The sequence below is a fragment of the Arabidopsis lyrata genome (genome assembly GCF_000004255.2).
Source record: "Arabidopsis lyrata subsp. lyrata unplaced genomic scaffold ARALYscaffold_1, whole genome shotgun sequence".
Taxonomy (NCBI): Eukaryota; Viridiplantae; Streptophyta; class Magnoliopsida; order Brassicales; family Brassicaceae; genus Arabidopsis; species Arabidopsis lyrata.
The window spans coordinates 16,721,668-16,793,551 of NW_003302555.1; the positions used below are offsets into that span (position 1 = coordinate 16,721,668).

Below are 71,884 nucleotides of genomic sequence, written 5' to 3' on the forward strand. Positions count from 1 at the left end.
TTGGGAAACTGGGTTTTCAGGATGCTCAAGTTCTTGTAATCAGGGCGAAAATCATGACCCCACTGACTACAACAATGAGCCTCCTGCAAAGGAACCAAACAAAGGAAATTGAAATGCAGAAAGGGAGAAGATAGGTGGCATGGTAAATTTTCTGAGTAAGAAACTAAAACCAGGAGAGACTTACATCAATTGATATAAGAGAGAGGCGACCAGCATTGTGACACTTTTCAAGCTTCGACATGAATCTTTTGCTCTTTGATACCTTCTCTGGTGTTACATAAAGTATCTTGAGGTCATGTTCACCCTTTTCAAGTGCCTTGTACACAAATTTCTCATTTTCCTTGCCAGAAGTAGAAGTCAGCATGTAGGCTGAGATTCCTAGAGCAGCCAAACCCATAACCTGAAAAATCGTAAACAATAATTGGTCATAACACACATATAATCAAAGAATATCTAAAAGATCAAGTGTTACTTAAGTTCACCATTCTGTAAATTTTAGCCGTTTCATGATCTCTTTGTGAGGTCGGCTCTACAAACTAAATTCATAAGTTTAATACTAACCTGATCCTGAATCAGTGAAAGTAAAGGACTGACAACAAGAGTTGTCCCACCACGAAGTATAGCGGGAAGTTGATAGCAAAGACTCTTCCCCCCACCTGCTGCCATGATCACCAGAACATCTCTTCCCGCCATTATAGCGTTAATAATCTGACATATCATCCAAAGAAACAACAAATTGATCATCAAACTAATTTCTTGCAAACGCGGACACAAGAATCGCATTTTGGATCAGAAAATGCAGAAGTCACTTACTTCCTTCTGGTTAGCCCTATACTTGGATATACCGAAAACGTTGAACCGAACATCATCAGCACGAGAATCCCACTCAAATGCCTCAGACCAATTCTCTATAGCATTAGAGCCACTAGATGCAACAGGACTTCCTGATGTAGCTAATGCTTTCAACAATGTCTTTAACTCAGACTTCCTCTCGTATAATCTATCTTGATGCTCAATCAAAGCACTTATCTGACCTGCAAAAGCAATTTCAATCAAAAAATTTAACACAAATTCAAAAACCAAAACTTTCACTTAACCCATTCTGTTTCCTAACACCATCAAGCATCAGAGGCAATAATCCAGGGCTATGAAGTCTAAAATTAAACTCAAACCTCAGAAGCAACCGAAACACAAATTCGAAGAACAGAGACAAAAATAGGAAATGGTGAAAACGAAGCAATGTTAACCTTGAACATCCTTTAACTCGACGTCTAAATTCTGAAGCTCCTCTTGAATCGCTTCACTTTCCATTGATTTCTCCGGCTGGATCAACGGCGGCGTGTTTACCCTTTCGTCGTCGGCGTCGCTACAAGAAGCAGAACATAATGGGCCTTAAACGGGCTACAATAATCTGAATGGGCTTTTTACTTGGAACGTAACTAATGATGCTTGACGTATGCTTAATTAGTTAATTTAATCATAAAATGTTATTGAGCATATGTGAATAAAAACGTTTATTATTATTATTATTTTAGGTAAGAAACATGTTTAATAACTAATATGATTCATGATTTTTAAACTTTATAGTAGTTTTTATTACTCTATTAGTTTCCGTACTCTATTTTAAGTTGTAAATTTAGAGTAATGGTATATACAAAGATACCTACTAATTTTGGTAAGATGATTGTGAGAATGTGAGGTTATAAGAATAATAAATTATGGTTAATTTGACTGAATAAAATGTGACTGTTTTGGTCGGTACTGTTACATAAATACATAATTCAAGTTTAAGCTTTACGATATTCATGTCTCAAATAGCTAGCTGCATCATAACAACGAGTACGCGTGAAGAAAAAAAGAAAGTAAACGAGTACGCATGAAAAAGTATTCATTGAAGAAGAGGGCTAAGCTTATCTAAAGATTATTCGAAACGATGTGGATTTGTGGGGATTAGTATAGGGAAAAATATCATTTAAATCATCACTTGGCCATTTTCGTTGGTTTAAAGCATGAACTATGGACCTGGTGATTTAAATCCTCAATGTTATGTTGATTTTCATTTTAATCATGAATTCTCATTGACAAAGCCAATTGAGGCACATCACTAACTGGTTAAACGGATCAATAAGACGATGTCATCGCATAACTGGCATTTCGAAGCCATCACATAATTTTTCTTTTACACCAACATGATTTCCATCTTCCTCTTCGTCTGATTGCTCTGTTTAGACAGTTAACGATGTGCCTCAATTGGCTTAGTCAACGAGAATTCGTGATTACATTGAAAGTCAACATAAACTTGAAGATTTAAATCATCAGGTTCAATCAAATTGATGATTTAAATCACCAGGTCCAGAGTTCATGCTTTAAACCAACCAAAATGGCCAAGTGATGATTTAAATGACATTTTTCCCGATTAGTATATCAAAAGTATGCTATATAAATAAATAAATAAAAAATAGAAATCATTTTCTGAATGAAAGTAGAGGAGCGAGTGAGGTCAAAGTGAACTGGATGGAGCCTGGAGGGATAATGGATTCGTTCGGTATGTGACATATGCCCAAATGACCTACGAAAACTTTTCGGAAAAGCGTGACTAGACATTTTAACATCCTAACTATTAACTGTATTCATGATATGAATATGTAAATATTTATGTAAAGTTAGGCTTTTTGATTTATTATTTATTAATCTAAGATTTTTTTAGATTTGTAGCTATATATACTGATAATAATTAATGTTACATATTTATGTAAATAATACACTATAATTATTATTTTACTTATATATAGTAGACTAGTAGTATATAAATAAACCGACAAACATGTCGGGACCGAACAAAATCTGCGACCCATACCGGATCACAGATCAATCCCCTACCTCTTGATTAAAAAGCACTAGACGACAAAACTACATTTTTGCCAATTACATCAGCGCTTGTGTCATCATCATTCCTTTGAAGCACTGGCTAGCTATGGCTAGACCAGTTGATGAAACAGCGAAGCACTTACTTAGCTCACAGATTCTCATTTTAGATTTTACCTGCAAACACGTGCTTGCACAATTTTTAATATAACAAATCCAGTCAAAGGCAAGTTTCCCAAGAAGACAATCTTGATATGAACTAAGATACAACTCTAAAGCTGTAGCTCCAAATAATTGTAGTGGAACAACCGGTGTAGATATATAGCGAATAAAATGGTTCAAACAATATGCGTAGACTTGGAAAAGAAAATTAACTTACTAACAAAAGGAGTAAGATAAATGGTGTTAAAAGGATATAATGAAGATAACCCCTGTTCTAAAAATCGGCCGCCTAGCCGCCTAGGCGGCCGCCTAGGCGCTGATCGGAGGAGCACCGCGGCGATTTTGTCCAAATCGGTGAGAAAAATCGGAGATCCGATTTTTTGTCCGCCTAGACCGCCTAAGCGGCCGCCTAGCCCGCCTAGACGGCGCCTAGCCCAATTTTTTTTTTTTTTTTTTTTTTAACTTTTTTTTTTCATCCAAAAATCAAAACGTCCTACTTATGTTCGTAATTTGTATAAAAATCATAAATTTGAAATTAAAATCTTGTTTTCATGTGTTTAATACAATTTTAAAAACAATATTATATAAATTTCTTAATTATAATGGATTAATATGTTTTTAAAATATTAAATAGCCCTAAAACTAATCCCCGATTAATCCCCGTGTAATCCCCGATTTTCTTGCTAGGCGCTAGGCGCACCCTCACCGCCCGACTAGCGCCTAGCGATTTTTTGAACACGGAAGATAACAAATTCAATAAAACTAAAAGTGAGAGCTGCCTTATATATTAATACTAGATAAGGATCTGTCCGATGGACGGATTTTTTTTTTTTAAATTAAAATTAAATTTAACAAAAAATTAATTACCAACGTTGTAAGTAGAAATTTTCTTTCAAAAGTACAAAATATTTTACTTTTTTACTGTTGCATTGTTTTTTTAATCAATAAAATTATTAATTCAAAATTATTTCGAATGAAAGATATATCACATAGCAAAATAACTCATGGTATACTTATATGAAGAACTAAAATTAAAAATATTCATCAGAATGTTGGCAAATGAAATCAAAGTGGTTTTTAGTTAGACACCTTAAAAATATAAAGATGATAAATCGACTAAATCCCTTAGCCTTCCAAGCTAACGTTGCGGGTTTGATTCCTATATACTCGATTGCAACGACTTTATGATCAATCAACAAAAATTGATAAATTCAAAAAATTATAAGTACGATGATATATGAATCTTATATAATTCAAATATGAACATTGAAATTTAAATAAACAATTTTGAAATAGTATAATTAAATTCAAAATATCAAAAACAAAGAAGAATCATATATAGTTCTTACATATTCAATAATTTCAAATAAACAATATAAAACTTTACTTAAAATCATCACATATTTCTACTTAGAAAATAAAATTGATATAAATAATATAAATTTGTAATTTAAATCATGACACATGTCGCTATCTAAAATCATTAGAATTAGGGAAATTGTTAAAAATACCCCTTTTGGTGTGCCTCTTTTCAAAAATGCCTCCTTTAGATGTCCATTTTCAAAAATGCCCCTTTTTAAATTTGAAATTTTTATAAAGTTTTATTAGGTTTATAAGGTACTTATGGATTGTAACTACTACTTAAAGACTCGATCTAAGTATTTATAAGGTTTTATAAGGTGTTTTTAAAGGTTTTAAAAGTTATTTTAAAGGATTTTTAAGGTTTTTCAAAGGTTTTAAAAGATATTTTAAAGGTTTTTAAAGGTATTTAAAATGCATTTATAAGGTATTTATAAAGTATTTATAAGATTTTAGATACATAGAAATGTAGTTTGTGTATGTTTTAATAATATTACATACATATTTGGGTAAGTCTTATATTTTTAAGAGCATTTTTTATAAAGTTTTAAAAAATGAGTATTTTTTAAAAGTGGCATTGAAAAAGTGGCATTTTTGCAAAAGCCCCTTAAAATTATGATATATTATAAATCTTATATAAAGATACAATAGTTAATCTTAAAAAAAAATTATAAACATGATGATATATGAATCTTTGATAATTTAAATATGAAAAGAGAAATTAAAATAAACAATTTAATAATACTACATTCATAATTGATGACAAACAAAAAACATATTAAATCATCACATATTTCTAATTAGAAAGAAAATTGAGATAAATAATATCAAATTTTAAATTAAATCATGGTACATGATAAAATTTTGGACTGATAACGGTTCATGATACTATTAATTACTAAGTTTGAGAAACAAAAATATATCATATTAGTTATATAATAACATATGTTTCCTTTTTAATAAATTTATCTGAATTTTTCTTGTTTAATTGAAATATATATTTTAAATTATAAAAACGTATAATTATATTTATTATTATCTTTTGACATTTTAAATTGTTTATATAATAATTATTTACAATATCTTTATAGTTAACTTTTAAATTTTTAAAATTATTTAAATTTTAAATTATTTATTTTTTAAAAAAGAAATTTTTTGTTTTATACGTGTCAAAATCTAAGATCGATAGATTTGCCACGTATAACAATCCTATAAGTTATTAACTTTAAAAACCATATTTTATATAATAAGATACTAACTTGTAAACTAAAAAAATTGACACTTAGATTATTCAAACAATTTGTTCAATTAAATGAGTAAATAGAGTATGTACATTATGGCTAGAGGTCTTAAATGAGACAGTAGCTCATGACTAGTTCAATTCGATTTTAATGAGGTTGAGTTATGTTTTATAGATTTATTTGATAAATAAGTTATGTGATCGAGTTATATTGAATTGGTGAATTATATGAGTAAACTTTAATAAGCTCACTTTTTTGAGAATTGTATATTTGATGTTCAAAAAAATATATTTATGTCAAAAATATATAGACTCTAATATACCAAACAAACCATAAGTTCATAATATATCTCGTTTAATTCAAACAAAAAATACAATGTTGTTTACCCTTACTTTTGAAAATTTGATTTTTTTTTTTACAACTTAGAGATGAAAAGGAAGAACATGTCATTTATATATCATCCCAAGATTCTAAATGTATAGTAAATTTAACTACCATTCAGATAAACATTGTATGAATTTTGATTAATTAATACGTACATTCCATTGTTCCACATTGAATTTTGTTTAGCATTTGAGGAAAACCTAATATTGGATTTGGCATCTATATTTTTATTTGACTGTGTCAATTAAAAAAAAATAAAAAAAATAACTCATACTATTTTCTATTTTACTCTTGACTGCTACTACACCAGTCACAGCCTGAGATTTTCTTCATTTTCACGATTCGATTTAGACGTCATATCACTGTACATGGCGTACATGCATGAAAGTACATATCTCCATCTCTCCTCCACACATTCCCTTTGAATACTAACTAACACGAGTACACGAATTACACGGCCCTATACGTAACAATTTATTTTATATAATGGAGTAATTAATATATAATATATATATATATATATATATATATATATGACTGATCGTTTACTCTGACCAAAACTCCTTGATTTGTATATATATATATATACATTACCAATACGGCAATACGTAACATTTTTCTTATTATATATGACGGTTGTTAAAAATTATTGATACCAAACAAAAAAAATTATGCACTATATATATATATATATATATATATATTTCCTTGACGAGCTGTGATGATTTATTGAGATTCTTTAACTTGTTTCCTGTTCATACGTGGTTTATTGGTTATATATCCAGAGGTATATTTTAGCTCATGCACCAAATATCGACTTATTAAGTTTAACAAATTAACGTTTCAAAATATGAAAATAGTAAGAACTCAAGACACTTAAAAAAAAAAAAAAGAATTCAAGACACTTTATCAAAAAAAAACAAAAAACAAAAATTATCTCATGTATTTTTTTTTGGACCAAAAATCATCTCAAGTATATATACTCAAATACTTTAATTTAGACACGGTTTTAGACCTTTCCTTTCTAGTCAACACGTACGTTGTACGTAGACCTTTTTTTTTTTTTGGTTTTATGTACGTAGACTTTGGAATCAATTAAAGCAGATTCATAAGTCATATGTAAATCCAACCATTTCATTCATGTATCCTTTCAATAACATCTCTGAAACAGCCTACTTACATCTAGATTTTTGAACATAAAGAGTATATAATATTGTGTTTAAGTTGACTAAAAATCTACATGTATAATGTATTGTTAGGGGGTCCATGTGAAAAGAGCTTAATTAAGGGTGTCATTACGCCCCAGTAAAATTATTAAATTATTTATGTTTTAGTTTATATTTAATAAAACTTAGTGGAATAATTTCAAATTTTCACTTTTTGTCACCATTAATAGAACTTATAAATATTTTTTAAGGTATGCCACTAAAAAATCTATTCGAGGTAATAAAAAATTACCATAAAAGGTTTTCCATGTTCGTATAATGTATTGGATATTTGGTACGCAGAGCCGTCCTTAGGAAATAGGTGGCCGCAAGCCAAAATTTTTTTTGGACAAACTAATTACTGATTTATCAAAAAAAATGAAAAAACTTTAAAGTGGGAATCGAACCAGAAATCTCTTCTCTTGTAATAACTCACATTAACCAGTAGAGCTGATGACTATTTAGTGCAATTTGCGGCCGTTTCTTTTAATAAACTCTTGGACGGCCGCAAGCTGGTGCTTGGCTCGCTTGTAGTCGTGGCCGGCTCTGTTGGTACGTATAAGAGCAACCTAATAATTAAAAACAATGCCTTCAAGTTATATATTTACTAATTCATAAACTAAGAGGGAAAACCTAAAATCAAGACGATTTACTCCAGTATCGTTTTCTTCTTTTACGTTTTATAAGTTCATCAAAATCACAACAATGTCAATTCCAAGTTTCCAACCAATATGCAAGTAACGTTCTTAAAAGTTAAGCCGGGGATCACATATGTAAAAAATTGAATAACTATACCAATTTGTTATCGTGTATAAATGATAAACTATTACAATCTCGTATTCTGATATGTATACAAGTACAACTATTGCTTTCCACTTTATCGTGTTTATACATATACTATAAAAATTTGATTTAATAGCATTTTCTCTTCAATTATCTTTCACGTGATTTCGAAATTAATAACATTTTATTTGTCTTACCAAAAAAAAAGAATCATTTTTATTTATTTAGACGGCAATAACAAGACTGATTATTATGTACATGTGTTGTATTTTAAGATTCCTTTCTGATTAAAAGTTTGTCTTCAAGAGAAAGAAAAGAAAAAAATATCTACCTAAAACTAAAATACAAAAAACTAAATTATTGTAATATTCTGAAAAGGAGAGAAATTAGTTAAGAGCAAGAGAGGACGACAGAGATGCATTTTAATTTAGAGCCACTAGATTGGATGATAATGAATTAGAAGAGACGACGACACTCTTTTGTCTTTGTCACTGACACCAAACTATACTAATCAATTTTTTTGTTTTCAACTATTATTCAATTACTATCTTATTTTATTAAATACGTGCTGTCCCATGGAAGGAGCAGCTTTCTACATTTAATGCTTACAAACTTCACCAGAAAACATGTTTCTAATAAATAAATTAAAAATAATTGAGAAGCATCCTAATACATGCATGTATTTGGGTTAGAATAACAAATATTAGATGATTTATTTATTTATTGCTAAACAATGTTAGATGATTTTCCTGTAATTTATAATTTATCAGAAAAAAGTAATCCAATTGGTCAACGGATTTGATTTGGGCAGCTTGACATTCAAATGTCAAAAGAGGACCACAAAATCTAATTACGCGTTCCCTAAAAAAATCAATGAAATATCATTCCAATGTCCGAGATTCTAGGTAATATTGAAGAATTCCTGGCCATATCTATTCTTTTGACGACTACATATGACATAACTTGAACGTGATAATGATATTAATAAAAAAAAACCACACAATATATTTGTTAGATTCCGAATAGAGTGCGGTTTAACTGTAGATAAAATGCGGTGCGATTCTAAGAATAACAAATATATATATATATTCGTTATTAATAAAACCGTACCGCACTATGCGTTTTTATCTCGATTCGAAAACTTAGTCAAAATGTTATGAAAACACTACTTATCGGTCTCAGTTTCCCTTGTCGAAAAGCAGGATCGCAAAATGAAAGGACAAACTATTTAGGGTAATAATTATTCAGTAGATATATATGATTTAACTGGCGTATATTTAGGGTTCAAACCACAAATAAAAAGAAAGTGCTAGACATTATCGAAATGACAATTAGTGTCGATTAGAAATTGGGAAGTGACAATCACCTCTTGAAACTAGCTATAAGTGTTAGATGATCTCAGAAAAAAAAAAAAAAGTGTTAGATGATCTAAAAATAGTTAGGGGTATGAAGGCAAGCTTATGAAAATCATAAACAAAATCCGAAACGTTTTCACAAAGCTTATTGAACCCAACTTGGTTCCTTTGCAATCACTGCCCTCTCTCATATATATAGATAATCATATGTGTTTATTACATGTGTATTTACGTGTGTTCTCCTATATCACACATAGGGTTTTAATGGTAACGTACCATTCAAGGTATTTTAAGTTTAGTCAATATCACTCGTATAGTTATGACGCCTCCCACCTATATATAATTGTATTACACAACCCCTTTTCACATAGTATATATGATCACGTTTTGAAAAGTCATATAATCACATTCTTTATTTTTTCTCCATTTATGATCATTTAATAAGTTAACTCATTAGAAGAAAAAAAAAAACTCATTTGATATCTACAACTCACACTAAAACATAAATGACAAAGATCCAATCGAAAAACATGTAGTAATTTACTATTAATGTTCAAAAATAAAATAACTATTTCAGTCTGAAAAAAAAAACTCATTTGGTGAACAGACATTATAGGCGATATGAATTCTTTGTTCTCAAGTTTGAGTTTAAGGTAAAAAAGTATTTTAACATTTTCTGCAAGTCTTGCCAAAAGCTAGCCTCTAAGTAATGCACCGAAAGTCTAAAACTTTTAAGTTTTTTTTTTATTTATAATAAGCACGAAATGTAATTCTTCACAAACAAAAAAAAGAAAGTAAAAGTTCTCTCGCCGGTCTATTCACGCAAACCACGTGTATGCTCACGTGCCCGGTGGCAGCCACCACAAAATCCCTTTTACTAACATCATACGCCAATTCAACTAAATTGAAATCAATCATTTGTTTCTCAAGCAGACTGCTAAACTAATTAGTTCTAAAGGGAAACTTTTTTTGTGCAACAAGAGACTTTTCTTTATGCACTTTTTAAAAGCATAGCACCTATTTATTTCCATCTCTAGGATGATTTTTCTTCGACATCTATTTAAACCTATGTAACCTCTTTCAAAATATTTTATGATTTAAGCGTCAAAAGATCTATGAAAAATACCATACCAGTGTGTCTTTAATGACCTCAACCATCTCATGTGATGGAATTATTTATTCTTGTTTTAAATTGTTCTTCGGCAATTCCAAAACATGCACAAGCGTATAAAAGTGAAAGCCAAATTTATACATGAACAAAAACTTGTTACATGGTATCCTTTTACAATTATTCAACTATTCTACTTGTTTTAAGTAAAATTTTTACGGCTACACACTAGAAATTGAATTGTGAGTTCTTTAAGCAATCGGGCTACTATATTAAAGTGTTTGAGCTGAAACCACAAGTACATAAATTTGTAGATTGAATAACTTCTTGCCTTAGTTTGGATAGTTTTTCTTTTAGTATCTTAAATTAATTTATGTTAATTACAAAACTTATATGAAATGAAGACTTGAACATACATTATAAACTCATGCATCGAATAAATATCAAACTAACTTATCGTTCAGGAGAAAGAAACGATTGATGTACACTAAAATCCAAAGCATATTCATTGTTGAGAAGATTGGGGAAAGAAGGCTGAATCTGGATCACACACCAAACGGACCAAACGACACCAAACTGATGTCTCTGTCGCTTTTTTTATCTTCCAGAAAAAGAAAAGGAAAATTGAAGTTTCCCTCTTAAAAGGGGGATTTTGGACCTTATCATAATTATCAATTAATTAACTTCAAAACTATCCAGTAATATCGTAAGCGTAATATTAATATGGATCTTTATACACACTATCGTAAGCGTAATATTAATATGGATCTTTATACACACTACTAGCACAAATATGAAATGGGAAATTTGTAAATTATTCATATAATCATAACTATATATATATTCAAAATATAGTAGACAAATTAATTCAATAATTCAGAAAATTATTATGTGGTAAATAGTTGAAAACCAAAATTAATAACTATTTTCAAAACATGTTTAATCCAAACTACTCGGAAATTTTAAATGTCTCATTCGAACGTGGAAACGAAAACAAAATAGAAAATTTTTAAAATGGAATAATCATGTTTAAGTGTAAGCCTATTTTAATATGTGGGAATGAGAGGAGAGGGGACGAAAATGGAATGAAATACAACGATATATATATATATATATATATTTTGACGACAATACAACGAAATAGTTGGGAAGTGTTATAAACCATATAGATGGACTCCATAACCGGCCCATGGCCCATTAGGGTTTTACCTTATTCTCTGTATCCTGCTATTATCCTTGTATATATATCCCTTGTATATATATCCCTTATTCTATTAATGAAAGACACAGTTCACAACACGTTATCAGCATGATAGCCTGTCACCCTAAAAATTAAAAATCCCGAAACCCTAAATCTCTCTCACAAAAAAACCAAAACCAAAACCCTAGCCGTCTCTGCAAACAAAATTCTAAACTCTATCGAGATAAGTTTTCTGTTCATATTTGTTTCTGCACGAATTTTGCATGGATTATCTGTTATCAATCATGTCTGTATTTCTGCACGAACTTTGCACAGATGATCTGTTATCTATTCTGTCTGTAGTTTTGCACGATTTTGCACGGATTATATGTTATCAATTTTGTATGTATTTCTGCACGAATTTTGCACAGATTATCTGTTGTCAATTCTGTCTGTAGTTTTGCACGAATTTTGCACGGATTTTGTAGGAGGTCCCAACCAGCTAAGAGACATAACTGTTTCCAATCTCCGTATCAGATCTCGGGTCTCTGTTTCAGTTCTCCAATTAAGATAAGTGCTATTTATTTATTATGCTTTATATACATGATCCAATTAAAGTTTGATAAGATAAAATTTGCATGAAAATTGGCACATGTGATTTGATTTATGATTGGAGAATTAATTGAGAAGCTAGTGAATGGAAAGATGTTTAATGGTATGATAGATTGAATGTTTTAATATAAACCCTAGGTTAAACCGAAAGTAAACTGAAACCCTAAATCCTAGGTTAAACCGGTTTAATAAACCCTAAGTCACGGTTTAAGATCAAGTTTCCCATAAATAGAAAGTTTCCATAAATAGAAAGTTTTCATAAATAGAAAGTTCCACATAAGAAAAGTTTCCAGAAATAGAAAGGTTTCCTAAAATAGCAAGTTTCTCAAAATGGAAAGTTTCCAAAAAAAAAAAAAAAGTTTCGTAAAATAGCAAGTTTTCCAAAATAAAAGGTTCCCTAAAATAGCAAGTTTCCCAAAATGGAAAGTTACCAAAATAGGAAACCCCTTCATAAGGAAATATTCCAAAACCCTAAAGTACATGTTTGTTTAGGATTTCTTTCTAGATGAGAAATAGAAAGTTTCCATATAAGGAAAGTTTCCATAAATAGAAATTTTCATACATAAAACCGAAACCCTAGCAAAAACCCTAGTACTATAAATCGTGGATGCTAAAACCCTAAAACTTAACCGCGAAATCCTAATATCCTAATCTAGTAAGATCCGATTGTTTGGTTGCTGCGCACTAGATCAATCTTCTAGGGTTGATTTCATCCATATATATATAACATGATTGTTTAGAAAACACTTGCTGAAGACAAGCATGGCTCGGTCTTAAATACCGCATGACTTGGTCTAACCGATTACATGAGTTCTCATTTAACTCTATATATTATAGATATCAGAAATCAACTATTATGAATACACGGTACTCAATGCCTCTGGTGACAATTATTTAAAATGGGCTTTCGACACTGAGATTGTCCTAAAGGAAAAAGGGCTTGGTGAATCTATTGTAGAAGAAAACAATGTCACTAGAAGAGAAAGATATAAGGCGATTACTAACATACGCCATCACCTCAATGAGTGTCTTAAAATCAGTACCTCACTATTAAGAATCCTCTGGACCTCAGGACAGAGTTGAAAAAAAAAAAAAAAATCAATATAACCACCAAAGAACGGTGCTATTACCCAAAAGCCCGATTCAATCGAAAGAATCTCAGATTCCAGGAATTCAAATCCATGAATGAGTATAACTCAGCACTATTTAAAATAGTGTCAATACTGAGATTCCGTGGTGAGGAAGTTATTGAGAATGACTTGCTAGAGAAAGCATTCTCGACCTTTCACACAAACAATATATTGCCTCAGCAACAATATCGTGAAAAAAGGTTTTTACCACATATGCAAGTCTAAACTCTTGTTTTGCTAGCAAAACAATGAGTTATGAATAGTGAAATGAGACCTCCTGGTCATACCCCATTACCAGAAGCCCATTGGGCTGAAGAGGCTAAAGAGACTAAAGAGTCTAACTACGTCCAAAGAGATAAGTATCCTGGCCATAGTCATGGTAAATGGAATGGACGTGGTAGAAGTGGCAATTATAATTTATATGATCAAGGAAACCATTCATATGGTTAAGGCCGTCGACCCGACTTTGGTCGTAATCGAGGTAGAGGCCGCGGTATACCCAAACCACAACACTCAAATAAACTTATTTGCCACTGATAAGGAATGGGGAAACCATTGGACTAAGACGTGCAGGACACCTAAGCATCTCTTTGATCTCTATCAAGAGAGTTTGAAAAGAATCTAGAAGCTCATTTAGTTCATCACGATGGTGAAGAAGATTTCGACCATGAGATAGATGACTATGAGAATTCAATAAACGAAATATCTAAAGACATGGTTCATTAGCCAAATTGCGGGTATAGCTAAATTTAGTGAAGGCTAAGGGCAGGCCCATGGCAGGCCCATATTCCCAAGGGCACGCATCCTCAGATGCTTCATATTCACCCAGTTCAAAGGGGCTTGTTGAGTTTCAAAGAAATGTGTTTGAATGGTTTCCACATTGAAACTAAGGGTGAAGGGAACAAAGGATTCCCATATATTACTAAGAGCACCCAAGACCATAAGAAGGTCTTAGAGACTATACCCGCGTCATATATCTTTACTATGCCAAAGTCAATGTGATAGAGGCTAATACAGTAAACAAAAGGGTTTACTGAGAACTTCACTAATGGCATGACCGGCTTGGCCAGCCTGGTTCTAACATGATGCGTAAAGCTGATATTAAAATCAAAAAGGCACACTCCTTAAGGACCTCACGTGTGTAGCATATACACAAGAGAAACCCATACTAAGGTCATCACCAGTCAAAGCAACTAGAAACTTGGTGTTTGCTAGATTGCTGGCCCAGACCATAAGTCTGTGAGCCCACATACTTAAGACTATATGTCTAGATAATGCTGGTAAATTATGTCCCAAGCGTTTTATGGCTACAGTATGTCCATGAGGAGGAGAGTAGTATACCCCGTGGCACATGTCCATACTTGAACTCACAGTAGCTGCTTGGGGACACGCAATATTACATGCAACAGGAGCTTATACGCATCAGGCCATTCTAGTGAGCATAGATATTCCCCATCCCAATTGCTAACGGGTCATGAGCCAGACGTTTCCCATCTTAAGACATTTGGGTCGTCAGTCTATGTACCCATTGCACCACCACAGAGAGCAAATGATGGGACCTCAAAAGGGGATGGAAATATACGTTAAAAATGATTTTCCCACCATCATTAAGTATCTCGAGCCAATGGCCAGATACAAGGATTGTCATCTCGATGAATCCGTTTTCCCAACACTGGGTGGAGAGACTAACAAGCTGGTCAAAGAACTTACATAGAATCAAACATCCTTCACATGGCAAGATCCTCGGACTCCATCAGAGATCCAAAAGACTATATATCTGCAAAAGCTAGCTAAAACAGTTGCCAATATTCCTATAATGACCCAAAAAGAGTAACAAAATCGTACATACCAGCTTGTAATGCACCAGTACATATTGATGTTCACAAGGAACACAATCAAGTTGCTACAATACGTAAGAAACGTGGTAGACCTAAAAGGTTCCAAAGACAAGAACCCTCGGAAATCAAAGAAAGGTGCAAGGGAAACTGAGAAGGTTCAAGAAACAATAGACATGGCCGGCTAATAGACATAACCCTAAGGTACCAATCAATGAGGTTTGGGACGCTAAACCTCAAGGTCCTGAAAGTGCAAAGAGATCTCTATAAACTATATCATGTCTAGAATGCAATGGAATCGAAAAGATGTCGACATCAATGATAATATATTTGCGCACAAGGTAGGAACTGAAATGAATGAGGATCAGGAGCCCACGTCTATACTAGAGTGCACTCAAAGACCTGATTGATTAAAATGGTACAAGACCATAAAATGTGGAGCTAAGAATCATTAAGAAGAAGAATGTGTTTGGTCCAATACAAAGGATACCATTCAATGTAAAGCTAGTGCGACAAATGAGTCTTTGTGATTGTGTGAAATAAACATAGTGAAAGCGTGATATATCAGATACGGCTTGTCGCACAAGGATTTACACAAAGACCAGAAATAGAGGAGATATACTCCCCTGTGGTGGATGCTAAGATATTTAAATCTTTGCTAAGTCTGGCTATATAAAAGAAAAAGATTTGCGGCTAATGGATGTATTGCCTGCATATTTATATACGTCCACTGGATAATATATGAGATTACCAGAGGGTATTGAGCTCAAAGATAAGAAAGATTCTCGAGAACAGCACTGCATAAGGCTGGACAAATCCTTATATGGACTGAAACAAAGCGGACGTATGTGGTATAACCGGTTAAGCGAATATCTCATCAGAGAAGGCTATAAAAACGATCCGATCAGTCCATGTATTTTTATCAAAAAGTTTGCAAACAAAGGATTTGTAATCATAGCAGTGTATATGAATGATTTAAACCTCTGGGTAATCGCCCAAACAGTTGAGTATATCTAAAGAAAGAATCTCAAATGAAAGACCTAGGCAATAATTAAGTTCTGTTTGTGATTACAACCTGAGTACGTGAATAATGGAATCCTTGTGCATCAAATGGCATACACTGAAAGAGTACTCAAGAAGATTTAATAAGGACCAGGCCCGCCCATTGACCAGGCCCAATGGTGGTGAGAAGCCTCAGATTGGATAGTGATCCATTCAGTCCGGAAATGCCATACCTCAGTGCCATAGGATTTCTAATGAATTTGGCTAGACACACTAGACCAAACATTTGTTTTGCCGTGAGTCTCCTGTCTAAATTTAGTTCATGATCAACCCAAAGGCACTGGAAAGGTTTAAAGGAAGGTTTGATTAAGCTTTAAAGTCTATTCTTCCTGCGTTGTTTACTTGGGTTTATTCTATACTGATCTAGCCAAAGAAGGTCCAGTTTGCTTTGGTTTAGTTTGATTTGCTGATGCAGGTTATTCATAAGATCAGATTATGGCATGGTCAATGAATAGGAACTATGTGTGGCTTGATCCCTTCCAAGGGTACGTAGGCAGCCTTCCTTAAGGCGCATCTACTACTACTACTACTACTACTACTACTACTACATCAAAGACCATCATATTTGAAGACAACACAGCCTGTATTGCTCAACTCAAGGATAGCTACATTAAGAGAGACCGGACGAAGCACATTTTGCCAAAGTTCTTCTTCACTCATGAATTACAGAAGGACGGTCAGGTCAAAGTTCAACAGATCCGGTCAAGTGAGAATTCAGCCGACCTATTCACCAAATCATTGCCGACTTCAACGTTCCGGAAGCTCATTCATCAGATCGGGATGCGCGGACTTAAGGATCTACAGTGATGCTCAAATCAGGGGGAGTAATGCGTGTTGTACTCTTTTTCTTTCACCATGGTTTTGTCCCACTGGGTTTTCCTGGTAAGGTTTTAATGAGGCAACATTCCCCAGCGCATTATAGAGATCCCGGTTTAGTATCGGGCACGGTTATGTCTTCCAAGGGGGAGTGTTATAAACCATATAGATGGACTCCATAACTGGCCCATGGCCCATTAGGGTTTTACCTTATTCTCTGTATCCTGCTATTATCCTTGTATATATATCCCTTATTCTATTAATGAAAGACACAGTTCACAACAGGAAGGATAATATAGAAATATAGAACATAACATACAATATAGATTTGGATTGTATGACAATGAAGAAATGGAATAAGGTATTAGGTAAATGACTAAGTGCCAACATAATTTTTATAATTAGAAGATTAGGTTATTCCCGTTACCCTCTACTTACTTGCAGGACCGGCCCTGTAACATATGGGGCCCGATACAAAACAAAAATTTTTGATGGATTTTGTAGAAAAATATGAAAATTTGGGATCAAATCTAAAAACTTTATAAAAAAATAGGGCCTATTTTGCAATAAAAAATAGATAAAACTTAAAAGTTGAGACTAAATCTGAAAAGTTTAGAAAAATGAGGCCTATATTTTGAAATAATAGATCTTTTTGGGGCCTTATTTTGATACTAAAAATTTCAAAAAATTTGGAGGCCCAATACTTTTGTTTCATTAAAATTGGTGGCGGGCCGGACCTGCTTACTTGTAGATGTCAGCTTCCCTCACTTTTTTTTTTCTCAAATTTAAACCCTGATTTATTAACCCTTGATTTACTAGAAAAAGTCAGGGTTTAGATTTTATGATTAAACGAGGTTAAATATCGGTTTGGGTTTATAAACGGATTCAGATTTTACAATTAAACGAGGTTAAATATCAGTTTGGGTTTAGAAAGTACGATTAGGTTTTAGATTTTATGATTAAACGAGGTTAAATATCGGTTTGGGTTTATACACGGGTTTAAATTTTATAATTAAACGAGGTTAAATATCGGTTTGGGTTTAGAAAATACGATTAGGGTTTAGTTTTTAAATGGCGGTTTGGGTTTACAAAGGAGAATTAGGGTTTAGATTTTGTATTTAAACGAGATTATATATCGGTTTGGATTTAAAAAAAAGTGGGTTTTTAATGATTTAATTTAAATATTTTATTTGGATAATATTATTTGTTTTAATCAGCTGACATGGCAAATTCTGATTGGTTATTAAAGAGGGGGTGAACCCAAGAATTGTTCTATTTAATCAGTTCCATTCGATAACACTGAACCTAACCGAAATTTAGTTTGGGTCAAATGGGAATAATTTTTGCAAACCAAACAATCCAAATTACCGAATTTCCGAACTGAACCGGATCGTTTAAACCAATTGACAATACCTAGTTCTAACATTAATCATAATATCGAACAACTAAATTAAATTAATACCCAGTTGAATATTTTTTTTTGGGTGAATAATACCCACTTGAATATTATAATCATATGTGCTGCTATAAATGTATAATTTTATTTAATCAGTTAGCTTTACGTATTTATGATAGAGATGTTAACACTTTCCAACTTTGGCCTTTTCGATTTTGATATATGTATGGCTCCTACACCATTACTACTTTTCCCTCTCATTCATTACACTTCACGCCTCCTCCTTTATCTCTTTAATAAATCCCAATAATAATAAAAATTATTCAAAACTCAACCAAAAAAAAAAAACTGTAACGGCCTGAATCAATGTCTACCGCCGCCGCCGAATCACCGCCGGCGAAACGAAGAAGAATAGTCACCGGAAATGAAAACTCCGCTTTAATCGAAGGACTTCCCGATCACATCTCAGAGATCTGTCTTTCCAAAGTTAACCGTCCGTCGTTACTCTCCGCCGTATGTACACGGTGGCGCCGTCTTCTTTACTCGCCGGAATTTCCTTCGTTTCCGTCACTCTACGCGCTTTTCGTGGATTCAACCTCGGATCCGGGTCGGGTCAACCCGTCAGTCCGGTTTATGTGTTTCAACCCGGTTTCTCCAAAATGGTATCCGCTTCCTCCTCCTCCACCTGACCTGCCTCTTCACCGGATTCTCTACCGTCATCCGTCGTTTATCTCCTTTAATTTACCGATTCAATGCGTCTCCGCCGCCGGAAAACTCATCCTCATCGCCGGAAGTAACCAACAACTCTCTCCGGCTATCTCTCACCCGTTAATTTTCGATCCAATTTCATCGTCCTGGAGCTCCGGTCCTCAAATCGGATCTCCAAGACGGTGGTGCGCCACCGGAGCTTGCGACGGAGCTATCTACATCGCAAGCGGAATTAGTTCTCAGTTCTCCTCAACCGTTGCGAAATCAATCGAGAAATTAGATCTAACCGATCAAAACCGTAATAACCGGCGGTTTAATTGGGAGAAATTAAGAGATATGAGAGATTTACGGTTTAGTCGAGAAGCTATAGACGCCGTTGGATATAGAAGAAAGCTTTTAATGGTAAATGTAAAAGGAGACGCTATTAAAGAAGGAGCAATATACGACGTCGTTAAAGATGATTGGGAAGCTATGCCGGAGGAGATGTTGGTTGGATGGAGAGGTCCGGTGGCGGCGATGGAGGAGGAGATTCTTTATTCGGTGGATGAGAGGAGAGGGACAGTGAGAAAGTACGATGATGAGAATAGAGAGTGGAGAGAAGTGGCGGTGGTTGATGGTGGAGAAGAGTTACTTAAAGGAGCTACGCAGGTTACGGCGGATTCCGGGAAACTTTGTGTTGTTACGGTTGATGGGAAGATTGTTGTGGCGGATGTTGTGGCCGAGCCGGCGAAGATTTGGAATGTTGAGATTCCTGATGGGCTTGAACCGGTTTCGGTTCATGTTTTACCAAGAATGAGTCAACCGGATTTTTGCTGACGTTTTTTTTTTTTTTGTGTGATATTATTCTTTTCTTTTTGTATACGGTACTTTTTTATAATTTTGTTTTCCCGTTTTTCTGGTGGAAAAGTGTCATCTTGTCGTTATTTTTAATACCTGCAAATGAAACATACGTCAGAATATATTTTTTAATCTTAATTTATGCCATCTATTGAGCTTTTTATCTTATTTTATCTTAATTTATGCCATCAATTCATGTACGTACAATACATAGAGGAATTGATTCATTTTAAGGTAATTTTTAAGTTTGGATGAGTTTTATAGTGAACATTTACCTATCATTTGTTCTATTTTATGGAGATTGATGAAGCATACCAGAACTGACCAATAAAATCCATTGGTGATGCTACAATGTTAAGAGACTCACCAACTTGGAGGAGACAATAACAAGCCACGTTTATTCAACAAATCAAGATGTAGACATACAAATTATGGATAAGAACCACCTATTTATGATATGAAGTTTTCTTATACATGCAATGTAAGCTACATGTAATTTATTTTATCAAAGAAGTAGTGGTCTATACAAGAGGTAAAAATTTTGTGCCACGGGTTCAAAATCTCTTGGCATCGGAGAGGCATTCATTAAATCGGAATGGACTAAAAGCTGGCTTCGAGCACCGAGGGAGATTAATTATGGACCAAAGGTCCGGAACTTCTGCGGTTTTTTTCGTTGTATATTTGTTGTTGGTATTGAACAATTGATTTCAGTTGAATAAAACCATCTTTCAGAAAAGTTCACATATTTGTGAGTAAAAAAACAAAAATTTCTCAAAAGAAAATTCTATTTAATTGAATTTAAAGCAATATATGTAAAAACCAAATAGACATGAGATCATATATGTAGAAATAGAGAATTGGAAAAGGAGTTTTGGGTCGGGTTTAAAATGATTCGATCCATTGGGCCATATTGAGACTCCTAAATAAACTGAGAAGAAATAAAGCCATTGTTTTCTCTTTTCTGAACTCGTCAAATCAATGAAACAATGGCTAAAAAACCACTATGCGGGAAAAACAAAGCTAGATTGTCATCCATCTAATTTCGATTTTCTAAAATAATAAAAATAAAAGAATTTAAATCAAATAAATAGAAAAAGACCAAAAACCCTTACTCTAATCTAATAATTACGTATCCCTGCCAACCCAACTTATTCTCTTCTTCTGCTTTCACGCCTCTTCTTTCACGCTTCTTCTTCTTCTTCTTCTTCTTCTTCTTCTTTCATTTTTTTCTGGATTTTTTTGGATCTTTCACTTTAGATCTCCTCTCCTCCATCATCATCATCATCATCATCATTAATGAAACTTTAGATCTATCTTCTCCATAGATCTCTCTTTGCGTTTCTTCATGGATTGAATAATTCTTTATGTTTCTTCTCCATGGATTTCTTAGATTCACTAATCACGGATCTCTCTTCATGTTTCTTCTCCATGGATATCTCCTCGTGCTTTCGTCCTTTGAAGTGCGCAATCGTTTGGTGAGAAAAAACGGTTCACAAACTTCGACGAGGAAGGTTGAGGGCAGATAATCGGCGACGACGACGAAGAAGAAAGCAAGAAGAGACGAATTAGTAAGTGTGATGGCGCTAGGGTTTAGAATTACAATTGCTTCGCTTCAGTTGTACCTACTTATTTGTACCAGTTGTACCTAACTATTTGTACCATTGTACCTAATTATTTGTACCAGTTGTACTTATTTATATGTTAGTTATACCAATTGTATCAATTGTACTATTATCTTTTAGTAATACCTTTTGTACCAGTTGTTCAATTATCTCTCAGTTATACTATTTGTATCAGTTGTCATATTATCCCTTAATTGTACCAGTTGTACTATTATCTCTTAGTTGTACCAATCGTCTCTTCTTTCATTAAGGGTGATTTCGGAATATCACATTTACAGTGGCACTCAGATCACAAAATGGCATGCCGGATTCATTTTCTCCAATTAGTGACAAACTAGCCTCGGACTCCAAATCAACGTGGACCATCTTGTAATCTTACCATATGGTTTTTAACCGGTTTGTTTAATTATATTGTTTTTGATTTTTGTAAAACATTTGAGATATCCCAATAACGTTGGCAATCATAATCGCCTAAAACATATGGGTTCTATACGTTTGAATAAAGATGGTGAAAGGCTTTTTATCGGTTGAGAAGAAAATGGTTAGAGAGATGTCTTTAATTCTGGTATGCCATTGGGATGCACTTATGGTTCAAACAAGCGTCTCCAACTCTACATGAAAGGGTGAAATTCTTTCGCGATGAGTCTTTGGGTCTATAAAAACAAAAAGTTAGCTAGAGAGACATACCCATTCAAGAGGTTTAAGAGTTTTCCTTCTATTTAAGATGTTTCACTTCAAACCACACCCTTCGAAAATATGCTCCATAGTATCTAGAGAGTAGAGGGTTTTGCAACAAAGCTCTAGACTCCAACAAAATTGACTAATTGAATGACAACAATTGTTGCCTTAGTTTTTGGTTTTAAAACTCAAAAGTGCAATGTCTCATCCCGCAATATTAAGAGTTTATTAAATTCTTGTTTTCTTAAAATCTAGGAAAAGTGGAAAACTAGTCTTTCTCTTTAATTTCTTTTTGTTTAGTACAAAATCTCTTCAAATCTTTTCATTGAACAAATTAATTTATGTTTTTTAAAAACTAAAAATCCTAAAATTGAAACCAAAATCTCTACCTCAAAAAAATCTGAATATATTTAAAGCAATATTAATATATTTGATTTAAAACTCTCTAGATCATTATACCTTTTAAAGACTTTTTCTAAAAAATTGTTAATAAAAATTATATAACAAATGAAGAAGAAGGAATAGCGTAGCCCAAACGCTATCTTTCAAAAAGGATTTATTCCAAAATCCTTCAAACTATATCCCAATTTTTATTTTATATATTTTCTTATTCGTAAATATATATATATATATATATATATATATATATATATATATATATATATTCATAAACGCTAAATCAGAGACGAAAAAGATCAGCGAAGAAAAAAAAAAAAATGCAGATCTTCGTCAAAACCCTCACCGGAAAAACCATAACCCTAGAGGTCGAAAGCAGCGACACCATCGACAATGTCAAAGCCAAAATTCAGGTTTCTCTTTCTCCTTCTCCGACTTCGAATTCCACCTGCTCGTACTTTTTAGGGTTTTGGAATGTGAATTTTTCAATTCCTTTTCTTAATTGTTGGAGAATAATTCATTGATTGGAGTCACTGATTGTTTGGTTTGATGGTTTTAGGTTTTCTTTCTCTGATTACGTAAAACGATCTCAGATTCTCGAGCGATCGATAGGTTTTTGTATAAGTGACTAAAGATGATCGATTTGATCAGATTCACGAATCATGTTGTTGATGTTGCAATCTCTAAGTATTGTTTTGATTTGGTCTTGTTCTAATTGGTTGGGATTTTGTTGAAAACAGGACAAAGAGGGAATACCACCTGATCAACAGAGGTTGATATTTGCTGGTAAGCAACTTGAAGATGGTCGAACATTAGCGGATTACAACATCCAGAAAGAGTCGACTCTTCACTTGGTCTTGAGGCTTAGGGGCGGGACTATGATTAAGGTCAAGACTCTCACAGGGAAGGAAATTGAGATTGATATTGAACCAACCGATACTATTGATCGGATCAAGGAACGTGTTGAGGAGAAAGAAGGTATCCCTCCTGTTCAACAAAGGTACATAACTTATCTTTCCACTTACTTCAAAAGAATTGAGTTTTAATTTGGGTTTAGGGAAGCCTCTTGAACAGTATTAACTCTTTTCTGAGACTTATGCTCACCACTTATTGTAGCTCCTATATTGTTCTGTCATCTTTGTCGGCTCATTTGGAGTTGTTCGCGGTTCAATATTGATTCTATAAGACTTTATTTGCGGTTTATTGCAATAGGTGATTTGATTTTCATGTTTTAGCGAGATAAAGAAAACTATCTAATGCCCTTGTGAAAATTGCAACTCCTCTATGTGTTTCCTTATGATTTTTGGCATCAGTCGATTATTCTCTGCGTGCAAGCTGATAATCTAGACTGTTACATATAACACACTGATTTGCATGAGTGTTTGTTGGATGCTTATAATCTCAAGGATGTTTGCAGGCTCATCTACGCCGGAAAACAGCTAGCTGATGACAAAACGGCAAAAGACTACGCCATAGAGGGAGGCTCTGTTCTTCATCTGGTTCTTGCTCTTAGGGGTGGTTTTGGTCTTCTCTGAGAAGTAACTCTTAAATATATATCTTTTCCTGTTTTCCTTTGTATGGCTTGTTGGAGTTGGTGGGGAAAAAGTGAATGCAATTTGGATATGATGCTTTGAATATTATGCTGTTTCAGTGGGTTTGGATTAACTTACCAATAATCTGTTAAATATCGAATCATACTTATATTTATTTGGATTTTAGTTATTTATAATGAATATATTTCATTTGAAGAAAGGTGCTCGTAGCCGTAGATAAACAACTAGACATGTGAAACTAGGAAAAAAAAGCTATGGGTTGATCGGACCAGGCGGATTGAGATTGCTGGTTGCATGAGTTAAAAGAACGGGTTCCTCAAGGACAGTGAAATATTGTTAGAAGAGTTAACCATTTTGTATGAGCAGAACTTTATCAAAATATGTTTGATTAAACAAGTCAGATGATTAGTTTATGGTACCATAAGTAACATCAGTGACAAGTTATTTTTACTTTAATTTTCTAAGTAACATTCCGTTTTTGTTAGTTGATTTGTATTTTCTCTTTTATAAATTGGGATCATTCCTTTTTACATACAAGATTCCCTTCTTCATATTTCATCTTATATGTCATGAGTTTGAGTCTCCAATACTTCCATAGCACGACAAGCACACCAGTGACCATCCATCCCCCATACGTAGCAATTGCTTTCTTTATGATTCATTGCATGTTTTCATTATTATTTGCATAACTTGCTCTATTATTTGCTATATTTTTTTTTTTTTGACAGCCTGCTATATATTGTTATTATAATTATCAGGTTAACAAATCTTCATCTTCCATGAGCACGCGTCCATGACCGTGTTCACAATTATCTTAGAAAGATATGATCACATTCATTTAAGAGAATGGAATCGGGCTTGTTGGACGTGATTCATGTTTTTTCATTGAGAGATTGTTATTTTCTCCACAACAAAGATACACAAGGTAGCTCTCAACTTTTCAAAAACCCTTGATAAATACATGATTGTTTAACTTGCTTACAAAATTTTCAAAATATTAGAAGTTAATTTTGTATCTCTTTGTTGCGGATGAAAATTACAGTATGTTAAATGAAAAATTGTGAATCACTTCCAACATTTACGACTCCATCTGTTGAAGTGAATGTGATGTCTTCGGAATTAGTTGTGGACATGGACGCATAACGCATATTCATGGACGCAGTTGCATATGCCAATAAAGACTAAAGTTGGTAACTCAAGAGGATTTTTCAGGTAGATACATATTTTTCTCTTATCATGGTTTTGTCTTACTGTAATATTTTGAATATCCTAATTTCGTTCATTTGTCGTAATTGCCTATGAGTCTTTTTTTTAATATATTTCTCCTATAAATTCGAATAAATTTTTTCTTGTAAAGACACATCAACAAAACAATATAAAATAAAATATTAACTTTCTCACATCTCATTTTATACAAAGGATCCTAAATTGATTATTATCTAATAATTTCATAACATAAAACATATATTTACTTGGGAAGTGTTTTTTTTTTTTTTGGGGAGTATTTTTAATAAATTTCCATCCAATTCCAAGCTACTCATGAGAAGATTTTTTTTTTCTTTTTTAAACTAAAAATTTAATAGTATTTTAAAAGAGAGAAAAAAAAACAATATGAAAGAGTATGAAAGGGCCCACCCAAAATAAAAAGGTGACCGTTGAGATTTAAACGTTAAGCTTTAAAAGCTTTACAAGACATAAACGTTGCGGACAGAATCGGATCCTTCCAGAGCCTCCCACAAACTCATACATATAAATATATACTCCCTCCGTATTTTAATAAGTGTCGTTTTAGAATATTTATTTTTTTGAATTGGATGTCGTTTTCAAATTTCTATACAAAATTTATTACTTTTTAATGTTTTATGATATCATAAAACATTAAAAAGTAAAAAATTTTGCATAGAAATTTGAAAACGACATCTAATTTTTAAAAAAAGAAAATCCTAAAACGACACTTATTAAAATACGGAGGGGAGTACATGTGAAGTAGAATCAAAGCAAAACCAAGAGTCCAAGAAACAACAACAAAAAAAAAAAACAATCAGAAAGAAGATTGAAACAAGATCTCAAGATCGATGGGTTTGGTTGTGGTCATATCTCTGCCTCTAATTTTCTTTTGTCTACTTCTTGGATTCGGTTGCTACTTCCTCGGCAAATCTCGTGGCCGCCATGAAATCCGTACAAATCCTCAGGTGTATGGAGCTCCTGCTCCCCCTCCCGGCGCAATCGCCGCCTCTTCTCCACCGTTGTCTCCTCAGACCAAGCCCGACAATTCTCACAGCGTCTGATTTTCCTTATTTTTTCTCTTTGTCTATCTTGTTTGTCTCTATTGGAAGATGCTTTTGTTTGACTTATTGTGAAATGTTGTACTTGTAACTTGTAATCTTTTGATTGTCTCTAGTTTTCTTGGGATAAATTCCCTTCTTCATTTGTGTATTTTCTTTTCTCTTTAATGTAAATAAGAAAGCTAGTAATGGTTTACACATGATTCTATAAGAAACCTCTAGAAAATATCAGAACGTCGTGTTGGTAATTCAACGAGTTAAAAATATGATGTGGCAACACAACCAAATTCTCCTCTCGGATGTGATTGGACAAAAAATGGAATTTTTTTTGCTATAAACAATATATAATGGGTAAATGAGAAGAAATTTGTTTCTTCTGCCTAGAATTAGACAGTTAATACATTAAAAAATACTAGTAAAACTTTAAAGAAAAGTATGATCTCAAAAGATTAAAACCTAATCAAGGTGTTCATAGACAGCTGAAGAGATCTTATGAAAAGAAATCGTTGAAACATTTCAGACAAACATTACAAAAGATATTAGCCTCCTTCCGGCGAAATGGTGGAAGGATTTGTAATTCTGCTAATGTTTACTTCGCTCATATATATATAGATTTAATTGGAGAATTTTTATTTTGGTCAAATTATAGATTTAATTTTTTGATTTTGGCAATTACCTTTTCTAATATCGAAATTGTGAATGTAAATTATTACGATTTTACAAAAAAAAAAAATGATTAACAAACTCATGTCAGAATCTCAATTTTGCAGTGTAATTACTATTCAGAACTATAAAACTACATGTCTGTTTTTTTCTTGTCTACATATATGTGATTATTTTGTGTAGATATAATATATAGTTATATGTTGATGTTTCAATAAAAAAAACTATAGTTATATAAACAAAATACAGATAAGTCGTGTGTAGTCCACATATCTCCAACATCAAATAAGAAAACTACAAAAATCCGCGGGAAAATCTCTTATCCAGTGACATGTTACTTACCAACCAATCAAAACACGCCACCTCATCACCACAAGACCTCTTCTCTTATCTTCCTTTACCTCCACTAATCTCCTCAAGAATCTAAAGCTCCTCCCATAAGTCCTCTCTCCACACTTCCTCCAAAGATCCAGAACCCTAGAATTCGAAACCTCCAAGAACCCGAAAAGCGCGATGTCGCTCACGATCCCGACGAATCTCGTTCTCAACCCGAGATCTAACAAATCTCTCACTCAATCCGTACCTAAATCCTCCGCAAGATTCGTCTGCTCCGATGACAAATCCTCCTCCACACCGCAATCCATGAAAGCTTTCTCCGCCGCCGTTGCCCTCTCTTCCATCCTCCTCTCTGCTCCGATGCCAGCTGTCGCTGATATCTCAGGTTTGACTCCTTGCAAGGACTCAAAACAGTTCGCTAAGAGAGAGAAGCAACAGATCAAGAAGCTTGAATCATCTCTTAAGCTTTACGCTCCTGAATCTGCTCCTGCTCTTGCTCTTAATGCTCAGATCGAGAAAACGAAACGCAGGTTCGTCTTCGATTTCGATTTCTTTCGTTAAAACAGAGCTTTTTTTTTTCTCTGTTCTTGATTCTTGAATCTTGATTTTAATGAATTACTTGTTAGGTTCATTGCTATAGTATGATTTTTATGAGTTAGTGAGTTTCGAAGTCGATTGATTTGGAATTGTATGTGCCTATGATTTGTGGAGATTTTATTGATATTGAAGAAATGTTTGTTAGGTTCGACAACTACGGGAAGTACGGCTTGCTATGCGGGTCAGATGGTTTACCGCACTTGATTGTGAATGGAGACCAGCGGCATTGGGGAGAGTTCATTACTCCAGGGATTCTTTTCCTCTACATTGCTGGATGGATCGGGTGGGTTGGAAGAAGCTACTTAATAGCTATTAGTGGTGAGAAGAAACCCGCGATGAAAGAGATCATCATCGATGTTCCTTTGGCTAGTCGGATCATCTTCCGTGGTTTCATTTGGCCCGTTGCTGCCTACAGAGAGTTTCTCAATGGTGATCTCATTGCTAAGGATGTTTAAAAAACTTGCTTTATGCTTTTGTTACTCTCTCTAATCTCTTTGTTTTCCATTGTACCTATTGAAAAACAATGCATTGTCGAAAACTTTTAAAATTTGGATTGCGCAATTTAGAAAGAATCATGGCTAAAAAGGTGATTGTGATCATTTTGCGGTGTAGTGATTGCTCTGTGAAGCTCAATTGCTTAAAGGGAATTTCATGATATAAGGCAAGAGTCTTATGTTTAAGAGCATAACTAAATTTAGGGAAAATCCCAGAAATAACCTCCAAATTAAAACATTTTCCCAACTAAAACCTCAAACTTTTTCCCCTAAATTTAATTAGTGATAATATTTTACCACTCTTGCATTTGCGTGAATGCAGGAGATAACTTAAACTATAAAATACTAATTACTTGTTCTGTTTAAGCTCACTGTAAATTTCTTACCACAATTAAATTCTCCGGTAATTTTTCTCCCCCTTCATTTCCGCTATCTTTCAAAGTTTTCAATACAGAATTTACTAGTTTTCGTTACATAAATTTCATTTAACCAATATTCATAAGTACATCTCCACCTCCGGATTTTCGGACTTGACAAGAGGCCGTAATCATATTAGTACATGAGTGTCTAACACTCACGGATCAAAAGATGTGAATGTGAATGTGAATTTGAATAGTACATGATGTGCGAGCGATCAGGGATAATATCGAATGGCAAATATTTGCAAGGAAAAAAAAAAGAGAAATGGGCCATAAGCTTGGGTAATAAAAGGCCAGGCCCATAAATACCTGAAAATACGAGAAATGAAAGTAAAAAACATACAATATCAGTTCACGTACTCAGTACTCACTAGTCACTATTCACTACAATGATTAAGAAGATAATGCTAAGTGCTAACTGCTAAGCTAGACTTAGTCACTTAGCCAATATCAGAAACGACCATTACGCAATAATATGCGCACAGAGTCACACACAGACCATGACTTACATGACCATAATTGTATATAGATATAGATAAATAACATATCTCACAAATTTACATTAGGTCAATAACAAAGTTCCCTCCTCGGTTGGAAATGATCAAGAGAACCCTCGTGGATCATGGTCCAAAGTCCTACACATACACCAAATCCCAAATACCCCGAAATACAAAATTACAAATACTCATATATATATATATATATAGAGAGAGAGAGAGAGAGAGAGAGAGAGATTTAATTTATAATATAAATATATATATATATAGTATTTATATGTATCTATATCATGTTAATAATTTCACTCTGTAGTCAAAACAGAGCATTTTCATTTCCTACCCCTAATTTAAATATAATAATCCCGAAATTTCCCAAAAAAGGAAGAGGAAATTTGCAGTAGTCAAAAGAGAGCATTGACTAGCAAGACCACATAGACTCTCCCAAACTGGCTTCATCCACAATGTCCATATGGCTAAACATGCCCTTGTTGTCCTGTGGACTCACTTGCTTCGAAGACGGTGAACCGCTGCTACTCGGACTGTCCGGGCATAGTCCGTGGCCTGGAAAATTAGTAGAGTGGCGTACACGTAGGTGCACCACCTCAGCTTGAGCTAGAGCTAGCTGAGCTTGCAACACGTCGATTTGTTGCTGGAGGGACGAAATTGCTCCTACGCAACCGTAAACCGGATCCCGAACTCTTGCATTAGCCTCGTAAACCATGCTGCTCACCGCGTCCCCTCGCTGGTGGATTGGTAACTCCTGTTGCAAAATCCTGTTAGCCACTAGACCAACTAATCTCACAAAACTATATAAATTATATAATTGATCTCAAACGTAGAATCGAAATTAGTTAGCCAAGAAATGTAGATCATATCATTAACTAAGCTAACAAAAAGTTAAAGTGGTTAAAATTCTACATCAGCTAACAAAAGTGGGTAAATTCTACATCAGCTAATAAATGTAAATGTCACTAACATATTCTTAATTCTTAAAATGCAATTTAAAATCCTTAAATTAGTTTATAATACTAATATAAATAGATCGGACCATGTGGTAGTTTTCAAATAAAAAGTTATGGAAGTGATAGTAATGTCTCATCTAACATAAGAAACAAGAAAATTCTTCTAATTAACCTAACCCAAAATATGATTAAGCACATTTTAATTATTCTTAAGAAAGAAGAAAACCTGAAGCATCTTGTTGACGTTGCTAGCACCGAACACTCTATGAACATTAGCGAATTTCTGAGGCTCATCCGCCGGAAAATACGGCGAGAAAACACAATCTTGAGCGCACCGCCGCCGCAAAAGCTTACACGCAGCACACGGTGACGCAGCTCCTTGCTTCCGGCTACTTTCTTTCATCTCTCGCCGCCACGTGTCGTTATGTGAATTATCTATGGAGACTGGATCTCAACCGTTGGATTGAAACTCACTCGTCAGTTGTCGAGAAAGCTGTGGAAGGTCTCTAGGTGAAGTGTGATGGATCTGTGGGGATTTATAGAGTGAGAAAAAGAAATGAATTAAATTAAATTAAAATTGAAAAATTCCAAAGATTTAAGACAAAAGTAATAAAAAAAAGTCAGCACATCTGAGAGTGGGACCCAGAGATTTGGAAAACACTTTACTAGAGCAAAAATTAACATCACGTGACACGACCATTTAGGTCTTTTTTTGGCGCCAAATGCTATTTGTGTTTGTCTTTTCCCCCTTATCTATTCTCATTGGTCTGAATATCCTTTTTTTAACTTTTGACTGTTTTTCTTAATTTCTTTTGTCTTTAATTTTGTCATAGTCTCATAAAGTATCGTAGAATAACCGGTACAAGTTGTAATTAATATTTTGGTTTGAAAGTTTCAACTGTATTAAACTAGTTAGGTTTTGTTATAATGAGAATTTGTTTTTACTAACGTCGTGAAGAATAAAAGGAAATTGCAAATGATAAATTAAATAAGAAAGATTGATCAATTTTCTTCATGGCAATTGGTTTTGAATACCCACTTAAACTTTATTATTGGAGTTCCATACAAAATAACTTTTTTTTTTTTGTAGAGTGAGCTATAGGAGGTTTTTCTCTTTGGAATGTTACATCTTTATATAAATGTGTATATAATATTGTGTATAGGATAAGGAAATTTATGGCCTCGTGCTTGTGCATGTAATCATTGTTTCTATTTCTTTTGTGTATAGAGATTCTCACAACTTTCTACGTGGTCCCTCAATTTGCATAGGAGGGGAATATTAAAAAAATGAAAATTAACCTTTTTATCACGGTAGGGTTAACAATCTTTATATTACAGACAACAATCTTTAATTTTATTTGTTGTTTTCATTTATTTTAATTATTTTTAATTTTAAGAATTTTTTTAAAAAACCCATAAAAAACACGATTGGAGGTGTTCTAAAGAATTGTATATTAGAAATTTGGAAGTATCTATCAACAAAAATTGAAGTTTGATCACAACCTTTGGTAAAGTAACAACAATGGACAATACACGCATGTATACATGACATGACACACATGAGTATTCTTGAGAAAATGTAGGTAATACTTTTTTTTTTGTCGTCTAGAGTTTTATATTATTCATCGTAAAAGCATACAAAGCCGAAGAACAGAAGTTCCGGGAGTCAAAAGCCAGTGGAAAACAAGTATTCCCCGAAGACAAAGTCTTATGAAAGGGAGACAGTGAAAGTAGTACAACTTAACCCAGAAAAGCTATAGCCAAAATATGAAACTAAGCCTTTAAACAATCTTAACTTACTTGAAAGAAACTCAAGGATCAAACTAACAAGGAACTAATAGAAAGAGGAAATCTAGCACAAAATTCTAAAAGAAAATAAGATATTAAGAGGGAAAGAACCGAATCTCTCACTTAACCCTCGTCCCAAGAACCTTTACACTTAACCCGCGACCTGGCAAAACCATGAGTGCAATCCAATCAACCTGAAACTTCTGCAAGAGCCTCAACCACGAGATCCCAAAGCTTGAAGAAAAAGTAAACACTTCGACGAGCCGCTTTTAAAACCCAAAACCAAATTACGCAGAGGAGAGAACCATGTAGAATCTGCGAAATTACCTAACCGGGAAACACCAACCACTTCGAGGAGGACATCCACTAGAAGAACGACTCCCTGAAATTTTGCCTCAAAGAAAACAATCGAACAAGTTCTGGAGTGCTTACACGAGCAAGAGAAGAGAAGAGCAGCCGAAGATGGGATGCCTATGATGTGTTGGGTTTCATGGGATGCTCTCTCAAGACCGAAAGGAGCTGGCGGTTTGGGCTTTAGGGAAATAGAAAACTTCAATGATGCTCTACTGGGGAAACTTAGCTGGAGAATTCTAAAGAACCCTCAATCCTTCTTGGACAGGTCTTACTTGGGAAATATTGCCATAACAAATCCTTTATGAACTGCTCATTACCATCAAACCCTTCTCATGGTTGGCGTGAAATTATGGCGGGACGAGAAGTCTTAAGGAAAGGACTGGGCTGGCTAGTTGGTAATGGGGAAAGTATTAAGGTCTGGGAGGATGCTTGGCTGTCCACTTCTACTCCCATATCGGCTTGTGGTCCACCGTCACTTACAGCAGAGCAGTTGAGGGTCAAAGATCTCCTCCGTGAAGACAACTCCTGGGACGTGAATATGATCCGCTCTCACTTACCTCTCCTAAAAACTAACATCCGCAGCCTTCGACCTAGCTGCTGCAAAACAGAGGACATCCTTGCCTGGCTGCCAAACAAACCAGGGATCTACTCATCTAAATCAGGCTACAATCTCATAAAAAACAACAAGGCTGATCCCCACCTCTCAGAGATCAACTGGTCAAAAAATGTCTGGCAAACAAAAATCTCACCTAAGCTCAAGCACTTTCTCTGGAAAGTGGCTTCTGGTGCTCTCCCTGCAGGCGAACAACTGGCTTCTAGGGGCCTGCAACTTGACACAGCATGTAAGCGGTGTGGAGAGAAGGAATCAATTCTGCACTTACTAATCCACTGTCCGTTTGCATCAACAGTCTAGAATATGGCTCATCTCTCTAGATAACCTAACTACCAGATCCTAGTGAACCCAAAAGCCCTAATTCTAGGGCATCAAAAATGCATCAACCTCCCTCCAACAGGCCTCTCCCATGTGGCTCTCTTCCCCTGGATTCTTTGATCATTTGGTCAGCAGGAAATCAACTCCTCTTTACAGACAAGGCTTTTTCATAACATGACACTATCCAGAAGGCGATAAGAGATGCTATTGAATGGCACCAGTCCCAGCTAGGAAAAGAGACAAAGACCTCTACAACAACTCCAGTTGTTAGAGCCAATCCTCTCCCATGTTCCTCGGCCTTGATTGTAGAGACCGATGCCTCATGGTTAGAAGCATCTCAGGGTTGTGGCTTAGGCTGGGTGGGGGGAGATAAGCAGAGTACAATCTGCTTCAAAAACTCTACAACGGAACAGTATGTAGCTTCTGTCCTTCAAGATGAAGCTTTAGCAATCAAAGCGGGACTCCAGACGGCCATAGCCATGGGTTTCACCACAGTCGATATCAAATCGGACTCTAAGTCTCTTATTGAGCTGCTTCGATCGAATAAGGTTACTAATGAGCTAGTTGGTCTTCTACATGACATTAGGAATCTAGCATCTACTCTAGCATCTGTATTCTTTCAGTTTATTCATCGTACGGCCAATGTTATAGCCGACGAGATGGCAAAACGTGCTTTAAGCACCCTTGTTTCCTCCTCGAACGGAGCCTTTCCCTCTTAATTTTAATGAAATTCGCAGTTGACAAAAAAAAAACCCAGAAAAGCTATAGCCAAAATATGAAACTAAGCCTTTAAACAATCAACTTACTTGAAAGAAACTCAAAGATCAAACTAACAAAGAATTAATAGAAAGAGGAAATCTAGCACAAATTTCTAAAAGAAAATAAGATACGAAGAGGGGAAGAACCGAATCTCTCACTTAACCCTCGTCCCAAGAACCTTTACACTTAACCCGCGACCTGGCGAAACCATGAGTGCAATCCAATCAACCAAAAACTTTTGCAAGAGCCTCAACCACGAGATCCCAAAGCTTGAAGGAAAAGTAAACACTTCGACGAGCCGCTTCTAAAACCCAAAACCAAATTACGCAGAGGAGAGAACCATGTAAAATCTGCGAAATTACCTAACCGGGAAACACCAACCACTTTGAGGAGGACATCCACTAGAAAAACGACTCCCTGAAATTTTGCCTCAAAGAAAACAATCGAACAAGCTCTGGATTGCTTCCACGAGCAAGAGAAGAGAAGCGCAGCCGAAGAATCACAATCCACACCACAAACGAAAGCAAGCTTAAGATGGAGAAAAAGCAGCCCTAAAACTAAGGCCAAAGAAAGCCTAACCGGATATGATACGTATAACATAGAGTTCAAATTTGAATGGGCCTATAAAGATTATATCCCAATACAAAGCCCAATTGACAACAAAGAGAGATGCTGAAGGATAATCTTCACCACACGTGGGAAGCTGAGAACATGATAAGAACGTGCCACGTGTTGCAGTAAAGCAACATGTCATCGACCACCAACCTCCGTCACCTGATACACCAATTCCATTGAAAAAATCATCGCCGGAAAACAATATCCGGCTAACGATTCTTTAGTTTTTCACCAACTTTTGTAGATACGGCTAAAGAGACATATAAAACAGATAAAAAAACTCAATCGGTTGCTAAATCCATTAATAATCATTTGGGATTCAGCGAACAAAGTCCAACAGAGAATGATAAGATTTGAAATTCTACCACCGTATGCTAATCAAATTGAAACTTAGATAATCAAGTAAGAACGGCTGAGAGTCAATCTAAAATTAGCAAAGGAACAGATCTTCATACCATAAAATCTTAGTCGCAAAACTGTGAAGCTATCTTAAAAACGGTTAGAAAAACAAACATCAGATCCAAAAGAAACATGCCGGAGAGAATCGCACTTAGGCAAAGAAGATCTGCCTAAAACCACGACACCGACATAGATCGCACAATTTATTCAAGGGAAAGACAAGAAGCGGCAATGGATAGCCAAAACATGAACTGGACCACGCCGGAAACAAAACCGGACCACGCCGAAAACAAAGCCGGATCTCATCCAGACAAGGAACACCGGTAACCAAACCGGAAGGTGAAACAAGGATTGAGTTCTCTCTCTCAAGAGTCCTAGAGAGAGAAGAGAGAGAAACTCGTTCATCTTTGTACTTGATATGTAGGTAATACTTATATTGATGTTTTTAAAAAGAGTGAAGATACACATTTACTGATTTTTAGAACATAATTAAAAACAGTATTTTTCCATATAAACTAAAAAATAAATTGAAACATGTATAAGGTTTTATATTTGATCATAAAAATTTGTTATTTTTATTGCAACATTTTGTGTATGTTTTATAGACATCCAAATCATCAAGCAGATATGCCATATATCGTTGTGACGTTTTACATAATAATTAAGTAATTTATTGTTATAGACTTATATATAGAGTGTAAATGGTAACATGAAAAAAATATTCAGCCAGATTCAGCCACATTCAGCAATTCCGCAGTTACCATTTGCATAAAACTAAATTCAGCCAGATTCAACAGTTTTTTCAACATCAACAGATACATAGTATGTTCATTTCAGATAAAAATTTGGATTATAGCGATTCACAACTCGAATTAAAATATTTTTGGCTATTAAAAATTACACATCAAATTTATATTTTAAAATAAGTTAGATAATACAAATACGATATATGAATAATTCATACACATAAAAACATTACCAGAATAGACAAGAGACATATTTATGTTCAGATATCTATAGATAATTTTAGATAATTTTAATAAATTTTAGATACTTAAATATAATTTTCCAAATTTTTGCAAAAATAACTCATACTTATGCTAAAATAATATTTAAAATATCAAATTAAAAAATTTTTTAATCATCCTAATCATATTAAGGATTTAAACTACTAGAGAACAATGAAAAATCAATAAGATAATCTATACTATATTATCATGTTTATTTTTAAATTAATTTTTCAATAAAACTTTGACAAAACTTTCTATTAATTAATTATATCTTTTTAATAGTTCAAAAATTAGATTTGAAAGAACAACTCAATTTTGCTAAAAAGATATTAATTCTAGTATTTATTTATTGGTATAAGAGTTAATTAGACAATTAGATAATTTTATCTATTTTATTTAGATATTTTTCCTTAGTTATTCTATTAATATTCATAATTATTTGACGATATTTCAGTTAAAGTCTTAATTATTTCGACAGATTCTGCTGAAAAGCACAAAAAAAATTCAGTTAGATTCAGCTGTTACCATTTGAAAATGTAAAAATTCAGCCAGATTAAGCTAAAAATCACTAAAAATTCAGCCAGATTCAGCAATTCAGCCGGATTCAGCCAGATTCCTCGGTTACCATTTAGACCCATAAGTCCATCTATACGAATATTAAGTAAAATATTTTAAAATCCCACTATCAATAAAATCATATGTGCTCATTCATTCTTCATTTGTAAGAACAATTTTTGTTTCTAAATCATTTATCTGAATAAAATCTCTGTATAGTCATTTCATATGTACCCATATCTAGATTTTTTTTTAACTTACATATTATAAAGGTTTTCATTACATTTTTAAAGCAGATTTTGTAAAATTAATCTTATTTACTGTTGTCATACAAGGTCACAAAATATAAAGAGAAAAAAAAAACTTTAAATTCCTAATTGGATATCCAATCATGAAATTATTTTTTAATGACCGTATGGTTGACAAAAAAAAAAAAAAAAAAAAAACCTGAAAATAAACACAAAAAAATATAGGGGCAATAATAATATGTCTCATCTTGCACTAGTCAAAAAATAAAGTTGAAAGAAACAATACAGTGCACGCTATTTCTTTCGTAGAAAAAGACAAAAAAAAAAAGATTAAAAGAAAACGCCCACAGCTTTCGAAATCAAAAAATATAGCCTGAAAATGACGAATGTAGAATTGTGGAGAATATTTTATACTAACATTTTTGAAGAAAACACCCACACCTTTAGTGTTAATTTTTTCGAGATGTAGAACTAACTTTACTTTTGTACAAAAACTCAAATATATGTATATTTGGGATTATCATTTTCTTGGTATTTAATAGAGCTGTATGTTGGTCGTAATTTGCTTTCGAACACCATTGAGCTTATTGTGAAGTATGAACTTTAAGACTCCAAAATTTCATGTCAACAAAAAAGAAAAGAAAACTCCAAAATGATTTTGGAAGAATTTAGAAAGATAATATTCTTTTATTAGAAGGAAAAAGAGAACTCCACACTCGACAGTTTCCACTAGTGATAAGATTTGTATTTATGTAATGGTGGAGTGTCTTTCCGACAAACTTCAACAGTCGACTCTTTCAATAACCACTTATAGCTTTTGCCGTTTTCCATCATTCTTATTGGTTATCGACAAATTAAAGTTCACTAATTAATTAAATTAGTGTTTGTATAATGAAAAATAAATTAAAATAAATTTACTCCATACTTTATGATCACAGACGTAATAACAGTGACCGGACCAAAAAGCTTGATTTATGTATTTTACTATTTCGTTAAATCAAAATAATAAAATGAAATGTTAAAAAAAAATGAAATGTTTTGGACCGAATGTGTCGGTTTCAATAGATCTCTTCCTCTCCATTTGATTTGTCTGTAATTGGAATTTTTTTTTGGTAGCTACTCGTTTTCTTTGAAACTGTTATTATATAATGATATACTATTAAGTATTAACATACAGAATATAGATGGACAATTTAATAAGCAATATACGTGACTTTCTAAGATTTCAAATCCACGATATATGTTATTTTAGAACCATATCATAAATTTTTAATCCTGAATCAACATCATACGTAAATTTGCAATTCAATTTTGTTTATCTCCAACTTAGTGTCGATAGCTTCATAAGAAACATTTACTTACTATCACTTACTCTACGTGGAGAGAGTATACCTATTTCGGATGTCTTTCTTATTCATTGAGGTTTAAATTGGGTTTTTGTTCAGAGTTAATTAACTTCTTCTTCCTTCTTTATAATATTTTCTTGACAACCCTTAAATATACCTAATCATACTTGGTAACTATACTTAATTAAGAAGAGTATATAAGAGGTCATTAAATACGTTATTTTTACGAAATCTTATGTACAAACTACTCATGCAATATATAATTTAGACATACATCATGAGTGTTATTATTACAAATTGGTCAACTCTTGTTGTAATTATAAAAATCAATGGTAGTTAATTTGTCAAATTAAGAATGCAACAACCCTATTGATTACCTATTATTATTCCTTCTTTTTGTAACCTCCCCCTGACTTATTGTTCTTGTTTAATGTTCTCAATCCAAACGATTGAGGGTTCGATTGATGCTATCGTTTAAATATAGCGATTAAATTTTTTAGCAGTTGTGCAGATAGGTGGTTAAGGAGGAGGTGGTTATAAGAAATATATAGCGGAAGATAAAAGGCAGTTAAATTAAAACAAGCCACTATATTATGGTTATGATTGATAACAAGCAGTCGAATAATAGAAACGGTGTTATACAAAATAACATAAAATAAATTAAAATATGAATAATATTTCAAAACAATTTATTTTTATTTTAGAAAATTCATTTAGAGATTAATATATGTGAATATTAATTTTAAAATTTTTAAAATATAATATTTCCAACCGTCTTATTTTTGGGTGGTTGGCAACTGCCTATTTTCTTTCTCTCTATTAAGTTTCATGGAATTCCAACTCAAAATCAACTGACAATGAGTGGATTGACCGATATCTTATATATACTATCAAAATATTTGTCCAATTTCCGATGTGGGATATTGTTATCCCTAATACACCCCCTCGAGATGATGATTCTCTAGCCATTGTTTTTGGTATTTTGAGAAAAGATCAACAGACCAAATTTTGGTCAGGCCGATTGTGGATCAAACTGGACAACATGCGGATCAGGATCTGATACCATATTATGTTTCATGGGCTTCCAACTCAAACCAATTGGCAATGAGTGAACTGACCCATATCTTATACATACTGTCAGAATCCGTGTCCAACTTCCGATATATATATGATATTGTTATCCCTAATATTTCCAACCATCTTTTCCAACCGCTTTATTGATTGATAACCTTCAAGAAGGTTTGTATAACACCCTGATTTCAGGAATATGGTGTTGCATGCAGAGAGGTTTAAAAGAATTGATTTGATCACATATGTCACAAAAGTGCATTTATCTTTTCGGTCAACTGTCCCGAGAGAATTCCACAGTTAAGTGTGCTTGAGTTGGAGCAATTTCAGGATGGGTGACCTTCCGGCAAGTGATTGTCGGAACTGTGTGATTGAGGACAAAACACAAGGAAAGATCATATGGTGATTTGTAGGTTGGTAAACAAGTCTTTAAAACTTTCCGGACGTAGCGAACCGGCCGTCGGATAGGGGTGGGCCCATGGGCCGAGAGAGGACGTGGGGCCCACTGGTAGGGACGGTCGAGGCGTTACAAGTGGTATCAGAGACGAACCCAAATGAGTGTGGAGTCAAAGAGGGCTCACACCGTTGGGAGTGACGGTCTTGGTGCGCAACGAGGACGTTGCGATCTGTTAGTGGGGGTGAATGGTAACACCTCGATTTTAAGAATATAGTGGTGCATGCGGAGAGGTTTAAAAGAATTGATTTGGCCACCTATGTCACAAAAGTGCACTTATCTTTTCGGTCAACTGTACCGAGAGAACTTCATAGTTAAGCGTGCTTGAGCTGGAGCAATTTCAGGATGAGTGACCTTCCGGAAAATGATTGTCGGAACTGTGTGAGTGAGGACAAAACACAAAGAAAGATCATGTGGTGATTTATAGAGTTGATGAACATCTTTAAAGTCTCCCGGACGTAGCGAACCGGCCGTCGGACAGGGGTGGACCTATGAGCCCGAGAGAGGATGTGGGACCCACTGGTAGGGACGGTCGGAACGTTACAATTTGTTTGCTAATGAAGTGGTTGAAAGTTACCAATTAAACCTTAAGTTAATAGTATACCTATCTAAACCATTTTTAAAATGAAATTCTTATAGTTATAAGTTTTTAATCATCCCAAGAAGTTAGTTATACATATAGTCAAAAAGCAACTCTCATGATCAAAAGTATTCAGCATGATATTGATGATTAGCTTCCCATTAGTCAATCAAATTATCTCTTAAAACTAATAAAAATCATTCAAAGGATATGGTTTAGACAATACGAGAATAATTTTTTTATACGTATATCATTAACATATACAGTATATGAACATATTTTTTCTTCACTTAAATTCGAAATCGTAATATAAAGTTCAGTCTATAATCGTCAGTGTGTGAATTCTTACATCTATAAGTTTATTCTTCAACACTTTGTTCCTCAAGGCAAGAGGTTCAAACAAAAAGAGAAAAGATAAAAAAGAACAAGAGAGAGTAGAAGACTGTTTAACTGAAGTAGACAAAGAGACTAGAGACGTTACTTTGACGGTTGAAAGAGCATGAAAAAGAAATAAAGCAAACCAAAAGAAAAGCTCTTTCGGTTGATGGAAATTTAAATAAAAAATAAACAAAAATCTAAAACTAGATTGGAGAGCAATTTATTTCTCAATGAAAAGAACTGGTCATGGATTTTAAAATTACAAATAATTAAGCAGAGATCACTTCCATATCATTATGGCCCCTACCTAACAATGAAATTTTCGTCGACAACATTAATGCTCACTACTTATGTTAAAAATATACATAAAAATAATATTTTGGGTATATAATTATTAATCGTATTCGCTAAAGTTGTTATATTTTTTTACTAATCGAAATCAGGATAGTTACACTGCTTGCCGCTTCATTTTCTTCATTCTCCTTCCCTCCAACTGCGTATGACAGAAATTGATTTGAATATTTGTTAAACGTTGAATTCTTAAATGAAAAAAACAAAATTGATGGTCTAATAACAATCATCAGTTTACTTGGTTATACTTTTTTTTTTCTTTTTTTTTTTCGTATGAATGATTCCATTATATTATACGAAGGTAGAATACGGTTTTGAAATACAAGACCGACAAGATTCGAAACTCTTTTGGAAATTAAGCCGGCGGAAGACATAAATATCTCCCGAAAACTAAGCCCAAAAGAGAAAAGCAAAACACTAATCCGGAAAGCACAACAAGCCGTAGAGTTAGAACCCAAAAAAGCATAACTTAATCTCTGCCCAAGCCTACAGCACCAACTAAACCTTCAACACAAACTATAAGATCTAAACCAATCACAACCAACGAAGAACCAAAGAAAAGAGGAAGCATGAGAGACAAGAGGAGAACTGGATCACCGAGAAAACAGAGCCTCTGCTCAGATCAGAAGAAGCCATAGATGCTCCAAACACAATGAAGCAAGTGGTCAGGGACAAGAAGAGGCACCACACAGAGATGCGATAGTGAGAACGACGACTCCATCATCACCATCGACTAAAAGCCCCTTCGATTCCAATCTCCTAGAACCAAACTCCATCAAATCTGAGATTCAATAACAACCCAACTCGCCAAAACTACCACGCTTCCAAGCCGAAGAAAACAAAGACAATAAACGAAAGAGAGGACCGATGTCGACGATGTGGGAGCCGTCATGCGCCGGTCAGATCGTGGCCAAGACGACGAAGATGAAGAGCGGCGATTAGGTTTAGGAGAGAGAGAAGGAGGTCGTTGTAAAAAAAAAAAAAAAAAAAATTTATGGCATATCACCATAGTTTACTTGGTTATACTATCTATGGTGAGCAAATATTACTTTTGGACACGTCTTGGAGCAATTGGTGGATATATAAACATAAACCTTTTTAAAAATAAATTAAACATGTTAGTTTGCATCTTCTTGATCGTTTCATTCATTCGCTTGAGATTATATATTGGCCAAACAAACTCAAGGTATATGACTGCCACAATCAACAAATTAAATTTTGAACTGGGTAACTAGCAAAAAAATCGTAAAACGATAAAAAAAAAAGGTCCTATATATGTGATCGAAATCCTATGATATATTTGGTTTGTAATTGTGGGTAAATTTCCTTTTTCCATGAACAAAAAATAAGAAAGTGATTGGTGATAAATACATTATCATGCAGAAGATTCTTCACATAGAACTCTTTGTGAAAACACCTTTTAGAGCTCGTATATAAAATTATCCGCAATTATAAAACACTAAGGTTCCCCAAGAGGACCTTCCTACTCACGTATCTCTACACTTAAGTCGACAAACATATCTCAGTAAGTTTCTTACACCAAAGTAGGGATGTTGTATCGTTAACCATTGACTATTACAATGCTCATTAAATACATATCAGATTGAGCTCTATGCCACATAATTAAATACGTTTTTATGGAAGATTTTTGATCGTTTATAACATTATCAGATACAAATCGTAGTATAAGCTTAACTAACACTAGGGGAGGATAACCTAGCAAAAGAAACTCAAATAAGGTAAAATCTGAAAATATCTTTTCATTTCACACATAAAAGGGCTCCAAAATCTTTTTCACCGTAGTGTAGTATATTTCAGCGAGCTATCAGTAGTCTTGAATATTTATGTTTACACAATGTCACTTTCTACCTAAACCACCTACAAAACACCTTATATCTCTTATGTTCTAAGTCTGAAATTATGATTAATTGAACGTTAACGAGTGTAGTTTACCGATGTCTTCTGACATTCTAAGTGTTGTTGATTGTACACATATTTGCTTAATTACTCTCGAAAATCATCTATCCTCAAGATTTTCTATTAATATAGACATAGTGGTCAAGGCTGGGGGTTCTCAGGCAAAGTTTGATCTTTCGCCAACAAAAGATACATACACGTATTACTCAATCCAAACTCGGTCTAGTTTTTAAAGCATAATTTTTTTTTTTTTTTTTTTTTGACATCTTTGGATCGACAAGGCCGATTCATAGTCAATCCCCTCTAACCACAATAATAAATTGTTGTCTTCAAATTGTTGATAAATATTAATAACTAATTGCACCAGGTTGCTAGGTTGTAGGTCAGGACCGCGCTTCACTCAACTAAACCAGAGTTTTTTTTTTTTTTTACTAATTGTTGGTCACACTGTAGAGTTAACACTTATATATGTGATTTAACTAGTTTATTGATAATTAAATTTTTATATATAGCATATAATCCTTACTCTATCTAAGTAAAAAAAGAACCCCAAAAATCTTCAACGCCATCTACTTTTTTTTTTCTAAGATTATTTTCTTAGTATTACGTAACCGAAGATATGTTGACATATTTGTGAAGAGAAGTGTAAACGTTTTACTTTTTAGTATTGAAATAAATAGAAGAAGGAAAGTTAGATTTTGGTGACCGCAACAGGAAATATAAATAAATTGTTGGAGGGTTACATCATGGAGAGTTTTAGTGTCTTGTCGTTTAAGCATAATTTGAAAAAAAATAACAACAATAATTGAAATGAAATTATCAAACTTTTGAGTATTTGTCAACATAAACCCAATTCAATAAAGTAATTACCGTAATGATTAGGTCAGCATACTAAATACTAGATAAGAATCATAAGATACTTCACTATGTAGAAAAAAATTAAAATGTTAATAAAAAAATTTTACGAATGATAATTTTTTTTAAGAAATAGAAAAAAGTCTAACAATAAGAGCTTCTTAAAATAAAATCCAATCAAAACAAAATAATTAATTAGCATAATTATCAGGTTGACAAAGAGTCAAAGAGACTAAGGAGGTAATGTACCATAAATATATATATATATATTACACATATATGACATATATATATATATAGTTATAATTTTACGTGAATATATTGTTTGGATTATGTTTTTTTTTTTTTTTTTTTTTGGATTTCACTACTTTTCCTAACTAATATTTCCCTTCTCTCCCTTCTCTCCCTTCTCTCTAAAAACTAGATTTAGGGTTGGCCGCCGCTTTTCGGCTCCGGTGGCTTACATAGCACCGGAGTCGACTTTCTCTCTTTAGATTAAGTATGTTTTCGTTTCTTCTTTCTTGGCTTTACCTTCTCTGTGTGTGAGGCTCTTGATGTTGTAGGCTGGTGGTTCGGGGCAGTGGGTTTTGAAGGTTCGTGGCGGCGCATAGAGAGCAGTTCTTAATCCCATGGATCTGATTTCGATGGATCTGTTGGCTTTGTGGTCTAAAGTTACGGTTCATCCGGCTTCACAAGTTAACGGTTTGTCTCAGATCCCTTTGTTTTCTCTCTTCTGGGTCTCTTCTCTTGCCATCAGAAGCTTTTAGTTTGGTTCTTCTGACGGGTGCAGCTGCTGGTTTCATTCTCTGCCTCCGTCATCCTCCTGTGGAGTTAGTGTTTTGCTCTGGTTATGTGTTTAAGTAGTCTGGTCTTAGCTTTGGGTTTCGATTGTGTTGTTGTGTCTCTATTTGGTAGATCAGATTTTCATCAGATTGTGTGGGAGGCTTTATGGATCCTTAGTTCTCCTTCACCTCTTGGTCTTCTCGTGAGCTTGGTTGTGTGAGCTAGGTTTAGGTTTCCTCTGGTGCAGTTCGTCTCTCGGAAAGCTTCTCGTTTCAATGGCATCTACTAGCTCATCTCTTGGGCCTTTTGGTTTGGGTGTTGAGTTCAAGGCGTTGGAATTGGTTCGTTCTTTGACTCTTCTCTTGCGAGGTCGTGGTCGATCGGTCTTAAGGCTGTAGATGGCTGAGGCTGTTCTTCACGAATGTCCGCGTGCAAGAGCTGGAGATCCTCTCTGACGTTTTCTCCCTTTGGAGTTCAAGGTCCCCTCCTTGAGCCTAGCTTATCTCGTTTGCAGCGTCTTCTCATCGAGGTTGGTTTGGTGTTGGTGCCCGTTGTGGTTTTTGTTCAGTCTTGCGTTTGCTTCCGTCGGTTTGTTACTGTTTGTGCTGGAGTTTCTATTTGGTTCGTGCTTCCGGTGATCTGGTAGTGTCCTTTGGTTTCTCTTCGTTGCACTTGATTTTTGCTCAAACTCGGCTTCTACAGGTTCTTTGAGGTAGTCGTCGGTCTGCTCTGTTCCTTATTCTCTTCAGTTCTTATGATTCATTGCCTACTCCTCTGTTGTTTGTTTGATCTACCTTTGTTTTTAGAGTTCCGTAATTCTTAGTTGTTATGGTCTTTTGTGCCTTGTAGTCTAATCAAGTGCTTCCCGTGTATCGGGCTTTAGCTTCCGGGGATTTATTTGTTTTCCGCCGGCTTAGTATTTCAAAAATGCATTCCACCCTTGTATTTTACCTTTGGTTTATAATGAAAAATTCAGTGAAAAAAAAAAAAAAGATTATGTTTTTTTCTTTCTTCGAAATACTTTTCATCTGTTGGGCCTTGCACTCATGCTTTTAGAATAAAACAATGGATTTTTTTGTCCTAGTTTGTGCTTCGATCACTAGAAATATTATTATGTTACTGATCTTTAAATCACTTCATTTGCGAGAAAACATATAACAAAAAAAATCATTTTTTCAAAGAATAAATAATTGCATTTTAGTTTTTTTTTGACGTCTAGATTTATTATTTATTACAAATTATGAGAACTGTTACATAGACGATTCTACAACGGACAATTTCTTCCGATCCTTATTAGATCCACGACAGACGACACTTCTTTCTCCATGCTCTTGACGGACACCTTTAATGATCCACGACCTAACGACACTTCTCTCTCTGCGTAGAATCCTGGCGAACGGCTATAATTGTACTTCGCTGGAGATCTCCTTCACACTTGCCTCATTTAATCTGCAAATTTATTAATAAATCGCAATATCTGGGACTCGAATGTGGAAGTCGAAACTAACACAATCGAGATTTGTCTAGGGTTTTATTTTAGGGATACGATAAACGTGAATTCTCAAAGAACAACAGAACGGACTGAAACCAAAGATGGTGTTCTTGATTTTATTAAGAAAAAGATGACTTTGATCGTACAAGAATTTGATCGTAAAAGAAAAAAGATGTTTGGGCTGTGAGAGCTTTGCGTAGTCTAAATTCTAGAGCGATATTGCTTGTCCTTTGCTTGAGCCTTGAATCTCTTTATATAGGGGTGGTAAACCGCCTCTTCAGCGATATTCTCGGAAGATTTCCATTTATCTTGAAGTCGGCTCAGAATATCGCGGATTATGATAGTTTCCATATTTTTTGGAGTCCTTGGGAGATTTCCTGATTTGAGTCGATCCTTCTAGATTCTTTCTTATCATTTCCGGGTATATCGGAAATGATCCTTCTTGTTCGGAAATGATACCTTGCTTGGAAATGGTACTTTGAAAGCGAATATTTACCAAGTCTTTACCTCGGGCGATGATGAAGACTTCACCTCGGAGAAACTTGTGCAATCGGCTCGGGTACACAGGGAGGACTGGCTCGGGCACTCTAGGATGGCTTGTTCGGGTGTCCCCGAGGCGATGGGCTCAGAAACTCCCGAGGCAATTGGGCTCGGGTGCTTGAGACGTCTTGTTCAAGTATCCCGAGGTGATGGGCTCGGGTGCTTGAGACGTCTTGTTCAAGTATCCCCGAGGTGATGGGCTCGGGTGCTTGAGACGTCTTGTTCAAGTATCCCCGAGGTGATGGGCTCGGGTGCTTGAAACTACTTGTTAAAGGTATCCTCGAGGCGATGGGCTCGGGTATACTAAATCGATTAGATGGATATCCCGAGGTGAATGATGCGATGCCCCGAGGTGATCACTGAAAGACTCCCGAAGTGTTCTAAGTCTGGCTCGGCGCCAAAGGATGGAATCCGACCCCAACAGTTAGCCCCCCAGCTCGTTAGTTTGGAGAACCAAGCGTGACGAGCTTTATGGCAATTAGGCCGAGCCGTTTACTTTGAACAGTTCGGTCCCTTTAAGGTTTTTGGCGATTCGAATCCCTCTGTCGTTTCATCTTCTCTTGGGGTGTGACGGTTGGGATTCCTTCTTGAGAAGTGGAAAGGTCCTTTCGCTGATTCCCGAGATTCGTGCGAATGCGAAGTATCTTATTCGATTTGTGCGTGCCCGACGCGCCTTAGACGCGGACGCGATGTTTTTTATTTGGCTCGTTCATACCCGACGCGCCTTAAGTCCCTATAAATGTTAAGTCTCCGACTCATTCTCTCATTTCGCAACTGCAAAGGAAAATTTTCAAGGTTCGTTCTCTTCTTTCTCTGATCTTGAGTTCTTGCATTTTCTCTACTTTTTCCGTTATACTCCCGTCGTAGCGCCACCGTCATTAGATCTAGGTTGATTTCTCCGATCTGTCGAGCTTTGTTCCTCCGATCAACTTCTTCAATCTCCCGAGCCAGAAAATGTCTCTATCTGACTCCAGTGATTCGCCCCGAGGCGACACTCATCTCCCTGTCTACAAAAGAAAGATGGTCTGGAGTTCTTCGAGCGACCCCGAGGCGGATACCACGGACCATCAGATCGAGTTGTACCGTGGAAGTGACGCAGAGTCGGCCTCACGGGAGGAAGACCCGAGCCGTTTCATCGTTCGGGAAGACGCGATTGCAAATGTGGCTCGGGATCCGGATTTGCCTGATGATCTTGAGGCGATTTTGAGTAGAAAGAGGATCCATCCACCGGCAGCTGGTGAAGCTGGAGTCTCGTGCTGGCGAAATGCCCCCGAGGCGCCTCTACTTCCTATTAAGGCGGAGGAGGTTCACTACGATTCTGACGAGGCGGCTAGGTTGCTCCAAGCTAAAGTCCAAGCAGCCAAGGGTCAACAGAAGAGAAAACGAGCCAAGAAAGCTAGGAACCTGATCCCCCGGGTTCTACTTTATGCACGGAGGATTCCCTTCGGGATCTCAAGGCTCGATTTGGTTTTAGCGAGGGGGTTGAACTGAGACTTCCAACTCCAAATGAGCGAGCCGATGATCCACCCGAGGGGTTTTTTACCCTTTACGAGGGGTTCTTCTATCATTGCTACCTTTGGCTTCCAATCCCGAGGCCGATTTTGGCGTTTCTGTGGTCGTACAAGATTGATTTATCCCAGATAACGACCCGAGGCTTGCGGCATCTAGTGGGGATTTTAGTTCGTAGTATTGAGACGGTCAATCTTGTCGACCTAAGCCACTTAAGGAATCTCCTAGAGATCCGGCGCATACCGGGCCCTGTTGAGAGATTTTACATATCTCCGAGGCCAAATAGGAGGATTATCGGTGGTTTCCCGAGCAAGGATGAGAAATACACCGACCATTTCTTCTTGGTAGCCTTGAATGAGTATAGTGTCCACGAGGACTACTTAGGGAAAGTTGTTGGAAAGTGGAGACAAATTGGTACTACGCCCGAAGCCGTATTTGCTGTCTTGTTTTGCTTTAACCTTTTTACTGACCGTTTTTCTTGTTCATGCAGATCGGAACCCGTCGTTTCTCGAAGACATTCCCGAAGGTTTTCTAGATCTCCACGACGAACTAATTGCTCGGAAGTGCGATTGGACAAAACACTTCTCCCAGGAAAGAATCGAGAGAGCCTTGCGTTTGTTGCACGGAGCTCCCTGCCAGTCTTCTTCAGAATCATCCGACCACCGTCTAGATCACTTCATTGAAATGCAAGGAGCTGCGCAATCTCTGAGAGCCAGGAAGGCTGCTGAAAAGAAGGCGGCTAAGGAAAAAGCCGTTTTGGAGGCAAACTTCAGACCTCCTACTCCTCCCGAGGCCAACCCTGAGGTCGTTATTGGTGCTGAGGCAACTGATGAAGCTCGGGATATGGTTTCAATCGTTCCTGAGGTGGCCGGGCACATCTCCCCTACGACCGACGTCCCCGAGGTGGTAGGGACTCTGGTCGTTGCTGCTCCAGCCGCCGAGGCGAGATCCAAAACTAGGGGAAAAAGACCCCGAGGTGATGGCTCGGGAGTTTCTAGGAAGGAGAAAAGGAGTCGTAGCGAAACTCCAGTGTACAAGGACAAGATCGCTTCGGCGAACTTTGTCGCTTCTTGCTCGGGTCCGCCACTGTCTACTCCCGATGCCTTGTTGGAGGCTCAAAACTACCGTGAAACCGCTGCTAGATTCCTGAAGGTATCATCGATCTGTTCTTGACCTATTTTACTATCGTTTCCATGCTTGCTAATGATTCTCGTTCTATTTCAGGCCTTCCATTCGATGAATTCCATGGTTCGGGCCTATGATTCTGCAGCTCGGAAGTCCGAGCTGGCCCGTGAGAGATCGGAGACGTCCCGAGCTAAGGTCGAAGCTAGGTTGTCCGAGGCGATCGCGGCTAAACAGGAAGCTGAGGCGTTGGCCAAGGCCGAGAAGTTGGAACGATTGAAAGCTTCTGAGGATAGCCTGCGGACTCAGAGAAAGCTTGAGGCCGAGGTCGAACGACACCATCGGTTATTTAATGAGGAGAAGGCTCTCCGGGAGAAGGAGATTGTCAGAGAAAGGAGGGCAGCCAAAAGGGAGTTTGCCGAGAAGGTCAGGGCTATCGAGGCGAAGATGGACCAGTTCGGGGAAGTATCCACGTGCTACATGTACTTGGTGCAAGCGCGGGCCAATGCCGAGCTGATAGCCGAGCTGGAGGAAGAGAAAAAGGTAGAAGATGAGAAGGCCGAGGTCCTTCAATGGACGGCTGAGTATGGGGACGCCGAGGATGAGTACGTCCGTCTCGGGACCGAGCTGCGAGAGGACTTGAAGCTTCCTCCGGTTTCCCCGGACTCTGTCGACGATAGCTTCGGGAACCGTTCGATCGAAGGTGCCGCGGCCGCGATAGGCGTTGCCGACCAGTCTGGTTCGAACCGAGGTACCGAGGTAGCTCAAGTTTTGCCGGTTAACCAAGACTCGATCTGATCCCGAGATGTCTTTTTATTCTCTCTTTTGCCCTTTTTTGTAAGACATGCCTGGACGGCTTTATCCACTGGATGTTAAGTATTTCTATCTTAAAACTTTTCCGAACCGAATCCAATACTAATGTCAAATAGCTAGATTTAGCTTCCGAGCTAAAAGCGAGAGGAATCATGCACCAATGTTAAGTTAACCGGGTTTATGATTTGCTTGTTGAGAAGTTAAATCCAAATGTTTAAACTTTTCGAGCCGAAAGTGTAGTGAGTCGTGCACCAGTGTTAGGATAACTGGGTTTTGACTAAGTGGGACTAATCCTTATCGGTTGCGACCCGAGCTGATGTAGTCGAAACCAGTGCTTAGAAGCGAACTGGGTACCAGTGTCGAAGTCAACTGGGTTTTCTGAAGACAATTTTCTTATGGCAAGATATCTCCGACCGAATTGTCTCGAATACTTGTATAGCGCGCTGTAACCGAAGTGGTGAAAAGAGCTTTTTCTGTCCGAGGACGTGGCCATCGTCCGAACGAACTTTTAGCTTTATAGGTCGATAGGATGACCGTTAAAATTTCCGAGGTGGATAAAATTGATAATCCGAAGGGTAAAAACTCAGAGAACTTGAAAAATTTAGTGGGAGTATATATGTATACGGACCCACTCCCCCCCTTTTTTAATTAGGGGGTGTAGCTGAACTCGTCCGAGGACGAGCTACCTACGTACCCTTTTCAGGGATCAAGCCACCCCGTAGTTCGAGTACATGCGTACCTTAGGTTTTTAGCAGTAATATTTCCTTAGATGCATTGCGTTCCAGGATCTAGGTACCGCTTTGCCGTTCATGTTGACGAGTTCGTAGACGCCGGGACAGATTACCTTTACGATTGTGTAAGGTCCTTCCCAATTCGCGCCGAGCTTACCTGCGTTCTGTTCGGCGGTATTCTAGAAAACTTTGCGCAGTACAAGATCTCCTTCATGGAAACGGTGATGCTTAACGTGAGAATTATAGTACCGAGCCGTTGCATTCTGATAATTCTGCATACGGATCAAAGCCGAATCTCTTCTTTCGTCGATTAAGTCCAGCTCGTCCAGCATCATCTGAGTGTTGGAATTTTCCTGCTCGGGGAGAAAACGTCTTCTTAGTCCCGGGATCTCGGCTTCAGTGGGAATCACACACTCCGCGCCGTAGACGAGGGCGAATGGCGTTTCTCCCGTGGCCCGCCGCGGCGTGGTTCTATGCGACCATAGTACTCCTTCCAATTCGTCAGCCCAGCGGCCTTTCTTCGCGTCGAGACGCTTTTTTATTCCGTCGTGAATCGTCTTGTTGGCTGCTTCGGCTTGACCGTTTCCCTGAGGGTACCGAGGCGTAGACTTGCTGAGGCGAATTCCCAATTTCTCGCAGAATCCTTCGAACCGAGCCGAAATAAACTGCGATCCGTTGTCTGTAACGATCTCGTAAGGTATCCCATGGCGGCATATGATGTTCTTCCAGACGAAGTTCTCGACCTGCGCATCTTTGATGCTGGCGTAAGAGTCCGCCTCGATCCATTTGGAGAAATAGTCTGTCAATACAAGGACGAGTTTCTTCTGCTTGGAGTTGTGTAGAGGTCCGATGATGTCCATGGACCATCGCATGAATGGATAAGGCGAAGTTATAGAAGAGAGGAACTCGGCGGGTTGATGAATGGTTGGTGCGTGCCTCTGGCATTTATCACATCGTTGAGAAAATTTCTCGCAGTCTTTGACCATCGTCGGCCAAAAATATCCGTGGCGTTTGATCTTTATAGCCAGAGCTCTTCCGCCAGAATAGTTTCCACAAGATCCGCCGTGAACTTCTTCCATGACTCTCCGAGCTTCATTTCCTTCAACACAGATAAGGAGGGGACCGGAAAATCGCCATTTAAAGAGTTCTCCGTCGATCAGAGTATATCGAGCCGCTTTGGCCTTAAGCTTCCGAGCTGCCCATTTTTCAGTAGGAACTTCTCCATCGGCGATGTAGCTTCGGATGGCTCCGATCCATTTGGCGTCGCTTCCGTATTCGGGCTCGGTTGCGTCCGTAGTTTGCTGGTCTAGCTGTTCGATGTCCATTTCTTCTGGTTCTTCTGTCACCCGAGCTGTTAGAACTTGATCTTTGCTATTATCTTCAATGCTCGGCTTTTCGATGAATTCAACCGGTATGATTCTCTTCAGATTTGGATCGGAGGTTGAAGCTAGAGCCGCTAAGGCATCGGCCGACGTGTTCTCGCCTCGTGGGATTCTGGTTAACTCTAACTCTCCGAACTGTTTCGCCAAGTCTTGCGTGAGAGCGAGATATGCTTCCATTCGTTCGTCGCGAGCTGCGTATTCTCCATTGAATTGGTTAGCCACGAGCTGGGAGTCGCAAAAGGCTCGCAGCTTGTTGATCTTAAGCCCCCGAGCCAGCTTAAGTCCTGCTATCAGCGCTTCATATTCAGCCACGTTGTTAGTCGCATTGAAATTTAGCCGAAAGGATTGTTCAAGGATTTCACCCTCTGGTGATGCGAGGCGGATTCCGACGCCAGAACCTTGTTTTGAGGATGAGCCGTCGACGTGGAGGATCCAAACTGCGTCGGTGACTCTTCTCGGACGTTCTCTGTTGGCAGCTCGATGATGAAATCAGCCAGGACTTGAGATTTCGCGCATGTTTTGTTTCTGTATTCGATGTCATACTCGCTGAGTTCTACCGCCCACTTGGCCAAGCGTCCCGATTGGCTCGGACTGTGCAGGATGGTTCGGAGTGATACGGGCGCCATGACGACAATTGAGTGAGACTGGAAATATGGCCGTAGTTTCCGAGCTGACATTACTACGGCGAGGGCGAGCTTTTCAGTTTGCGGATAGCGTGTTTCCGCGTCGGTGAAAGTTTGCGAGATAAAAAATATCGGCTTCTGTTCCCCTCTGTCTTCCCTAACTATGACTCCACTTATAGCCGTATCAGAGACTGCGATGTACAGGATCCATGAATGATAGCAACTTATTTCCCGCGATCGTCGGGGTGCATGAGAATCTGATTGTATCCTGCGAAAGCATCCATGAATGATAGCAACTTATTTCCCGCGGTTGCTTCCACTAAACGATCGATATGTGAGAGCGGAAAACTGCCTTTAGGGCAAGCTTTGTTCAGATCGGTGAAATCGACGCAGACTCTCCACTTGCCATTCTTGTTTTTAACCACGACAGGATTTGCTAACCAGTCCGGATATCTTGCTTCAGAGATCGAGCCGATCTTCAGGAGCTTTTCTACTTCGGCGTTCACTGCATCTGCGCGATCCCGACCCAATTTTCTTCGCTTCTGCTTGATGGGCTTGAAAGATGGGTCAACATTCAGCTCGTGGCAGATTACGTCGATGCTTACCCCAGGTAGATCTTCAGCCGACCAGGCGAAGGTGTTGATGTTCTTTTTGAGGAATGAGATGAGCTCGGTCTTGATTTCTTCGGTTAAGTCGCTGCCAATTTCCACGCATCGTTCGGGCCGTTCGTCGTCGAGGCTAATGGAGATTACAGGATCCGAGGTAGGCTTCTTCTCCTCGCGTGCCTCCTCGATCTGTAATTGCTATAACTGTTTAGATATAGCCTTCTCTTCACTCCGGCCAAGTTTTGATTTCTTGTGATCGGTTTCAGCCTTCTCTTCAGTGACAGGGTTTCAGAGTTTGTGTGCTGCCATGAAACACATCCGAGAATTTTTCTGGCTGCCCCAGATTATTTTCACGCCATTAGGCGTCGGGAATTTGACACACAGATGATATGTTGATGCGACAGCTCGCATTAGGTTTAACCACGGAGTTCCCATTATGACATTGTAGATGGTTGGTCGATCGGTGACTGAGAAGTTGACTATCTTCGTTACCCCGCCGGCTCGGACTGGTAGTTGGATGGTTCCAAGCGTCATCAAAGTTTCCCCTGAAAATCCGAGGATGGGCCTCGGGGTCGGAATCACCTGTGACATGTCGATGTTCATTTGTCGGAGCGTTTCGCGAAAGATTACGTCGATGGTGCTGCCGGTGTCAATTAATACTCGGTAAATATCATGGTCTCCTATAGCTAATGTGACGACGATTGGATCGTTATGAGGCATGTCGAGCCCGTTTGTCTCGCTTTCCTCGAATGTTATCACGTCGTTAGGTCTATCGAAGCTTCTTGTCCAGTTGCTAGGCGTCTCGGCGTTGATAAGCTTTGATTGCCGCTACGGTGTCAGGACAGTAAGGTGATCCACCCATTATGGTAAGAACCTTCTGCCGCGTACCATCTCGGTCTTCGTCTTCCGATCCCCGGGTTCTTTTCTGAGACTCCTGGTTCCTTGGTTCGGGGTCTCTTCCTGGGTTGGTCTGCTCAGGCTCTGGTTCTGGCTCGAGGTCCTTAAGAGTAACGTTTGTCCCGAGCTCTCCAGCTAGGAATTTGGTTGCTAACTTGGCTCCGAGGCTTCGGCATCTCGAGGTATTATTGCCGAAAATTTTGTGGTGTTCGCAATATTCTTGATCATTGCTCGGTGGCTGATCCCTTGTCCAAGTGAAGGACTCTCTTCCTCGCCCACGGCCTCGGCCTCTGCCACGGCCACGGCCTCGGGGCGTGTCAATCTGGTAGCTATGGTATCCTGAGAAATTGCGCCCTTCGTGATGCGTATACGTACCGCTCTCGCGCGTTTTCTTCTGGACCGGAGGTGTCGCTTGGGCTTTCTCGGTTTTCTCGGTTCGGGGCGCCTGTTTTGTTGGCTCGTGCCTCTTTGCTAGTAGCGCCATTTCTTCTTCATGGGCGATGAAATCCGAGGCTCGATGCAGAGCGTCGCGAATTGTTGTTGGTTTAGACAGGTTCAGCTCTTTCCTGAATTCTGACTTGTACCAGAGAGCTTTTTTCAAAGCCGAGAGAGCTGCTACATCTGTAATTCCTTCGACCTTGGCTAGCGTCGATTTGAAGGTCTTGAGGAAATCCCTTAATGGCTCGGTGGGCTGTTGAGACAAGGATCACAGATCCGCGTTGGAAGTTCCGGGGTCGATGAGCACGGAGTATTGTTTGAGGAACAATGTCGACAGCTCGTCGAAACTATCAATCGAGTTTCGTTCCAATCTCGAAAACCACTCTAATGCGGGTCCTTTGAGGTGTTCCACGAACAGTAGGCACAGACCTGCATCCTTTTCCCCGGGTTTGAACCTGGCTCGGGCCACAGATATCACGAACGATTTAATGTGGCACTTTGGATCGGTTGATCCGTTGTAAGAGTCGATTTTGAACTTTCCCAGATTGGACATCGTCGTTTCGGAAATTCTTTTGGTGAAAGGCGTATTCCGAGATTCTTCCAAAATTCGGTCGATGTTCGGTGCGGAGGATGAAACGCTATGTATCTGGGTTTTGACGAGCTTCATATCAGCTTCTGCCTTGGCTAGGGAGGCTCGGATTTTGCTTAGCTCGTCTTCTCTGTCGGACTCTTCGGCCCACCTTATGTTTTCCTCAGTTTATTCATCGTCAGTGAGATCTGTTCGCTCGGCGGAGTTAGCTCCGGCTCGGATACGCTCATCTTGCAGATCATCTGGCTCGTCCGTCAAGTCCACTGCGTCCGGCTCGGTGGGATCATCTCGGTTCTCGCGTCTGGTAGGGTCGGCTCGGGTTGCGACTCTGGTGTTGCCGGTTGGTGTAGCGAACGTGAGTCTCGTCGGGTTGATGCCAGGCAAGTCCCTCCGAGCTCGTGGCGGCCGAGTCTGGAAACGTGTGGTTTTTTGTTGCCCACGTGTTGCGATTTCGTCGACTCGCTGCGCCAAGGTTTTGTTAGCTTTCTCTTGGTCGTCAGCTTTCTTCTGGAATTTAACCATTAGATCTTTCAGTTCGGCTAGAGTTGCTATGATCGTCGGATCGGCTTGAGTGGCGCTAGAAGGAGGGTTCGGAGGGTTAGGGTTCCCTCCTCCGGCTGGTGGCGTCTGACGATCGTCTTCGTTCACCATCCTCTCTGGTATTCGAGTCTTGCGTTCTTAGGGTAAGAGAATTCTAAAGTAATCCCCACAGACGGCGCCAAACTGTGGAAGTCGAAACTAACACAATCGAGATTTGTCTAGGGTTTTATTTTAGGGATACGATAAACGTGAATTCTCAAAGAACAACAGAACGGACTGAAACCAAAGATGGTGTTCTTGATTTTATTAAGAAAAAGATGACTTTGATCGTACAAGAATTTGATCGTAAAAGAAAAAAGATGTTTATGCTGTGAGAGCTTTGCGTAGTCTAAATTCTAGAGCGATATTGCTTGTCCTTTGCTTGAGCCTTGAATCTCTTTATATAGGGGTGGTAAACCGCCTCTTCAGCGATATTCTCGGAAGATTTCCATTTATCTTGAAGTCGGCTCAGAATATCGCGGATTAGGATAGTTTCCTTATTTTTCGGAGTCCTTGGGAGATTTCCTGATTTGAATTGATCCTTCTAGATTCTTTCTTATCATTTCCGGGTATATCGGAAATGATCCTTCTTGTTCGGAAATGATACCTTGCTTGGAAATGGTACTTTGAAAGCGAATATTTACCAAGTCTTTACCTCGGGCGATGATGAAGACTTCACCTCGGAGAAACTTGTGCAATCGGCTCGGGTACACAGGAAGGACTGGCTCGGGCACTCTAGGATGGCTTGTTCGGGTGTCTCCGAGGCGATGGGCTCAGAAACTCCCGAGGCAATTGGGCTCGGGTGCTTGAGACGTCTTGTTCAAGTATCCCGAGGTGATGGGCTCGGGTGCTTGAGACGTCTTGTTCAAGTATCCCCGAGGTGATGGGCTCGGGTGCTTGAGACGTCTTGTTCAAGTATCCCCGAGGTGATGGGCTCGGGTGCTTGAAACTACTTGTTAAAGGTATCCTCGAGGCGATGGGCTCGGGTATACTAAATCGATTAGATGGATATCCCGAGGTGAATGATGCGATGCCCCGAGGTGATCACTGAAAGACTCCCGAAGTGTTCTAAGTCTGGCTCGGCGCCAAAGGATGGAATCCGACCCCAACATCGAACCCCAGACCTCTTGGTGTAGAAGCATTAATTAACCCTTGGTCAACCAATAGGCCAAAGGGACTTCCACAATTGCATTTTAGTTATATAGATAAAGTATTAAAGATTTTCACATGCGTTACCATATTTTCAATATTCGGGATATTACAACTAGCATTTTTTAGTTTATGAAATATCCAAAGATTATAGAAAATATAATAGAATGTGAAGGTAAAAAACAAGTTTATATATATATATATATATATATATATATATTATAAATATGCAATCATGAAGCTTCTATTGGTTATGTGAATATCATACTTAAAACTTAACTCAATTCTACCAAATCATTAAAATACTCAAACAATGCAAATCATTGGTGTTTATGGTGTTTATAAAAAATTGCAAAGAAAATATTAATTTTTTATCTGAGGAATTATTAATGTGGTCGAGCCGACAAATATGTTGTAATCTTGAGCAGGAAACTAAAGAAGATACGATAAGATCGACGACAATGCATGTACATATCCTTATTTACTTTCACGTCTTGTCGAGTTTAAATAAATCATCTTACTGTAAGTTAATCTGTTGATCAAAAAAAAAAAATTGATCAAAACAAAAAGGTAAGTTTTTTTTTTTATAACTCAGGGGAATCCCAAACCTATGGAGGGGTCCAGACTAATCATCTGGGGAGGTGCAGTCCATAGATAGACTCTTTCTCCGGGTATGCAAATGGGCCGAAAGTAAGGGCCCATATCTATGTGGCCAAGTGGAGATCTAGCAATTCTGCGCTTGCGGGGAATCGATCCCTGGCCTAGACCAACAGGGCAACTCCTCCACAAGTGGCAACCACTAGACCAAGAACACTTGGTTAAAAATGTAAGTTAATTTCATTGGTGATCGTTTTCTGTTTTAAATTTTAAAGACTAAGGTTAAAAGACCTATTTATATCTTTTATGATTGTCTGATTATCTTCATCCGAGTTTTAACTTCAGTCAAACATTAACTACTTAATTCTATAATAACATAAATAAAAACTATCAAATTTCCGCTATATAATGTATCCGTGGAGAAAACTATTTATTTCTGTTAGCAGGATAAGTTCAGTAATTATTTTTATATTTTTGGTCACAAATTTAGTACTATATGATGCTTTTATTTACTTGAAGACGAAGAAAAGTATATACCTACCTTTGGATGACGGTCTAGCTTATACGTATTACTTTATGTCTCATATAATATTTGGCAAGTCGTTTAATTGTTCATATTTTGGCCGTAGGTAATCGTAACTTTACAATGTTTATAAGTAAAAAAACACAAATTAGAAATACCTTTAGTAAATGGTATATCTTCATATAAACAAGTTAACACTTTTTAGCAAAAAAAAAAAAAAAAACATGTTAACACTTCACACTTAGATTGTATTCATATATTTCGGTTTTACATATATTCTCAACATGTTTGAATGATTATTGTTTAAGGAAGTTTGGGACCCATGAGGGTTGATTACACTTTTTGGTCATTAAAAGTAAAAACATATAAAGGCATGCCCAACATTTGGGGACCTAATGTCCAATTTCAATGGGGCAGTAAGAATTACCATATAAATATTTGAAATTAAAATTATTCTTTATATACATTAATGTTTTACTTTTTTAGGTTAATAATAAAATTTTAAAATGAAAATATCATTTTTGTGTTGTTTATTTTATTTTTAAAGAAACCTTACCATGATTGAAAAATAATACATATACAGTACATGATGATACGAAATAGAAATAGATGTAAACTAAAGTAATACATAGCTAGTGAAACATAATATATAACCATAAATTTCAAAATAAACAAAAAACGTTAAGGAATATATGTATGTACTAGGTCCAGAGCATAAGCAACATAAGCAAATGATTAGAGTCCAAAATTTTATAAGTTACTGAAAAAGTTGAATTTTTTTTGTGTTTTAGTTCTGAATTTTTGTTTTTTTTACTTAAACTATTATTAAAATGATGAGATTTGGGTTCGAAACTTTACTTTTTTTTGGTTTTGATGATTATTTTTCTTTGTTGTTACTTGTTACCATTGAATTTGTCGTAGTTTTTTGGTTTTAAGTTTAAAATATTCAAATCTCGTATCCACCCGTTGCTAGTTGTGTTTGCTCGTAATTATTTTTTTCCCACCCTTTTCTCCTTACCGTGTTTTTCGTTTGCGTTTTTACTTAGTCTGTCTCTCAATTTTCCGGCAACTTATCCAAATGCCTTTTAAGAATTTTATCAATATTATAATAAAAAAAAATTAGAAAAGAAACATTCAAAAATAATAACAAAATTTTAAGAAAATAGATGGAATGGAACTATGGAAGAAAATAGATGGAATGGAACTATGGAAGAAGAATAATGACCATGCCAAAGAAACAACACAGACTGTTACGAGTTCGGATCAAACCAAATTCCTATGCTTCACCAAAGATTTACTACTGAATCCAGTACATCTGAATTGGCTCAATCGTCTCTCTTCTATTTACAAAATGAGGGACTGGGGTTCGGAAGAGGAAGAGACCAAGCTATGTACCTCATCTAATTAACAAAACTCTCTCTCACACATCACATGCGTGACTAAATGGCTAATGAGAGAGAAGGACATGTCCTAACTCTAGTGGATCTTGTACAAAGCCGGGCTTCCGATTAGTAGATAAGATTACAAGTATTAAGTTATGACTTTGTTCAAAAGTGCACAGGCCCATAATATTATTAATGAACCGGGCCTGCCAGTCTGCCACAAATAATTATATGTTTTGAAACAGTAAAGTTTGAATGATTACTAACGCCGGCTTATAGCTCTTTCTACAATTGCAAAACTTCTTAAAATATACTCTCTCCGTTTCAAATTAGTAGTTGTTTAAATTTTTTTCAAGCGTATTAAAAAAATATTTTATTTTTTTTGGTTTACCCCTAATTAATATGTTATTTTATTTGATATTATTAATTAATAAACTGAAAGAATATGGATAAAATTGAAAATTCTGTAAATTTGCATTGAAAACCTAAAACAACAACAAAATTTAACTTCTAAACCAATTTAAAACGGAAGAAGTATTTGTTTTCATAGGAAAATAAATTAAACAACAGGGATTTATTATTAACATGTTAAAGAAAAAAAATATATATTACACAGATAATTTTATAATTATCATCCAATATTTTCCGAAAAATTCTTAAAATCTTTATTAAACTTGCATTGCAATTTTCTGAATTTCTTTTTCATTATTTTCTTTGTGCGCAAATACTCTAAAAATAGTGTTTTATACTTTTATTTTTATGATATCAATTGACTTAAAAGTTAAAACTAACTGAAAACCAAAAGGAAAGTTGTTATATAAGTACTCCCTCCGTTTCGTTTTAGTTGTCGTTTAAGGTTTTTTCACATAAATTAAGAAAAACATTTAATTTTCTGTTTTACCCTTTATTAATATATTTTATAAAAAAATTCATTGGCCAAAACATTAAAACAGTAGGGATAAAACTGGAATTTTCACTAAACATTTGCATTGAAAACCTAAAACGACAACTATTATAAAACAAAATTTAAATTCTAAAACAACAACTAAACTGAAACGGAGGGATTATATATTTTCTTACATCAATTGTTATATTGTTGCGAAAATAATGTTTTTGAGACGCTTTGCAATTGCAAATCTGCAAAAGTGATTGGTCAAAGCGAATACTTGGGTCCTAGCTGGCTATTAAATTACTAGAAAAGAAGATGCTGACGTGGCGACGCAGGTTTTTCAGTGTCCTGTCTTAAAGGACGAAATGGACTTTTGTTTTTTCATTTATTTTTTAAAACCAAAAATATTATTTTCGCTAGAACTAGAAGAATCAAAATACCATGTTGTCCTCTCCTCCCCCCCCCCCCCCGAATCAAATCCATTATTGTGGGTTGGAGAAAAAACAATTCTCTTAATTATATTTCAATAAAAAAGTAAAGACATTTTAGAAGTGACAAACAAAACATTTATGTACGACTAACAAACAAAACATAATGGTTATATGGTTTAGCAATTTTGTTTCTTATTTGAAGATAAAAACACCAAAAACTTAGATATAAATCAAAGAAAATATAAAATCGTAATTCCAAACCTCGGTTTGAATATTCTAACAATAAAAATTTATATTCCAGTAAAATTTATCACCAACTAATAAATTTAAAATCGTTATATTACTGTTTTTTTTCCTAAATGAATTTTAGCGCATCAATATTTAATAATTGCTAAAAAAAAAAATCGATCAATGTAGCACACACATCATTTAATTAGAAACCACATTAAAAAAAATTATAGATGCTTGCGTTTGGTATCAAAGCATGATATTCAAAACAAAATTAGAGACAACATCAAATATGATCTATGATATTCGTTTAAAATTTTAAGTGTTTCAAATCAAAAATTACAAAACAGAATCGATAAATCAAGTTATAAAATGTTTTTGTTATGTTTTTTATTTATAATTTGTTGCCATTAGTTCCATAAGTCTTTTTTTATTTCACTGATATATATATTAGATTTTACTTTACATATCAAAATTTTATAGTAAACTTGAGATGAGGAGCAAACACCTAAAACATGAAGAGTACGTATTTCTGTGATTTCACTGTCTTAGTCAACTCTTGATTCTAATTTTGGAGAGTGTTTTCTATATCACTATAAACTTTGGCTATTATATATTTCCCTTAAAGTGTTCAATATTATCAAACCGTCAAAAAAATTTTAATTTGTAACAAAATTTTCAGTTAGTTAAGAGTTTTTCACAAACCTATTATCGGATAATTACCTTTTAGAGCATGATTATCAAGGATGTCTTAAAAATGGTTCTTAAGAATATTAAAGTAATAAATTTAAAAATGGCTCTTAAAAGTGGTTCTTAAGTGTGTATTTGTTTCTTAGGTAAGCAACTCACCTTAGATTTAAAACTTATTTGGGAATTAATTTTAATCATTTAATTGCTAAGATCATTTAAAAAAAATCTTAAGATCCTCTTGTTAATCATGGTCTTAGGTTGAAGTCCAAAACTTAGTAACTTGAATCAATTAGACAACCAAGATTTAAACTATGCGTCCGTCTAGAGGTTTTGTGACACATTTGGGATAAAATGAAACATAATTTTGACGCACGTTTTCTATCTTTTTCGTAAAGTATAATTGGAACAATTTGGTTCAAATAATCTCTCTTGGCCGTATTGATTAAATTAGTTTGTTTCTCATGAGATTTGTATATCAAACACCATCTGTCAGATTTGGTAGGAACGGAACAGACGACGCCATGTTGAAGTCTCTCTATCAAAAATATATAAGATTAATGAGCATTATTGACAAAACAGTTATAGATAAAACTCATCTTCATCCGAGCTCAAGAAGATCACATATAGAAGAACTCCTAGTGACTTGGTTTGGAACTCGTAGCTAAAGAGATCTTCGTCTATTTCATATATTCTTTCAAAAAAGAAATTCACTCTAGTTCTTTCCAATTATCTTAATCTTTTTCAAAATAGTAATTACATTTTGATTGTACAACGTCTTTTTTGTTGCAATAATGTTTAACATTAAAAAAAAATGCATGCAAACTATTTAGCTTACTATTAATTATGTGCAAAAATACTTTCGATCACAAGTTAGTTATATCACGCGGGGAATTGCTCCTGTACCGTGTATCCTTGGACTCCAGAGGGTCCCTTAGAGTTGGAAGAACTCCAGACTGCTCCTACTTGGGCTGTGTTGCGTAATGTTCCGCCTCAGCTTTACTCCTTAGAAGGGATTAGTGTCATCGCTAGTGGGATTGGCGAACCACTTCATACTGAGAAATCTTGGTTAGATCCGATCAACATTGGGATCACAAAAGTTAAGGTCATCATCAAACTTGATTCGGTTTTGCCTACCACAGTTGTAGTCCGAGATACTCAAGGGAATTCTGCGCGTGTTACGGTGGAATACCCGCGTCCTCCCCCCAAGTGTTTAAATTGTGGCAGGTTTGGGCACCTTCTCAGTCGGTGTCCTAAACCATTAATGAAGAAGCTTCCCTTCAGAAAACTCACACCGTCAGGTTCGAAGGATGTCACCTACCCTGCTGCTGTCCTTCCTTCTGGAATAGGTTCTGGTTTCGGGAAGGGATCTGTAGGCTCCTCTGAGGCTGCGAGCTCTAAAGGGAAAAGGAGGCGATCACGTTCTAAGAGGCGAGCCAGCAGCCTCCCTCCAAGAATCATTGTTCCCCAGCAAGTTGATAAGGGGAAGAAGGTTATGGATTCTGCAAATGTTTTAGGTAAGAAGTGGGTGGTAAAGGTACCGGATCATAAAGTAACAGTGCCTTCTAATGGTCCAGGTACTTCTGAGAAAGGTTCTGTGGCTTCTACTTCTTCTCACCTCGTTCAGGTAGCTTCGGATTGCATCGCTGGTCATAATCCGAAGACGAGCACAAGTAGCATTACCATTATGGCTGAAGTCAACCCAAAAGTGGTGGTTGAAAATGCCCTGTTCCCAATCCCTCCTGGATGGGGGGCTATGTCTCAGAAATCTCGTAAGAAATTACAGAAGATTTGGTTCAATCAAATGAGATCAGAAGCTCAAGCTGTAGCGCGGGGAGAAGCCTCGAGCTCAGCTGCTAATATCTGAATCAAGGTTCAGACCTTTTTTGTGTAGTAATGACGATCTTTTGTTGGAATATTCGTGGTTTAAATAGCCCATCTCGTCAAAGAGTAGTAAGAAGTTTTATTGCTTCAAATAAGTTACTGGTTGGGGGCATTTTGGAAACTCATGTGGCAGAGGAGAATGCAGCATCAGTTTTGGCGGCTACCCTTCCAGGTTGGAGAATGGAAAATAATTACTGCTGTTCAGAACTGGGAAGGATCTGGTTAGTGTGGGATCCTTCGGTCTCTGTTTTGGTCTTCAAAAAATCTGAGCAAATGATCCTTTGTTCTATCAAAGTGCCAGATGTAGCATCATCCTTTGCTGCGGCTTTTGTGTATGGGAAGAACACTGATATTGAAAGAAGGCTACTGTGGGAGGATATATCTTTTTTGGCTCCCAGCTCTCCTTTGTGTGATACTCCCTGGTTGTTAATGGGAGACTTCAACCAGATTGCATCAACCTCTGAGCACTTCTCTATCAATCCTTCTTCTTTCTCTTTAAGTGGGCTTGATGATTTTCAGAGTTTTCTAAGAGACAATGATTTGGCTGACCTACTTTGTAGAGGTGTGTTTTTTACTTGGTCTAATCATCAGCAAGAGAATCCTATAATCAGGAAATTAGACAGAGCAGTGGGGAATGGTCCTTGGTTCAGCACTTTTCAAAGCGCAGTGGTAGTGTTCGATCCTCCTGGGGATTCTGATCACTCCCCTTGCATTATCTCGTTGGTGAACCATCCTGATCACTCAAAAAAGTCCTTTAAATACTTTACCTTTATGGCCTCTCACCAATCCTTCCTCTCTTGTTTGTATGCTGCTTGGGAAGAGGAGACCCTGTGTGGTTCCATGATGTTTGTTCTGGGGGAGAAATTAAAGCAGGCAAAAAAAGCTTGTAGGCTCTTAAACAGGCAAGGTTTTGGGAATCTTCAGCAAAGAACAAATGAAGCCTTGACTCGGCTTGAAGATATTTAAACTCAGCTCCTATCCACTCCCTCTGATTCTCTTTTCAGACAAGATCATGTAGCCAGGAAAAAATGGAAATTTTTCGCTATTGCCTTGGAATCCTTTTACAGGCAGAAATCAAGAATAAAGTGGCTGAGGGACGGTGATGCAAATACCAGGTTCTTCCATATGGCGGTTATTGCTCATCATTCCAAGAATCTTATTAAATATCTCAGGGGTGAAGATGACTCAAAGGTAGAGAATGTGCAGCAGATCAAAGATATGATCATTACCTATTACACGCATCTCCTAGGGACTGAAAGTGACTCTGTTATGCCCTTATCTATTGAAGATATTAAGTCCATTCATCCTTTTCGTTGTGATGACACTCTGGCTGCTAGGCTTTCGGCTATTCCCACAGATGAGGAAATATCTCAGTGTGTTTTCTCTATGCCCAAGAACAAAGCTCCAGGCCATGATGGCTTTCCAGCTGAATTCTATTGGGATTCTTGGCAGGTGGTTAAGGACAGTGTTATTTCTGCTGTGAGAGAATTTTTCTTGACTGGTCATCTTTTGAAGAAGTTCAACACCACGGCCATTACTCTTATTCCAAAGGAGACGGGTGCTGATCGTCTTTCTCAGTTCAGACCGGTTGCTTGTTGCAACACTGTTTACAAAGTCATCACTCGGCTCATTTCCCGGTGCCTCAAGCTCTTTATCGCAAAGGTTGTCCAAGGTAATCAAGTCGGGTTTATTAAAGGGAGGTTACTTTGTGAGAATGTCCTTCTTGCTTCCGAGTTAGTGGAGGGTTTTCATGAGGATGGTGTTACCTCAAGAGGCTGTCTACAGATTGATTTGACTAAAGCTTATGACAATGTAAACTGGGATGTTCTGATCAATATTCTTCGCGCTATGGACCTCCCAGCGATATTCATTAATTGGATCAGAGTTTGCATTTCCACTCCCTCTTACAACATTGCTTTCAATAGTGAATTGATTGGTTATTTTCAGGGTAAGAAGGGCATTAGACAAGGGGATCCTATGTCTTCCCATTTGTTTGTTCTTGTGATGGATATTCTCTCCAAGTTTTTGGACAAAGGAGCAATAAACTCTCTTTTCCAGCTGCATCCTAAATGCTGTGTTCCAATGATCACTCAACTCAGTTTTGCGGATGATGTTCTGGTTTTCTTTGATGGTTCAGAGGCATCTATTGCTGGAATTCTAAAAATTCTTGATGACTTCAAGAGTGGGTCTGGTCTGGGAATAAACAAACAGAAGACAGCTCTTCTCCTTGATGGTGGTGATTTCGACAGACTGAAGAGTATCTCTGAAAGATTTGGGGTTTCTCATGGCTCTCTACCTGTTAAATATTTAGGAGTCCCCTTGATGGCTCAGAAGATGAGAAGGCAGGACTACTAACCACTACTTGATCGAATCAACTTCAAATTCTCTTCTTGGACAGTCCGCCACCTATCTTTTGCTGGGAGGCTGCAACTCCTAAAATCTGTGATTTATTCCACTATTAACTTTTGGACATCTGTCTTCCTCCTTCCCAATCAATGTCTATTAAAATTGGAGCAGATTTACTGGAAAAGGACCTATTTCCACCCCTACTATTTGGACGGTTCCGTTTCCTACCCACACAACGAGTTGGTGCTTATATTGTTTGTAAGGCAAAGGAGTGTGGAGGGCTTGGCCTTAAAAGGTTAACTTCTTGGAACAAAGTTTTTGCTCTAAAGCTTATTTGGCTGCTTTTTACAAAGGCTGGTTCCCTTTGGGTTTCTTGGGTGAGGATTAATCTTATTGGTAATCGAAATTTTTGGACTCTCAATCCTTATTATTCGGGCAGCTGGATATGGAGAAAATTATGCAAGTTACGATCTGTAGCTAGACCATTTGTGATTTGTGAGATTGGCTCAGGTGTGACTGCGAGCTTTTGGCAAGACAACTGGACTGGTTTAGGCCCTCTGATTGATCTCACTGGCCCCACTGGTTCTCAGGTGATCGGACTGCCTCTAAAAGCTGTGGTAAGAGAGGTGCTTGGGAGTAATGGTTGGCGGGTCACAAATAGTCGCAGCAGGAATCCTGTCATCTCTCTCTTAAGAAGTGCCTTGCCAGAGGTTGGAAACATGCGGGAGTGTGTGGATGATGATGTTTTCTTGTGGAAGACTGATCATCATCCTCCTTCATGCCTTTTTTCTTCACCTAAAACCTGGCTGGCTTTAAATCCTCTTGATAACTCTGTCGCTTGGCATAAATCTGTATGGTTTAAGGATCGCATTCCAAAGCATGCGTTTATTTGTTGGGTTGTTGCTTGGAACAGATTACACACAAGGGATAGACTTACGAGCTGGGGTCTCTCTGTCTCTCCTTTGTGTGTTCTATGCAATGCTTGCCATGAGTCTCGGGATCATTTGGTCTTTGAATGTGTGTTCAGCCAAGAGGTTTGGAAGTTCTTCACTTCGAGAGCAAATCTGACTCCTCCATCCTCTTTCATGGCGTCTCTTCTCTGGATTAAGACTGCTTCCAGGGACTCAAACCTATCACTCATATTGAAGCTCATCTTCCAGGCTGCTATATATCTCCTTTGGAAGGAGAGAAACAGTCGGATTCACTCTTCTACTACTAGACCTCCTGCCTCGATCATACGAGACATCTCTATGACGTTAAGGGCGCGTCTTGATCCTCTTTCCCGGATTCAGCTGGCCTCCGCCCCTGGTTCTTCTTTGCTTTCGACTTGGTTCCGCTTCTTTGGGTAAGGTTTCTTTTTTCCCTTGTGAGCTTCCTGTTTGGTTTTGGGTTGTTGTTCCTCTGGTTTTTGCTGCTGGCTGTTGGTGTGTTGTGGACCTGCGTGTCCCCTTGTTGGGCCTCCTGGCCTTGTATTTCAGGTTTTAATTTTCGGGCCTGCGTGCCTTTGTTGGGCTTGGTTAGGCTTGTAATTGTTCTGTTTTTAATGGAAATTTAAAATTAAAAAAAAAAAAAAAAAAAAAAAAAAAAAAAAAAAAAAAAAGTTATCAGATATTTTTTCAAAATCTGTTTCACAAGTTAGCTATACCGAGTCGTGACCATCGGAACCATCAATTCATTGCAAATACTATTTTGCATTTGATAGATTTCGATTTCATAGCTTGAAGTAATATTTTAATAAGAGCAAAAATATCAGTAGCTTGATCATATCATGACAAAAAAAAGCATTCATTTAAAAATTTAAAGGATATGCTTTTACCTTAGGGTTTCATTGTTTTGACGTGACTAATTATAGTGGCATGCATGTCAACCATCAAACAAATGTAGATAAGGAGAGAGAGAGGATTAGAGACTTCGCATTTTAATGATTGTTAAGTTCGTAAACTTAATTGTAACCTCGGTCTGGTTATTAATTTATGTATGCTTTTGATAGTAGATCCCTTTGATTTATTTATTCAAAGCAAATAAACTTTGGAGGTTTTAAAGATATGATCTTTTACAAAAAAAGCTTTCGATCCATGCATGCAGAAATACATATGATTCAATCCACTCCCTCCATGCAAATTTCAATAGATACTCTACTTAATTAATTCCATCCTACTCTACTTTCATTTCTGTATATATTTTTATAGATATATCATCAACTTTTATTTTTACTTTGAAAACACTCAAACACACACACACACACACACACTTTTTCATGAAAAATTCTTTGTTTGATTTTTTTTTTCTTTTCGAAAAAGAGTATTTGATGTTGTAAGTAGAGTTACAATACTTTTTTTTTTTTGCTTTTTAAAAAAGGATATTCTATTATTGAAATAAATAAAATAAAATGTTAGCCTCATGTACCACCAGCTTGTTAGAAAAAAGCTCTTCCCATATCAATCCACACGAGTATATACATTTATTGGGTCGTTCATCAGTTAATTTCGTATCCACTACGAAATAATTTTTTTTTTTTTGTTAAAGACCTAGCTATGAAATCATTTGTTTGGCGCCTTTTTTAAGAGACTTGCATGCAACTCTGTATCGTAGATTTGTAACGTGGGAGCTTGATTGTTTATGTCTTATTTTGCAGACAATGATGAACGGTATTTGTGTTTTCCATATGGGATGCAATAATACCGATCGCCATGCAATGCAACTTACGTAATGTACTCAAATTATTATCTATATATGTTTATATATTTGGGGCTGAGGAAGTTCTTTTGGGATAATGATACTTCTACGTTTCTAAATAAAATAAAAAATTGAGGATTAATTTCAGTAGAGAGAAAAAATCTATAGAGTGCATCAATGCAACACATTGCCACATCTAGTTTTTTTTTTTTTTTTTGATGAAATGTAAAACAATTTATTGATCAAGTGAAAATGCTTATTTACAAAAGAATGAGAACTTATGAAAAAATTAGAGGTATATATATCTTTCTAAAGTTGTGTATTTAAAAAATTTCTAAATATCTATAAAATATAAAATTTGACCCAATAAACAATAGTTTGGTACTAAAAATGGTCATGTTGCGTGAGTTCAAAAATTGATTTGCATTAGACGCATTTTTAGCTATTGCAAACTAAAAATTCTATATAATGATTAAAAATATGAAAATGAGTTGAATGTTGATGTGAGTTCTTCCAGTTACAAACTAAACAGTATAAAATGAGGGTTTAATAATTGAATAAATAACTTACAAATTTTATATTCATAATTTTCAATCCGAGGACAATGGGTATATTTCTTAACATCTTTTTACCTAAGAAACCTATAACAAGAAATATAGACCCTGTTTTACTTTAAATCCGTATACAGGATTCCGATTGTAATACAATTATGTAATTAATAAAATTAGCATTCACGTATTCTTTTTTTTATTTATAAACCCTATCGGTTATCCGGTTGACCCCGATAGGAATGCACTGAGGTGGTACATAGTGGACTGACTGGTCCACCGTGTTAATGGTTAGGCATTTACGGGCTACCACTCTGTCTATCCCGAGTTTGGAATGCTTTCCGACTAAGTGACAGGGGTAGTCATGCCGCCTGCATTTCTGATTATTAGGTAAACCAATTGGACCAAAGCCCAACTGACAGACTTCCCACGATAATGTTGAAAACAGCACGAGGAGTCGAACATACATGTATTATACGTATTCTACGAACATACATGCGCATAAAAAAGGTTCAAGTGTTGAAGGCAAGAAAATTTTAAAAAGTAATTATTCTACTTATAGCTCGTGCACATGAATTAGAGATTCGTAAATCAAATCCTTTTTAAAAAGAAAGTATGAGAAGCAATCATGCAAAACCAATAGCTTTTCGAAGTTTGAAAAAAGTCACTATATTTGTTTTATTAAAATGGAAACGAGATCTACATAGGATGCCTCCAAAATCTTCCAATTTCTTGTAAGTTTGAAAACATATACATCACTCATGGATTTGCCTTGTTGAATAAGACCGCTTATGAACTATTTGTGGTCCTAAACTAAAATTTAGCGAATCGCATTGTTCTTATTTGTGGTTTTCTTGATATTTTGTCGTATATATATTACACGTCTAGCTCGGTCTACTTACCTTTCATAACATATTATAATTCTTATGGTATGTAATTATGTAGCAATGGTGATTTAAGAACCTAACAAGAAGAAAAAATTCAATAGATGTTCTTCTCAATTTTCATTTACTAATTTTCATCTGATTTCCATAAATTAATATAGTACCACATTTACTACGTTTAAGAAATCTACATTTTTTTACCATTGAGATTATTTTTGAAACAATAGGGAAGTAGATTTTATGAAACATTGAACCATTAACTCCACCTATTTCAAATTGTATACATAATTAGAAATGCTAGATTCACCTAAGATTTCCTGTCCCCAAAGAAATTAAGAGAGACATGAATGAATGAACGAACTTTTTTATAAAAATAAAAAGAAAAGAAAATAGTCAATTTAATAAAATAATGAATGAATATTGCCAAAACAAACAAAAAAAAATTTAATGAATGAATGGGTTACACTACATAGTTTTCTTTTCACTTGGCTCCCAATTTTGCAAATACTTGTCCTTTTTCATTGCACTTGGTGACAATCTTAGTACTACAACAAAAAGATTTTGACCAGTCTTCTCAATCACACACCCACATGAAATAAAAATAATAATCAAAACTATCCCCAAAACTTAAACACACATAACACTACACCTATCCCCACCTCAAGACAATCCCTTTCTTCTCCCCTTTCTCCAACACCTACCAAAAGCCTCTCCATCTCTCTTTCTCTCTCTAGTTCTTGATTTTTCAAGATTTCAAGAAAAAACATGGCTGACCAAAGTGGTGGGTTGGTTATGATGAGAGAGTACAGAAAAGGTAATTGGACTTTGAATGAGACGATGGTGCTCATTGAGGCCAAGAAGATGGATGATGAGAGGCGGATGCGGCGGTCCATCGGCTTACCACCACCGGACCAGCAACAAGATAGCCGGAGTAATAGTAGTAGTAGTAATAAACCGGCGGAGCTACGGTGGAAGTGGATAGAAGATTACTGTTGGAGAAAAGGTTGTATGAGAAGTCAGAATCAGTGCAATGACAAATGGGACAATCTCATGAGAGACTACAAAAAAGTTAGAGAGTACGAGAGACGAAGGGTAGAATCGTCTTTTACCGCCGCTGAGTCGTCTTCATCTTCAGCTCCAGCTGGAGAAACGGCGTCGTATTGGAAGATGGAGAAGAGTGAGAGGAAAGAGAGAAGCTTACCAAGTAATATGTTACCTCAAACATACCAAGCTTTGTTTGAAGTGGTTGAGAGTAAAACGCTGCCTTCTTCCACCGCCGCAACCGCTGTAACCGCTGCAGTTGCGGCTGCTATTAATAGTGGAAACGGTTCAGGCGGTGGACAAATCCAAAAAGTTATACAACAAGGTTTAGGATTTGTTGTTCCTAAAGTACATCAAATCATTCAGCA

General features: G+C 36.5%; 8 protein-coding genes across 10 annotated transcripts in view; 6 read left to right on the plus strand and 2 right to left on the minus strand.

Moving 5' to 3' along the window:
* LOC9327212 (mediator of RNA polymerase II transcription subunit 34) overlaps window positions 1-1,383 on the minus strand; it is a 5,196-nt gene extending 3,813 nt beyond the window's left edge. The window contains exons 1-5 of one of the 2 annotated variants that reach the window (XM_002893800.2): window positions 1,248-1,377; window positions 814-1,034; window positions 562-708; window positions 185-400; window positions 1-83 (exon numbers count right to left, since the gene is read on the minus strand). The exon at window positions 1-83 is cut by the window's left edge and continues 22 nt beyond it. In XM_002893800.2, the coding sequence (XP_002893846.1) occupies window positions 1-83; window positions 185-400; window positions 562-708; window positions 814-1,034; window positions 1,248-1,311 (731 nt within the window). In that variant the 5' untranslated portion in view covers window positions 1,312-1,377. Of the gene's footprint in view, window positions 84-184; window positions 401-561; window positions 709-813; window positions 1,035-1,247 lie in introns of both variants that reach the window. The other variant, XM_021013135.1, reaches the window with a different exon arrangement.
* Window positions 1,384-18,704: 17,321 nt separating this feature from the next.
* LOC9329908 (F-box/kelch-repeat protein SKIP25) lies at window positions 18,705-20,199 on the plus strand. Its single transcript, XM_002891104.2, is given in 2 exon segments — window positions 18,705-18,735; window positions 18,738-20,199. Coding segments are annotated over 2 exon segments (1,296 nt in total). The 5' UTR covers window positions 18,705-18,719; the 3' UTR covers window positions 20,018-20,199.
* Window positions 20,200-23,010: 2,811 nt separating this feature from the next.
* On the plus strand, window positions 23,011-24,447 carry LOC9327213 (ubiquitin-NEDD8-like protein RUB1). Its single transcript, XM_002891105.2, has 3 exons — window positions 23,011-23,147; window positions 23,475-23,734; window positions 24,152-24,447. The coding sequence occupies exons 1-3, from the start codon at window positions 23,055-23,057 to the stop codon at window positions 24,267-24,269; spliced, it is 471 nt and encodes a 156-aa protein (XP_002891151.1). The 5' UTR covers window positions 23,011-23,054; the 3' UTR covers window positions 24,270-24,447.
* Window positions 24,448-26,230: 1,783 nt separating this feature from the next.
* LOC9327214 lies at window positions 26,231-26,775 on the plus strand. Its single transcript, XM_002891106.2, has one exon. The coding sequence runs from the start codon at window positions 26,363-26,365 to the stop codon at window positions 26,573-26,575; it is 213 nt and encodes a 70-aa protein (XP_002891152.1). The 5' UTR covers window positions 26,231-26,362; the 3' UTR covers window positions 26,576-26,775.
* An 882-nt stretch (window positions 26,776-27,657) lies between these two features.
* Window positions 27,658-28,810, plus strand: LOC9327215 (photosystem I reaction center subunit III, chloroplastic). The gene is made up of 2 exons (XM_021013155.1): window positions 27,658-28,101; window positions 28,314-28,810. Exons 1-2 carry the CDS (start codon window positions 27,749-27,751, stop codon window positions 28,621-28,623), a joined length of 663 nt encoding a protein of 220 aa, XP_020868814.1. The 5' UTR covers window positions 27,658-27,748; the 3' UTR covers window positions 28,624-28,810.
* A 602-nt stretch (window positions 28,811-29,412) lies between these two features.
* LOC9327216 (LOB domain-containing protein 4) lies at window positions 29,413-31,416 on the minus strand. The gene is made up of 2 exons (XM_002893801.2): window positions 30,767-31,416; window positions 29,413-30,338 (listed from the first exon to the last, which is right to left on the minus strand). Exons 1-2 carry the CDS (start codon window positions 30,941-30,943, stop codon window positions 29,997-29,999), a joined length of 519 nt encoding a protein of 172 aa, XP_002893847.1. The 5' UTR covers window positions 30,944-31,416; the 3' UTR covers window positions 29,413-29,996.
* A 35,100-nt stretch (window positions 31,417-66,516) lies between these two features.
* On the plus strand, window positions 66,517-67,716 carry LOC110224415. The gene has a single exon (XM_021010474.1). The coding sequence runs from the start codon at window positions 66,517-66,519 to the stop codon at window positions 67,714-67,716; it is 1,200 nt and encodes a 399-aa protein (XP_020866133.1).
* Window positions 67,717-70,909: 3,193 nt separating this feature from the next.
* LOC9327218 (E1A-binding protein p400) overlaps window positions 70,910-71,884 on the plus strand; it is a 2,036-nt gene continuing 1,061 nt past the window's right edge. For both annotated transcript variants that reach the window (XM_021013141.1, XM_021013142.1), the window contains exon 1: window positions 70,910-71,884. This exon is cut by the window's right edge and continues 136 nt beyond it. In XM_021013141.1, coding sequence (XP_020868800.1) covers window positions 71,241-71,884 — 644 coding nt within the window. In that variant the 5' untranslated portion in view covers window positions 70,910-71,240.

Bases quoted from the DNA above. Each gene is read 5' to 3' on its own strand.
- LOC9327214 (XM_002891106.2), top strand. From the start codon at position 26,363: ATGGGTTTGGTTGTGGTCATATCTCTGCCTCTAATTTTCTTTTGTCTA.
- LOC110224415 (XM_021010474.1), top strand. From the start codon at position 66,517: ATGTCTATTAAAATTGGAGCAGATTTACTGGAAAAGGACCTATTTCCA.
- LOC9327213 (XM_002891105.2), top strand. From the start codon at position 23,055: ATGCAGATCTTCGTCAAAACCCTCACCGGAAAAACCATAACCCTAGAG. The intron at 23,148-23,474 runs GTTTCTCTTTCT...TGTTGAAAACAG, and splicing joins ATGTCAAAGCCAAAATTCAG to GACAAAGAGGGAATACCACC. The intron at 23,735-24,151 runs GTACATAACTTA...GGATGTTTGCAG, and splicing joins ATCCCTCCTGTTCAACAAAG to GCTCATCTACGCCGGAAAAC.
- LOC9327216 (XM_002893801.2), bottom strand. From the start codon at position 30,943: ATGAAAGAAAGTAGCCGGAAGCAAGGAGCTGCGTCACCGTGTGCTGCG. The intron at 30,339-30,766 runs GTTTTCTTCTTT...ATTTTGCAACAG, and splicing joins ACGTCAACAAGATGCTTCAG to GAGTTACCAATCCACCAGCG.
- LOC9327215 (XM_021013155.1), top strand. From the start codon at position 27,749: ATGTCGCTCACGATCCCGACGAATCTCGTTCTCAACCCGAGATCTAAC. The intron at 28,102-28,313 runs GTTCGTCTTCGA...AATGTTTGTTAG, and splicing joins ATCGAGAAAACGAAACGCAG to GTTCGACAACTACGGGAAGT.